Consider the following 70690-nt stretch of genomic DNA (forward strand, 5'->3'; position numbering starts at 1 on the left):
ACAGTTTCAAATCATAAGTCTAATTTCTCAAGAGACAAAATAGTCCTTATTCTTATTAAAATAACATTTTATATAGAAAAACTTAGAGACTAAAAACAAATGATCTGAAACTATAAGAATTGAAAGTAAAATGAAGACAAATTTTGCATACCAAATATTATATTAACATTTTTTTTAAACTCTTCCTATTAGCATAGCAGCATGTATTAAAAAATATTTTAGAAAAATTAAAATTTTTGCAAATAGTTAACATAATTATTTTTTAAATTTTTATAAATTAATTATCTAATTTTTATATTTTCAATCATAATATGAACTAGGAAAACTTTGGTGGTACTCCCTACCATATTATATTGGCTCCTATTACTGTTTTTATTTGGGCCTGAAACTCCTGTTACAGCTGTTTCCATATCGCTTTTTAATTTCATTTTCAAACTATTTGTTCTTCGTCTGATTCAAGTTAAAATGCTCTCACAGCATTATACACGTTAGAATCAAAATAAAAATCAAATAAATTCTTATATTTAAAATTAAAAGTAATACTTTTCATTTGTCATTTTTTTTGTTAGTAGCAGCACCAGAATAAAGAGAGGCCCAAAAATAGACCACACAAAGCACCAGAATAAAGGGGCCCCCTAGCATCTACCTCTTGCACATGTTACAAAATACTCTTTCGATCCTTAATATAATATCTAATTATTAAGTTAGTTTAGTCTTAAATATAAAACTAATTTTTTACATTTATCAATTTTCTCTAAATTACCTTTATGGATACTCCTTTAACTATAATCAAGTAGAAGAAGGAGATGGGGTATTAAGAAATATGATTATGGTGTTTTAGGAAAAACATGTCACATTTCTTATAATTAACTAACTTTCTTAATATAATCAAATTAGTTAAATGTGTTTTATATTAAGAACTGAAAGAGTAGTAGGATGCTAAAATTGGAGATATTCAGCTTCCTGTTGTCATGTACCAAAATAAAAACACCGTTAGAGATTTTTTTTTGTTTTTTCCTCCTGGGAAAATTACTCATAGGTACTTGCAAGTGAAAAAACCTAAACATAAATAGGTCTCATATTTCACTTAATACTAGTAGTTTACAAAAATTTAATAACCATATCTCATATTTAGGACCAAATTTTATATTTATGACGAGAGAGATAATAGCACAGTTCGATTTGTAAATATGAAAGTATGATTGGTAGATATTAAATATATTGGGATCTGTTAGTATGAAATGAAATTTGAGGGGCTTATTTATATTTAATTTTCGTACATAAGATTTTTGGGTAATTTTTCCAAATATGAAAATAGATACAATAAATTATTCCGAAAACCCTAAACTCATCCCAATGTTAAAAGACTAAAATAATGTTAGGTGGCTACTTAATCCACAGGCATACTTGTATGCTTTTTAATATTAGTATTTAGTAATGCAATCTACGTATCTATACCAGTATTGTAAATATCAACTTAATTAAAATGAGATTAACTAAATTTTGAATAAATGATGGGGACCACAAAGTGACAAAGTATGATATACTCCTCTAATCCTATTTATAGGGCGGAGAAAGAATTTTTTCTGGTCCTATTTATAAGTTACTTCATTAAATTTTCAATTGTCTTTCATTTTTTACAGTATAGGTAGTTATCTTTTTTGAAAGTGTATATATTAAATATGAGTAAAATTGAAAAGTTGTTATATTTTAATGGAGAGTAAATATATTTTAAGGTTTTTCTAGTCTATATGAAATATGCTGAAAATGTCTTATAAATAGAACTGAAAAGTAATGTTTTTCCTTGAGCCTAACTTTTGGAATCATAAAAAATTAAATGCTCTTTATATTTTGATTTGGAAAAGTAAAATTATAAAGGTACTCATAAAGAATGGTATTTAATGATTTTTATCTTAAATAAATGTAAAAGTACACTGAGATCGACAGTTGCGGTGCTGCCACTTGGCTGGTCGTTTGGTCTTGGGTGCCACGTGGATTCGGGAAATCGGGCGTTTCTGGGTCCCAACGGTATGGCGTGACGGTTAACGACTGGGATATATACCAAAGTCTGAGGGAGAAGGAGAATGGGAAATCAAAAGAGCAAAGTTGGTGCTGAATGAGGCAAGCGCAAAGATCAATCCACCATATGCCATTGATGATAATGATGTTGTTGACGATGCAAGAAACGAAGCTCAAGCCGAAGCTGTCGATCCATAACCATCTCTCTCTGCCTTTCACTCTCTCCTTCCCTCTCCATAATCAAGAGCTTTCAACTTTTGAACCGAGCGTTCACGAGACTCTCCTGAACTTTCTGCCTTTGACATTCACCTTTTTGCTCCTAATCGACCTAATCCTCCTATCTCATCTTTCATGCAAAGAGAAAAACCGTGAAAAACTTCGTCTTCTTCCCTTCTTTCTCAGCCACAACAATGAAATCTCAGTACCTCACCTCTCTGTTTGAGCCTCTGGTCGCTATTGCATGTTCTGTGGTTTTTGATCCATCGCAATTTTGATACACCGAGTATAACTGTTTCGCAATAATAGGGTATTATCGGTTTGATTCTTTCATGAAAACCCATACTCATGTTTCGAAATCAGTTTATGCACTTCCTGAAATCGATCCACACATTCCTAAGGAAAATTATATTTGATCATTAATTCGTTGCGTTAAACACAACTTTGATTCGGTTCCATTCAAGGGTTCGTTTGTTCTTCAAGCTTCGAAGTCCTTTTCATTCAATGGCGGGTTCCTGCTTCCACGCGCTTCGCCTGCGAAGGTCAAAGAGTAAACCTATTGGCGAGCCGTCTTCTTCGACGAGGACCAGGCTGGATTCTGACATGGAGAAAATGGAGAGGAGGAGATTTGATAGTCTGGAATCGTGGTCTATGATATTGGACTCTGAGAATGTGGAAACATGGGAGGCGTCTAAGGAGGATCATCAAGAGGAATGGAACGCTGATCTTTCGCAGCTCTTCATAGGAAACAAGTTCGCTTCTGGTGCTTATAGCCGGATTTACCGCGGAATTTACAAGCAGAGAGCCGTGGCTGTGAAAATGGTGAGGGTTCCAGTACAGGACGAGGACAAAAGAGACGTACTGGAGAAGCAATTCAAATCTGAAGTGGCTTTACTTTCACGTCTCTTTCATCCTAACATAGTGCAGGTAATAAATGTCTTGAAGCCTTCTCATTCGTTCTTCTTGTGCTGCGGTGCTTATTTGTATTTCTGCATGAATCTTTGGTTTTCTACGTGAGGCTATGGAACAAGTCATAGTGCGTAATGAAAGGCAGTTTATTTTTAAAATAGAGATGGGCCATATCTGATACATGTCCATCACATGTGTCTTGTATCAACCTCCGTACTTCAAATTACATTTGGACAACACGTATTTTGTGGTGCCATAGTGACGCTGATATCAACTTGGATCTGGTATTTCTGGTTGTATCTTGTGTGAACAGATGTAGTAGATACATGGACTAGGCTAATCTATAATCACTGTTTAACATGTGGTTGTATTTTTGTTATCACCTACAAAGACTAGTTGCTACTGACCACTTTGATGAATTTTTTTCTTTTTGGAACAGCTTATATTTCTTATTTGTGTGGGAGCAATGTTTAGAGGGAGTAGTAGAGGATGTTATGAACTAATTAAGTCTCACTACAAAATGTTAATAAGCTGATAGCATCAGTTTCAATTTCTAAGATCATGCTGAAGAGTCTGATGCATTATGCTCTTGCTCCCCCCCCCCCCCGGGCGGGACCCGGGGGGGGGGATACACACAAATAAACCCACCAAAAACGAGCAGTAGACTAGAGCATGTTTGTATTTCTATTGGTGCATTCCGAATTGGGCATATTTGTCCAAGACTAATAATTCGTTGCTTCTCACATGACTTTGAAATTCATGCACCATCTCTCGAACATTCATCCAAACTCCTACTTGCTGTCAAATTCTCAGCTCTCTCTCTCATTTTCTTTACTTGCACTTTTGAGGACATAACACTTGTAGGGCTAAAATTTACCTCTGTGACTTTTGCATCAACCACAACCCTGTATTCTACATTCTTTTTTGGATACACTAGAGACGCCTCGTATTTGCATGCGGTCAATTCATATTTTTTGAAAAGTTACAAGGATATGACTAATGCATTTTCTACTTTTTGAAATGTTGCAGTTTATTGCAGCTTGTAAAAAACCACCAGTGTACTGTATCATAACAGAATACATGTCGCAAGGAAATCTGAGGATGTATCTGAACAAGAAAGAGCCTTACTCTTTATCTACAGAAACAGTGCTAAGGCTAGCTCTTGACATATCTAGGGGGATGGAGTACCTTCATTCACAAGGTGTGATTCACAGAGATTTAAAATCAAATAACTTGCTTCTCAATGATGAGATGAGGGTGAAGGTGGCCGATTTTGGCACATCATGTCTTGAAACACGATGTCAGGAGAGCAAAGGAAATATGGGAACGTATCGTTGGATGGCACCAGAGATGATTAAGGGAAAACCTTACACTCGAAAAGTTGATGTTTATAGTTTTGGAATTGTGCTCTGGGAGCTCACAACCTCTCTTCTTCCCTTCCAGGGAATGACCCCTGTGCAAGCTGCCTTTGCTGTGGCAGACAAGGTCAGACAGCTATATCCAATTTTATGTCTTCTTATTTATCACGTTAGATTTTCCAATCACTTCTCTACTTGGCGATTTGGTGGCATATGTAACAAATGAACTTGATCTTTTCTTTCTTGAGTTTGCTTGACCTGGTTGAGGAAGTTCCCCTCTTAATTATTGGCCTATAATCATGCCTAACAGTAAAGTACTTATATCCTTTACCATAATAAATGAGAACCTGTCTAGTACAATGGTCAAGTTGATCAGAGAGCATGCATCCAGTTGCTATATTGCCGACATGAACGATTGGACAAAGATTATGTCTTGGGTACTGAGAAATATACTTGAACAGACACTCTCAGATAAATCTAGTTGTCAATAAACAAATAAACCATGTCAATTATGAAGAGACATGTAAATATGTTAGAAAACAAAAACGTGTCCAGCGTTTTTATTTGTCTCTTTACGATTGATTTGGTTTATCTATCTTAGTAAATAAATAGATCATGCCAATTACGAAGGGACATATGAATAAGTTAGAAGTGAATCCCACCAAAAAAAAAAAAAACGTCTGCTTTGTTTATACGTCTCATTATGATTGGTTTAAGGTATCTATCTTTGTAGACTACGGCACTTAAAAAATGTTCATACCCTATGTTTGGGCCTTCTTTTGATTTGGGGAAGTTGGGCTGCTAAACTGGAATGAAGTAGATTATCCAGTGTGTTATTTATTCCATCAACAGGATAATCAAGGAATGTAATAGATTTAATTTTCATGTTCATTGAGTGAAGCTTGGATGCCACAAAGTTCTATTTTAGGGCCTGATCGAACTATATAGTTATAACATGGAAGGAACGGTAAAATCCAGAGGTTATCAGGGATGGAATCAGCATGCATAGTAAACATATTTGCTACTGAAGTCTCAGTTATTTTGGATCTCTGCCAAATATCGAGTCTTTGTACTGGCTGCAAACTATCCATAAATTTTAAACTCTTGAAACAATGACTCATTCTCTTCTAGAATTCTCAATGCAATATTCTCTATTTGCCATCTCTGTTTAGACTACCTTGTGATTTTATGTCAGCAAGGTGCAAAAGTTGAAATCTATCAAACTAAGTGGCTCTTATAGGAAGGTAGCTCCAACAATACGTCAAGGAATTTCAGATTTCTTTTGCCATTAGATTTGGGTTAAACTAAGAATTGAGGGAGCATACCTTCTGAAACGGTACGAAAGGTTTTGTTAAATTTTGCAGTTTATTATACACCCATACCAGATACTTTCGGAGTCAAAAAATCAGAAGGGACTCTTAAAATTACATAATCAACTAAAACATGTGATTTAAGGAAATCAAGATGCAAGGACCGTTCCTATAGTTGTATACAGTATTATCACCTTTATCTATTAATGTCATACTTAGTCAGCCACTATATCAATGAGGCAGAAAGTTTGCACATTGACATGAATAGAGAACATAGCTATGGCAAAATACAGAGTTGAAAATCCATTTGCCATAATTGTTATGTCTATTCCACACTTGGCAAACAGGAAGCACAACTCTTTTAAGTGTATATACTCCAACTTTATTGAGTGTAGTCAATTCGTTGTCCTTTTTCAGGCTGGTCCATATTCTCCCTCCACAGTTTTGTTTCTATAAATAGCCTTCTGCAGAAAGCTTGGCAGTTTTGTGTTCTTGAGTATTTGAAGTTTCTTCTTCCCCCCCCCCCCAAAAAAAAGCTTTGCCTGTCTGACACGTCCCCAGATGAACATCTAAACAACCAGCTAAAGACATAAATATATGCCTAGGAGCTGCAACTTCAATTTTTGTTCCTAAACATTTTAATTATCTTCTAAATGCTACAAGAGCAATTAACTTGGTCATGGCATCTTCATATAGAAGCTTTCTCTGAAGAGACTTGATTGGCCATCAATTACTCTGCCTACTCCATGAAATGACAGTCTGTTCTTCCGTCTTGAACATATAAACAACAACAAGAAACGCGGAGCAAATTACACAACATTTGTAGCTGAAACTAGTTCATCACATTACTTTCTGATGAGCTGCTAGAACAAAATTAGTTGATAACAAAATACATATAGGCATATTTTATTTACGCAGCCCTAGTCTGTATGGGCTTGCTGACCAATCAGTGTTTTGGGATTGAAAGAAGTTTCGTTATATAAAGTTACTTTTTTGTTATTAAACCATACCTCTTTATGAATCAACTTTAAAAATGAAGTGGATACCCCAAGAAATGTACTGACTTTTGCTTCTTAATTTTCTCCTAGTTATGCTTTTGATAATAGGAAACATGTTAAAAAAAGTGCGGAAGTGGGTGTAAGGATCTCCCAATCCCAATAAATTGGAAGCATTAGTACATGGGGCCTTAAAAATGTTTCGTTCATACTTCCAACATCACTTTCTTATCTGACCCAATATAGTATTAAAATTTATCATAGTGAGTGCACAAATCTGATAAAGTAATCCTTGGATTTCCTCTCTTTTTCTAGACGAGTGCCTCACATGCTGACAAGTCTAATGGAATACACACACACTTGTTGATAAAAACAACATTCATATCAGGATAGGCTAAAATTTTTAGATAGATAGTTCAATTGTAGAGTATTTGCTGGTAACAAAATGTCAAAATCTTTGAGATGAACTGAGTACTGACTGAAGTATATGTTGTTGTGCAGAATGAAAGGCCTCCATTACCAGCAAGTTGTCAGCCCGCATTAGCACATCTTATAAAGCGATGCTGGTCAGCAAACCCCTCAAAGAGACCAGATTTCTGCGACATTGTGTCTGCTTTGGAGAAGTACGATGAGTGTGTGAAGGAGGGCCTACCTCTTACTCATCATTCGGGTCTTGTCTCTCGAAATGCCATTATTGAACGCTTAAAAGGTTGTGCTTCCATCATTTCCTCCTCTATACCTGTACATGCCTGATTCCCCACTCTCTCTCCACCAGCTGTACTACCGTTGCCCCCCACACCTTATGTTATACCTTTCATATTTTTAAGCTCATATCATATACACACACATATATGTGGATTACCTTCATCTTTATCCCCCCATCATGGGCTTTCTATACAGGCTTGATGTTCTTTATTAACTTTACTGTTCAACTCTTCTTCAGAAAATTACAAGCTCCAATGATGACTGATAAAGATATTACAATAATATTGTTTAGTTTGCTTACCTCAAGGTTTCAAGTTGAGTGAATTTACTCCTTAATATTGATCATCAATTAAGAGGGTGGTTGTTTGGCTGCTTTCACGTTTGCAATTTGTTTAACAAGCACACCCTAAATTCTCATGATCTCTAATTTTTATATGAAATTTTAATGTAAGAAAAGTGAATTTGTATTCGAAGTAATGGGCTTTTTGTTGGCGATAGTTACTACATTAGTTTCGTTACAAATATTGTATTGAGGAAGACAGTCTTTCTTGCTATCCTTGTTCTTGATAACAGTTAACATTTTTTTTTTTAAGACTTTGAGCATCAATAATTTGAACATTTTTCTCAAATTTACCCCCCTTAGACCACAGGACCATCCAGCAGGGAAGCAAGATAAGTCCAAAAAATGTAATTGCGAAACAGAAAAACAGTGAGAAGAACTAGCAGATAAATGATAAACTCTAAAGATCATCTCATGTCTTGGCTAACAAGGCCAAGGATGACATTGTGGGTCCAACCATAACAAAACAATAAAAAGTGTGCAGAGTCCATACCTTCACATGGTCTCTGCAATTGGGTTTCCCGCCTCGGCTTAGAACAGACAACTACACATTTACTATTCCTTTTATTAAACACACAATATAACTAATGGAAGTCTGTAACAGATGAAATTCTTTCCTTTCAATGAATTTCGACGAGAATGACATGACTTAAGTCCGACAAATCATATTGAGAGGTTATTGTCATTTAAGCTTCACAGGGTCCAAATCTATATAAGCTAGTCAGCTAACAACACTGGGAAAGCAAATAGCCAAAAAAAAAATTTTTGTACAAGAAGAAAGTTACTCCCTGGTATCTTTAATATAAGAGTTATATAACTAATTTTCAGATATGAAAAATATTAGTTAAGCTATTTATTTCTAATAAATATGTGTTGGTTTTTTTAAAATACCCTTTCTAATATGCACTTTGTAGCTACTCAATGAAAACCTCTTACTATGCGTAATTAATAAGAATAATTATAAAAAAATTATAGATTTCAAAAATAAAATAGATTAGATATTATATTTAAAATTAAAATAAATTTTTTATCTAACTTTTATATTTAGGATAATAGATGATTTTTACCGACACCACCAGTTTGCATCAAACAGTAAGAAGAAGGTGGCAGGCTAACAGAAAACAGTGTCCACCAAACAAGCAGAAGATGGGAAAGTAGCTAGGAAGTGTAGTAAACCATCAATATGAATGAATCACCAACAACCGCATCTCACCCACCAAACACAAGCACACAAATTATCCTTAAAAACCACACACTGGTGAAGTGTAGTATTACTCACGAACCTGTCTTCTTAAGATAACTATGATTTATTTCCCGTCTTAATTAAGGGTAGTACCTTCGTACTCTATAATAAATATCTAAGCAAGTTGGCCTGTCAAGTTGAAGTATTTAGTTAGTTGATTTTTCAAAAGCCTTTTTGGGGAATGCATTATTTAATTCTGTCTTGAATTAATTAAGGAGCCAGCTTAACTGTGTTGGGAGGGTGATGGGGAAGACTATGACTATCCATGAAAATGGGGAAGCAAACCCTAGGGGTCCCATACAAGAGAATGCAAAAACAACTCAGGTAAATTATCCTTTTTAATATATCTGTGTGTGTGTGCGGAATATTTAATTTAAAAGTCATTTTAATCTGAATAATAAATCATTTTTTTTGTTTGAAAATTAGTCAAAAGTTCCTCATTAAAAAATTAATTGTGTAAAGGTACTTAAAATTTGTTTAAGAACACGGATACAATCTATATTTAGGAATGAAACTTATCTCTAATTATGTACGAAACAGAAAAAATTTGCACAAAGTTAAAAAAAAGAGTTGTACTTGTCACTTGCTAGAGGATTTGAGTGCCTAGGTATCTATTCATAATTAATTTTTTAAACAGGAGACTTTTGACTATTTTTTGAATAAAAAGAGAGAGTTTAGGGCTTTTTATAATTTGCATAGAGGGCACAGAGAACGAGAAGGGAGTGTTATTGGTCTCGTGAACTTTAGGGTGCATTAAAATGATAGCTTTGTGAACGAGAGGAGCAGCATCATTGAAACATGAGATATCGTAGCTCCGAATTCATCAAAAAGTGAACAATGCAGGACCCCAATATCTACCTAACCCCACTTCCACCCTTTCTTTTTCTCTCTTTCACTTCTCATCACTCATAAGTGGTATATCCACCCCTTTTTCTCCATCAATATATTAATATTTAATTCACTACTACTACAACAACCTACTATATTATTGTACCACCCTCTTCTCACCCCAACTTCCTTATAAAATATAAACCCATATTTCACTCTCGACATGTGGCAGGGTGAGGGGACTAGCCAGAGCATTTTTTTAATTTTTAATTTCTTTATATTATTTAAGTATTATACGTTTTTGTCTGTTATGCCAACTTTATGCTATATGCACTCTTTAATCCTCATCTTAATAATGTCATAGGCCTAAGTAAGTATCGTTTGGTATGAAATATTGAAAATGAAAGATAGGGATTAGGTTGAGATTAAGAAAATAGTATTTACCATAAGAGATTGCTTATTATATAGGATTAGACAAACCTATATATATAGGATTGGAAAATATTACTTGACTTCCATGGGTTTGCCTAATTCTATGTAACAGACAATTACTTATGCTAAAGGCTTTTCTAATGATTTTTTTAATTGCAATCTTAATCCATGTCTCTTATTTTCAATACTTCATACCAAACGGGACCTTAGTGTATTTTTTTAGTCACTTGCCTGTGCTACTACTCCTAACTAGACCTCAAATTCCTCCGAGAGATTATCGTTATTTTTAATTTTTACCTTTCGATTAATAAAATTTTCTCACACACAAAATTAAAATGTTGCCTCCCTAGTTTTTTTTTGGGGGGAGGGGGTTGAAGAATAAAAAAATTCTCCTAATGCAAAACTCGACCTTTTCAAAAGGTCAAGTTCAAAACTTCAGTATCCTAAAGTTTGACAAAGAACTAAATAACTTTGCTGTGGTGATAAGATGACTTGGTCCCATACAAATAAGACAGCTCGTGGAAAATCTGTTTCTATGTGGAAACAAAATTTGACCAAATGACTTAAGAAGGAGGACCGTTTCATCCCCGAGTTTGAAACAGACGGCTTAGATAGAAGTGCTGGCTGCTGACCATTCAAATTCGAAATTTCTGGGAACAAAATAGGGTCAGGATATTTGAAATTTGAAAATATTGACTAAGACCATCAAGTCATTAAATAATATTTTCAAAATCAAAATCGAAATAGTCATGGATTCAAGTAAAAATTAATCAACTGTATTATGACACATGTTAATTAATAACTTGTGTAAGTGTTCAACTTATTCATAATGTATATGATCTAATTCAGTATCAATCAAGAAGGGATGAATTCGGACAGAGTCATGGATCAGTCGCATGAAAAAGCTAATATAGAGAAAAAAATATAACACTATCTCAGCTGTTTAATATAAGATTCAATCAATTAATCTGGAGAAATTAAAAATTTTAAATAAATAATTTAATTATAACTTGTGTTACATAATCTCTCTAAGGGGGTGTTTGAAAGTACTTCTAAAAAGTATTTTTCAACAAAACGAGATAAACTCCTCAACATATTTATTTTGTAAATCGTAAAAACACGTTTGAAATCATAGTTTGGTTTACATTCAAACACTCCCTAAAATGTTTGTATATGTATTATTGGATTATATATCAATTTATAAGCTAAACAAATTAATTTGGTAAGAAACTATAAATATAAAAACTTTAAACTTATTTTTTTTTAATCTCTTTAAATTAGTTAATTAAGTTTTATATTAAATATTAAGCATCACAAACTGGAAATAGATAATTATTGGTGATTACTATGTAGATGAAATTATTGAGAGAGAAATGAAAGGGTCAAAGAGGAACCAAGTCAGAGACGTATGATAAGGAGCAGAGTGACTATCACGGGTTGCGTGAGAGAAGGGAAGAGAAGGCGCATATGAAATGTCAATGATGCTGACAACATCAGCACAAGTGTTTCGTGAGACTATATTTTTGTCTCTTGTTATGTTATTTTCACCCCCAGTAATATAAGGGTTGTGATTTTTTTAAAATATAAATTAAATTATTCATAATTTATTAATATTGAATAATATGTTTTACTAATTTTATGAATTATTCATCAATAAAATTCTCCCATATTATTAGAACCCACATACTGTTATGTTCCCATAAATATATGAGTTAGCTAATAAATTTGTGAAAATGAATGAAATTACTCCTCCTTATCCTTACTATAAATAAAATTAGTTATTGGCAGTTACCTTTAAACTTAAAATTTTATACGATAATACCCTCAATCTTCAATATAAAAGCTAATTGACTAATTTGAATAAATTACGAAAACTAGTTAAATTAGTTATTTATAATAAATAAGTATTATATTTTCTAAAATATTCTTGCTAATTATGTGTATAAACTATAACTATTTTAATAAAACATTTAATATGTTTAACTACTATAAGGACTATTTTTTAAAAAATAGATCAATATAAAAAATAAAATGGATCGGATCTTATATTTAGAACTAAATTGAATATCAAACTAATTTTTATACTAAAAAGCAAGGTAATACTAACCAGAGTAATGATTATTGGGTTGAAGGGTGATACTTAGTCAAATTCCAAACGCGGAGGCAAAAAATTAAACTGACTAAAATTAGACTGATTCTAAACCACAAATTATACATATGTGTATGTATTGTGAGTCTTTCTTGACTCTGCTAGTGGTAGGCATTGGCCGCACATCACATACACGCACTCCTATCCCCATTAATGTGTTCTCTATAGTCCATATATACTTTTCAATAATATAGATTAATTAAAAGTTATAAACCAAAATGTTAATTTTTTTTCTAATTTTTTAGCCATTTGGTGTCACCAGATAAGTTTAGAAACATTAATAATTATATATCAAGAAATAATATATATGAATGTGTGTGGGTGTGTGAATGAAAAACGCTGCATTACCACTGCACTGCTATATTATTGATTTATTATGAGAAAAACTGATCATTCTCGAAACTTTCACCCATTTATAGTTCCAATAGCTTTCATGAGGAGAAAGCTCAAGCTTTTAAGAAATAAATATCTCCATTGATTTAAAGGAAAATTACACTCAGGTCTCACAGAGCACAATTAATATTAAAAAGGTCCCACGAAATCGCGAAATGATTCTGAAGTCCCCAGGGACCTGTGTGTAATTAATTCTAATTGTGAAATTACCTACTTACCCCTGTTAATTTTATTTCAACAATTCGTTTATAATCTCAACAGTGGCTGTTAACAACCCGATAAGAAGTGATTGACAACCTCGGCAGTGCTCATGACAACTCACTCTGTGGAATGCCAGGGGCGTTGTTGAGGTTGTTAACCACCTCTTCTCGGGTTGTTAACAGCCACTGTTGATGTTGTAAATAGGTTCTAATTTTATTGCAGCAATTCGTTTACAATCTCAACAGTGACTGTTAACATTAGAGCAATTCGTTTACAATCTCAACAGTGGCTGTTAACAACCCGAGAAGACGTGATTGACAACCTCGGCAGTGCTCATGACAACTCACTCTGTGGAATACCAGGGGCGTTGTTGAGGTTGTTAACCACTTCTTCTCGGGTTGTTAACAGCCACTGTTGAGGTTGTAAATATGTTCAAATTAACAGGGGTAACTACGTAATTTCACAATTAGAATTAATTACACACAGGTCCCTAGGGACTTCAGAATCATTTCGCGATTTCGAGGAACCTTTTTGATATTAATTTTGCTCTGTGGGACCTGAGTGTAATTTTCCCTTGATTTAATTGCCCCATTTGAAGAAGTTTCAGTTCTTAGAATTAATGTGGGCATTTCAAAATTTTTATCACCCAGACAATTGTTTTTTTTGTTGAATTGTGCAAACAAAGATATGGATTATGGAGTACCCATCACAAGTTCAAGACTGCGTAAGAAAAATCAACTTCGTCTCAAACAATATCGGATAATCCTGTTTGAAACAAATCAGCATATGTGGAACTCTTACTCACTTTTAAGATTATTGCATGACCCTTTTTCTAATGTTTTATAACAAGATTTCCCCCCCCCCCTTCGAACAATGTACAAGATAAGTTCTCATACATTTACAAATAATTCATAAAAAATGACACAAAGCTCAATTAAAAAAAGCCACATAAAAAATGAAAAAGAACACAATAAAAAAAAAAGTCGCTATTAAAAATCTAGGTTATGGGAAATGGCTCATTGAAAGTATTTTATAATTCAGTCAGTAGAGGTTTGTTTATAGTTGCTTATGCTAAGCACTTCTGAGAACATAAATAAAATTCTCACAAATTTTTTTTTTATATTTTGTAAATTATGATTAGAAATTTTTTAAAAAAAGATTCTACCATCATTTCAAACAAACCTTAAATCTTACTCCTCCAGTTCTATTTATAGGGCAAAAAGAGAAGATATTTTTTGGTTCTATTTACAGGGTACTAAGAGAAATTTTTTGTATCAATATACAATTTTACCATCCATTTATTATTGTGCTGACTTTGTTTACATAAGGGATAGTTTATATCAGTGTAAAAAAAACCGGACCAGACTGGCCGGTTCAACCGGTCAGTGGTCCGGTCCGGTTCATAAGCTAAACCAGGGACCGGTTCAAACCGGATTGAACCGGTCAAACCGGTGTGAACCGGTGAAAACCGGTATGAACCGGTATTGAACCGGTTTAAATAAATATATTGATATTTATCCTATTTTTTCTCATTTAACTCCTAATATCTCAATTATTATAGATTTAAATGAATTTTGATGATGAGTTTGGCATCAATAACTATTAATTTTAGTTATTGAAAAAATTATAAAGATCAAAATTCTCAATATTGTTATACTTTATTATTATTACAATCAAATTCTTATTGTATTTCTTTATATTTTGTTATTAGTAATTATTATTATTGTTATATTTTGTCATTTTTAATTAAATTAAATTATTTTAATATGACCGGTTTGATCCCGAGTTGACCCCGGTCTGACCCATTAACCCTTGAACCACTACCTCAACCGGTTTAGTGTCCGGTCCGGTTTTTTGTTCCTTGGTTTATATGAAATATGGATAAAATTAAAAAGTTGTTAAGTTTTAAATAAGAGTTAATAAAATTTAAGATTTTTCTTGGTCTGTGTGAAATATGTTGAAAATGACTTATAAATAGAACTAGAAGATTATAACCCGGTGTGCCTCATGTTGTGCGTAGACAGTAGAGACGCTATCAATTATGTACCCTAAACATCCTATAAATAATCTTACTATACTACAAATCTTCCATGCAAACCCCCAACATAAAAGTGTAGCTGGATTGATATGTGAAATATTGTTGGGGGGAATGGATGAATCAGCCTCTGTGTGAAAGCAAAAAGTTTGAACAGACATGCTATGTGGGAAGCTGTTTGATTAATTGATACTGTAAACTTGGGGTTTGTGAGGGCTTGAAGCAGCCACCGGGAATCAAGGGACATGTGACTAATAATGAATCCCAATAATAATAATTAATTATAAATTAATTAAATAATGATGGGAGAGATTAAGGATAACAGCACCATATATTATATGGTCAATGGGGCTTTTTAGGGTTAGGGTTCGAGAGTTGAGAGAACTGTCCCCTCTTTTATGTATCTAATCGATCCGCAGTCCAATGATCCATATGTTTGTGAATTGCAATGTGTGTTTACACATTATTATTTTAATTATGTTTACATTTAAAAAAAATATGATAGGAACATTTTTCTTTGTATGATCTACCACACACACACCCAATTACATACATATATAACTGAAAATTCAATAGTTCTTTGTTTGGCTGACAAAAAATTCAATAGGTTTAAAGCACAGATAAGAGAGAGCTTTGTCAATTTGATATTGTTTAATACGTCTCCCATAGTTAATATAAAAACTAATTAAATACTACATTGGTTCTACTTATAAAATCTCATTTATAAATTATAAAGAAGGTTTTATAATTATGATCAGAGGTAATAGCTTATACCTAATTTTAAATATAATTTATTTTTAAAATTTAAAATTTTTCCTACCTTATCTTTAGCATTACACATATTAAAAGAACTGCATGGATGAAATAAATTTCAAAGCAGGAGCAAAAAAATTCAATACAAGTAATTAAAGAGATATAACAAAATAACATATATTTTTATAAATATTATTTTTGTTTTTAAGAGCTAGCTGAAATGTTTGGGTTTTATCTCCAATACGAAATTTTTATTTCACTTTATTCTTTAAAATTTATGATTTATTTTTTTAAAATATCTCCATTGATGATTATAAAAAAAATTATCACGGGATGATTCTAATTCTAATGTATATGATCAGAGAATCCAGGGTGTATCCCTCTGGAATCAAATGAGATAGAGTACTTTATAATACCAAAGATTAGTTGAACAGTGACATGGCCCTAGGATTATCCTTCCATATAATACTAAAAGGGAACATGCTTCTTCTATTTGGGCTGTGTTTGTTTGTTTGTTTATTACATCGGAATTTCAAAAGAATCCCTCCCACCTCCTTCTTCTATCTAGCACGTCACAGTCTGCCTCCGTCTCTCCCCCTATATTCCCACCCCACCGCCCTTCACTAATCACTATTTTTAAAATCCAATTTCAATATTGCCGGACCTAATTAAAGGCAGCTGGTCCTATGGAAATCCCCTCCCTCAATGCCTTTTGCTTACATTTGGTAGAACGCATTAAAAATTAAAAATAAGAATTGAAATTGGGATTATGATTGAGAAAATATATTAAAATAGTGTTTAGCATAAGATATTGCTTGTTATATGAACTTAGTCAAACCCACCTCTATGGGTTATCTAATCATACGTAACAAGTAATTACTCATCCTGAATACCATTTTAATAGTTTTTTTCAATTACAATCTCAATGTTTATTCTTTATTTTCAATGTTTTTTACTAAACGGGATTTTTTTAGGTAACCCTCTCCCAACAAAAATTGACAATCTCCATTTGATCAAAACTATATACTACGGAGGAGTATTACTTTCTTGTTTGTTTTTGTCTATCCCAGCTTCGAAGGGCTTTTTGTATGTTGCTAATTAAAATAATACTACTTTTGATCTTAATTATAACATTTTGTTTGTAATAATAAGATCGGAGGTAGTAGTAATGATTTGATTTATAAAGGGGAAAAAAAAGGAAGGAAAATAACGGTTTTTCTCAAAGCATTGGGATCTTTATAAACCGCCACTTGGTGGAATAATTCTTAGAAATATCTAACCACTTTAAATATTGATTAATTAATATTCAGTCATCAAACTATTGTGGTTTTAATTAATTAATTGATTGATGCCATGCATGCTTCTGCAAATAGGATTTTAAACAAAGGCTGGATTTAAAATTTGGATAATTGATCCCCCACCTCACCATTTCGAAGTGTGAAAAGAACACAAATCAATTAAATAATCAGTACTACAATATAATACCCCAAGTGTCTACAGTTCTAACCTTTATTAACATTATCGTAACCACAAATAGGCATGGCAATTTGCCGAAAGACACTGTAAATAAAAAAAAAAATACTTATGTCAAATTTTTTAATTGATTATGTCAATAATAATATTTTAAAAATGGATGACCCTGTGTCTTTTTCTTCTTCTTCTTTTTTTTTACTTGTTATAATGAACATAAAAAATTACGTCTAAGTATTAAGTATTATCCGAATGCATAACTAATAAATTATTTCATCAATCAATTGATAATTCTAATTTGAATTTAATTTTATGAAAATATTTCTTATTAAAATACTAAGATTGGTCCAAATAGTTTTTGATGTGACACGTCATGTTGATAAGATATTAAGTTAATGTGAGTTCAGAAAGTTACTCGTGAGATATGGGAATAAATTAGAATGCAGAATTAGAAATAAGAGGAACGAAAAATGCGCACTTCCATTATTTTAAAAAAGGGTAATATTCTGTGGATTAGCAAATAAAGCTGGATGGCATAATAAGATGATTTTTTATATAAAAGAAAAAGAAAAAAGAGTTGAAACATGATATTATTGGGAATAATGTGGCATGGAGAACAACGAAGGGGGAAGTGAAGTGGACAGAAATGTCATTTTAGGAGCGGCCCTCTTTCTGTGCCCTTCCCTGTGCTTTTATCGAAACCCTCCACCACTCCTCGCCGACCATCTCCATCATCGTCACCATTATCCTCTGCACGCGGAATTACCCTTTTGCCCTTCCAGTGTTTGTCTGTTGTATTGCACGTACCTCGAAAGTACCCCCCACCCACCGCCTTTGAATCAGGGACAGTTTTGGTAACGAATTTTGGACCTCACGCGTTTTAGTTTTGTGATTTCCTAATATCCTGTATTGCTACTTCCCAGACTCGGTCACATTCTCTCTCATCCTGTCACTGCCCCAAGTTGCGACGTCGTATCGCACCTTTCCAAATTCCAGATAGGGACTGCCCTTTTAGGAGAATGAAAGGAAGAAAAATCACCCTTTCCGCCATGAAATTTAATTGCAATAAACTTCATGACATAATAAATAAATGACAATAGATCTTTAGAATTTATTTTTTTATGAATAATATGCTAATTTTTAAGGTATCTTCCATTAAGTAATACTACCTCCAGTTCCGAACTGGTTAATATTTAGCATCTCAATTTACTTTTTTTCTTATATTTATTTATTTTTTAAAATATTTTTTATATTCGTTCTACATATTAAATGTTTCATCAAATAACAATTTTAAAAAACTATTTAAAAACAAACCTATTTATTATAAATAACTTAATTAATTTTCTTAACATACTCAAATTAATTGATTAACTTTTACATGATCAAAAATTATTTATCCAGCTTCATAAATTTATAGAGGCTTATTACAAGAAAAGTTCTATTAAGTATTAATCACTGTCAATAATCAGAGAACCATCCCAAAGGTTCTCAACTCAACATTTGTCCAAGGTAAAACCAAAAAGAGAAAGTGTAATTTTCTTTCGCCAACGGAAAATGTAATTATTAAAATAGAATAATGAACATAAAATTACCAACCATGTTACCTCTATCTCAAGTGAATGACCAGAGGCAATTTGACTTGGCATTGGGCAGACCGATGAAAATTATTATTATTTTCCTAGAAAATGTGCGAATCGCAGTGAAAATTTCCAGTTAAAAAAAAAAAGGTGGATCCCAGTGAAAAATGAAAATCCCCTTAAAAGTTAAAAGAAAAATCTAAAATCTGTAAATTTTCTCAGTGAAAAAGAGCCCTAACACTGCCAACTCCGTCTGCAATCTTTGGGCAAAAAGTTTTGGAGCTTACAAAAAGCATTTAACCAAACAAACCCTAGCGCTGTAAAGCCCAATCTTTGGATTATCATGCTGGTACAGATGAACAGAATCCATTCAATGCCGTACTATTGAGAGAAGTCACTTTTTCCAGTTCTGAAACCCGTTTCAGAGAGACCATTTGCCAGTATTAGCAAAAACAAAAACCAAAAAACGGTATTTGAACACCAAAAAAGTGGATTCATATGTATGATTCCATTGATTATAACCAAACTAATTCCTCTGCATCATAAGCATAATAACAACGACCTACCAATACCATTCCTTTTTATACATTGCAGATAGTGATTAATGTACAAGAAGAAAAATAAACAAAAAAAAATCATGGGAAAAAAGGACTAAACCCACCTTTTCTTCTTCAGCCTTGTTCTACTTTCATTGATTTTCTGGATTTCTCTTCCAATTTCACTGGCCCCAAGCACCCCATATCCTTTCACCGATGAAACTCACAAACCGCCTCACTGATCCTTTCTCCTCCTCTTCGGTCCCACCATCACCACCACCAGAAGCTTCACCGGAACCCTCACCGCCACCGCCGCCGTTACTACTCTCACCCACCGATTCCGACTCATCCGACCTGCTATTTCCCGGGCTCGTCAGCTCGGACTGCTTCGTCTCCGCCGACTGCTTATTCAAATCCTTCTTATTCCTCTTATCCTTCCGATTATTCTTCCCATTTTTACTAGTCTGCGCCAACCAATCCTCGAAAGCATCGATAATCTCGTGTATAAGCTGTCGATTCGGAGAGGAGTCCCACCTGATCCAGTAACTCATATAGCACCTAAAACAGCTACAAGTAAACAGAGGAGGATGATCGCCGCCGTCCACGGTGGAAGCCGACGCGCCCTTCGGCACGCTGTTCTTCTGAGCGTTCCGGCGCGGATTTCCACCGGAAAAGTTGGTGAAAGGTGGTGCGGTGTTGCTGGACGAGCACGATATAAGGTAAGCCAAGACTTCCCTGTCTTCCGGTGACAGCGCCGCCGTGAGGGTGAGGATAGTCGCCGGAAGAAACGCAAGCTGGTCAGAAATCGCTGGGGGCGACGGATGAACCGTCCCTTTCCGGTATAGCTTCTTCATCGTCGAACACAGAGAGGCACAAAAACGACGGCGTTAGTAGCTTCAGCAATCGAGAGAGAAGGAAGGTGGGGAGAGAGAGAAGAAAGGAAAAGAGGTTTTGAAGTTTGAAGGGTTGATGAGGTTTTATTCTCAAGAAAGGGGAAGGGGAGCGCTACTGGGGTTGGTGACGTAGACATTGGGGGAAAAGAAAGGATCAGGTACGATGGCGGACTTGGGGTTTTGTTACGCGAGTGATGAAGATGCGGTGATTGGGCTGGTGATGTGATGGGTCCCACAGTGTGATGACTGATGAGTCGCTGTCTGGACCCCACAGAGGGTCCAAGTTATTATCCTCTGCGGCAGCAACTGCAATTGCATGTACGTACGACGTCTTTTTGATAAATGTTCAGGGTTTGGTGGATCGGCTTGGCTTATATGACTGCCTGATCACTCTCACATGAGCCTGTCACCTCTATTATTTGTGAAATCTTTGTTCTTTTCACTTGTTATTAGTTATTTCCGCTTTTCTTTCAAATTATATTTCATTTATTAATTATTAATGGTTTTGCTTCGGCTTCAAGTTAGCACTTTGTTTATAATTGACGAAAGTCTATTAATAAAAATACGACAAAAGTTATTAATATTGTAATTATAAATTTAGTAATACTCATTACATACAATAAATAGGACATTTCATTTGGTTAGTTGTGTCTCATTTATAAAATAAAATCTTAGTCACATTTTTATAATCTAAACTATGCTTAAACAAAAGTTGGAGTGTGTTTTGATCTTTTGGATATCGCGGAACCACCAAAAACTACTTTTTTGTTGAAATATGCTTCCAATAATATCCACATATTGGTGCCTTTAATTTACTAGACATGTCTATCAAATTATTAAAGTTAAGATTATTCAAGCATCATGCTTTCATTAAATAGTATGATAATAACGATTTTACAAATTTGTTCAAATTTGATTTTCCACAACGGAGCAATGAATTGTACATTTTTCTGATTGAATGAATGATGTGCTAATTAGTCCCAACCAGCTTATTACACTTGAATGAATGATCTCCTAATTATTCCTATCAATCTGCTTCCTCCGTCCTTTAATACAAGATCATTTTAACTAAATTGTGTGATTTAAAAAAATAGTTAAAATGAGTTAAAAGTAATTAATAGGCAGTAAATATATATTTTTTCAAATATAACCTTATATATAAATGGGTAAATGTAAGAGAGTAATAGTGAGATAAATGAAGAAAGAGAATATATTAAATGTATTAAATTATAGATAAAATATGTAATAATGCATCAAATATTCAAACAAATTCAAAAGAATCTTATAAAAGGGACAAATCTATTTAAAAAAATATAATAAAGGACGGAGTAGTATTTATAAGCACCTTCAGCTAATATGTTCCACAAATGGAAAAAAAAATCTCGCTAATTTTATCTTAAAATTTAACAATTTTTCATTTTAGCTTAACTTAATATACATACATTTCACAAGAGAATAACAATATGCACAATAATAAATAAAATAATAAAATAATATATTCATGTTATGAATATAATAAAATAACTTATAAAACTAAAAAAATGTATATGTCTATATATATTAATTTTATTTATAAAATACTTCAACATATTTTATTAAAATTAATTAAAAAATTTAAATCATATTGATTTTATTTTAAAATTTAATAACTTTTTAATTTTATTTTTATTTAATAGACGTATTCTGATCTCTTTGCCCAAGTGTCAGTTTATACTAGCTTGTCACACTTGAGGGTCCAAGCTGCTCGAGCCTAATGGCATGATATTCAAAAGGAAAAAAAAAGGGGGGCAAAGAAAAGATAACTTAAAATTGCATGGTTTGAGGAAATTAATAACACATGTTATATTCTGGCCCGTTAAATCTTTTTAATTTATAGGTAGCTTGAACTATGCACATAATTTTGCTAAAATTGTTCATGAAATCCCCCTTCATAATTGTTTGGTTTGATGATGGTTTGTTTGTAATTTATTAGCATTTCTTTATTCTGTTGGTAACCTGAATTTTTATGGCATAAAAAAAGCCACGACATGACATCAAATATTGAAATGGTTCATTTTAAAATCAATATCAATGAGTTAAAGACCTACTGATACTAGCTATAATAATTATATATATAAATATGGAAAAGATGTTGGGGCAAGTTAATAGCCGTTTATCTCAAGGGCTATCTTAAGAGTTAAGTAAACAGAAAAGTTGGAGAGGGTTAGGAAATTTAACACAAAACGCCGTTTGATTAATTTACCTAATCCGATGCTTGCATTTTACAGAGAGACCTATTTAATCAATGGCTTGGATTTCTCCATAGTTATCTGTTAAAATAAATATTTATTATGCCCTGTTATTTATGTTATTTTTTCTTTTATGGAAAATCACGAATGCATGGCTTGATTAATTAGCTGTGAATATTTTCTTAGCACTTTATGGGTTTTAATTAACTCTTAAACTCCTTTCTTTTTCCACAGCAATATTTATAGATTATCTTTCCAAATCTAGGAGATTGGTTGACTTGTAGTGTTCAAATGACAGAGAAATAAAAATAAAATAATAATAATAATAATATATAATATCAGTTTTAACTTAGATGATTTGATTTCCATAAGATTTTTTTTCCCAGGATCTACATGAGATTAAAAAATGACATTTGAATGAATTTTAAATCCAATTCATTATGCCTTGTCATTACTTATTTTTATTATATATATATATAATTCATGCGAATTTTTATTTTAACATCGTTGGAAAAAAAATACATTTTTTTGTACCAAAAACAAAGACATTTTATTTTAACAGAAAATTTAGCCACAATTTTCTTTCATTTGGTACGTTCATTTATATGCAAGCGTTATTGGGTTCAAATGTATAAATAAAATTTAAAAAACAGAGAAACATTAGGAAGTTAATATTCTATAACTTATGGTAAAAATGTATAATTTAGTGTACTTAACTATCTCTTTATTTATTTTTTTGTTGACAAGGCAGTTAAAAAGAGCCTTATATAAGGACGAGTATCGTTTAATTTGACGGAGAATATCCCTGGAGAACATTTTGTTGCTTTTGAACACGCCAGTCAATTCAAAAGTTTGCGCATTTATGACTTGGTATGAGATACGTATGTTACCATCTTACCTTAAAATACCAATAATTTTCTGATTAACTAATAAATATATTATAATCTTTAATTAAAAGTCGCGTTTGTTGTGTGGGGATGATAGAGCAATGACTTTTAAAAAAGAACAAAAGAGGATAAAGCAAACATTGTTGATTACCACAACGTGCCTTTCATCAAAATTAGACTCTTAAACAACACGTTTTTTTTTTTGGCCTTTTGGCCCCTAAAACCGAAAATTTTTGGGAAAAAAATAATAAAGGACCAACAAAGTTTCACCTGTGAGACAGTTTCTCTTGTAAATTGAGGAATTTCTAGGTGATACGTTTTTCTTAAACACTACCACAGAGTGGATCAGCAATTAAAAAATAAAAGATTAATCATTTTTTAAACAAAGCAACAAAGTAGCTCTTATTACATGGTTAGAGACATACAACCTAATTTTTTTTTAAAAAAAAATGGACGGACTAATTTAAAATCTCTATATGTTTATTTATTTGTTGCATGCTAGACGTCATACTGAGGGTGATTACGATATCATGTAAATCCATGTGCGAATGAAATGGCCCCGGGTGGATATGAAAATCAAAATGAAAATTCTTTAATATTTAATTAATTATCCCAGTATTTTTTTTTACCAGATAATCATCCCAGTATTCAAGCGCCCATACAATATTTTATTATATAAACTATATAAATTATAAATATGTTATGGGTGGTGGAACAATACGGCAGGTTCGTTTCTGCCAGAACATTTTCTAGCCTTTTATTTTCACGTTGTGGGGTGCTAAACGTTAAATTTTAAAGGAAATAATCTTTGCTTTGAAAAAAAAGAAAGGGAATTAACAAGGTGTTTGGGTTTTCAAACGGTACTTTATATATTTTTGGATAAAGTGGTATCCAGCCATGTTATATTTTTCCTTGCATTCACGACTTTATGATGTTATTTATCAATCCAGCACCTTAATTTTATTTATAATTTAAAGTGTTGTATTTAGTGTAGATAAGATTATAATGTTAAAAGCACCAGAACAATGGTACTCTTTCAGTCCTTAATATAAGATTTATTTAATTAATTTGATTATATTAAGAAAGTTAGGTAATTAATTGATTATAAGAAAAATGACATGTTTTTCCTAAAATACCATAATTATCTTTTTCATATCCTCCTTCTTCTTCTACTTGATTATGGTTGAGGGAATATCCATACATATAATTTAGAAAAACTGATAAATATAAAATAGGTCTTATATTTAGGACCAAAATCAATTAACAATAATGGTCCTATATTAGGGATCAGAAGAGTATAATATCAGGATTATAAATGCATCATAAATAACATTATGACAGCCTCATGTTTAAGAAAAATTTATTGAACTAAATGGTTTCAACCTTTCGTTTTTTATTATCAAAACGTATGTGATTCACCATAAAGTTTGGACTCACATAATAGAAGAGACTAACCCCTCTGAACATGATAAATCAATGAGAAGATGTAATATATTATTTCGATCTTTAATATAAGATTTAATTTGAATTATAAATTAAATTTTGCATTAAGCATGGGAAGCAACAGTTAGTAGCTCAAACAAAATTACCGCCAATCAGAAATGCTTGTGCATAAAAAGATTATGCAGACATTTTCACAAATATATGCTTACGATTATTAAAAAAGTTGACAAAAAATTATGAAAAAAAAAAGATCAGGGGATATGAGGTTCAAAAGAGAGTGGATATGAAATGAAATGAAATGATGAGCAATTTCAGCTTTTAGTGAAAAACAAGATTCTGGATAACTCACTGTCTCCTCAACTTTTGACGCTATCAGATGGTCTGGTCCCCCTCATTTCATTTTTTGAGATTAAATAATATATTGTATATTTTAGAAAATAACACAACACTTTAACTGTCTATAATTTTTTATCTAATATTCTTATTTTCTTGTTCCTTGTATTTTACATCGCATATCTGTTCATCAAGTATAAAATTTAAGTTCTTTTGTCGAATAACCCATCAATATAATATATAAAAGTTACAAAGAATCGTACTAATTTAAACCATTAAAAATACTGGTATTTGATATGATTTTTTAATTTTTATTCTCATATTTATTAATATTCTAAATTGTACGGAAAATAAATAAGAATGCAATCATCCTAATGGGCAGATTGGTCCCCCAAAAGAAAAAAGAAAAAAAAGAAAAAGAAAAAATGCCGTTTCCTAATAAAGGAAAATCAATTTGCCGCCTTTATATTTTTTTTCCGCCGCTCATGTTACTGAATGACTGAAAGCCTAACTTAGTGCACTGTTTGATTTGACAAACATTCTTTCATGATCACTTAAATGTTATCAATATGTGAACAACGAATTATAAATTAAAGAATAACATCTTACTTTTACATCAGTATTTAAATTTTTTTCCTCGAAATATATTTTTATGTTTTAGTAAGAATATTTTCTATTGATTGAATATTTAAAATTTCCTTAAACAAGTAACTATGAAATCCTAGCATTTTAAGAAATACTCGTCCGATTCTAAATATAATATTCATTTTATAATATAATTTATATTATAAAATGAGTCTTATATTTATAACCGGTATTATTTGGAGGACATAAGGAACAGGCATGGAGAAATTTGCTGGGGGAACAGTAAATTCACATGGTAACACAACACATGCAATCGAAAAGTGAAAAAGGTGAATGATAATGTAAAAAAAAAAGTGAATGATAATGTAAAAAAAAGGTGAATTTTGATGAATTATTGACCACACCTCTCAGCACGCCAATCTTGGGAAAAGATTCGCTTAATTTAAGCTCCAAATTTCATCATCATGTCACTCCAAAACCCACAATTAAAGTTTATTTGGATTAACATTTTCAACAGTGTCCCCCCCCCCAAATCCTATCTAATTTTTAACAATTGAAGTTGGGGTAAAAATCAAGAGCATCCAAAAATCAGAAGTAGAAAAAATTGTTTTGATTTTTAATTTTAAAATGATTTGTGAATAAAAAAAATCCTGTTTTTAAATTTTTATCACTATCTCTGATATTATATTTTTATCTAACCTTTTTTTTTTTAGTCCGAATTGTCGCTTGAGTCTTCGTAACATTATCCCAAACACGGCATTAGTCATTTCAAAGCCGCCCAAAGCGTAATAATATCAAATAATAACAAAAAATAAAACATTAATAAAAATCATTTAAAATAAAGAAATATCCAGAAAAATGATTACTTTTGAAGCGGAGATTGAGTATTTTATCTCTTGCCTATATTGAAAATATATATACAGCTAGATCTAAACGCCCGTGAAGGATGCACAGTTTAAAGAAGACAAATGCACGTAAATTAAGAAGAATAAAAATTCTACAATAATTTCTATGATTTAAATTATATGTATATTAATTCTGTCAAGTCTCATAAGGAGTCCAAATGATTCCTTCAATGCTTATTATTTGATTCACCAGCTCGGGGGAAAAGCACCTCAGAATACAATGATGGTTAGCTTTGATCAAAGGGTGATTTTCTTTTGGAAAAAAACTTATATATTCAGCTTTATATAAATATATAAGGGTATTGGTTCCAATCAAATCAAGAGGTGATTTTTCTAATAATTTTTTATTTTACAACAAATTCTTGTGATTTATAATACTTTTTCGGTCCTTAATAAAAAATCTATTTTATGGTGTAAATTATATGACAAGACGAGTCTTGTATTTAGGATCAGAGGTGTACTAATTATTATTACCAATACTTTTAAAATCTACTAGTACTGATTTGATTGGACTAAAATATATTAAGTAGATAAGGCTAAATACATGAATGTTCTCAATTTCCTTTCCATTCTCTCCTCACAATTCACCACCATGATGATAATGATCTAATTGCTCTGCGGCAAAAGGAAATCACGCTAGATTGGAGGCCCTGCCGAATTTGTTTAAAATAATTACTTTTTGTAATCAAAAATCAAAACAGGCCTTTTTTTGGCTAATAAAAACATACCTTACAATAGTTAAAGAAACAATAATTATTACCACTTTAAAGATAAATAACTTTCTTTTCCTGCTTTGAAAATTTACGTGGGTTGAGTTGCAAACGCTTGCCAGATTTAAGATAAACTTTAAGCTCAAATAACATTTGCGAGGGGATTTTCACATATGCAGTGTGATTTGAATTCAAATCCTTAAAAGGTATGATTAAATAGTCAAATAAATTGGACTAATTTCCGTTAGCTTTCCTTATTTTAGGGGTGTTTGGGTTTTTCTTCAAATAAAAGCTAATTAGTTATTCCATTTGATTTTGAATATAAGATATCAATCTATCTTATCTCATACATTTATCTATTTTTTTTCAAAGCAGTTCTCATATTAGTTTGCACATGTTAAATGTTACATCAAATAATAATCCTAATGCACATCGTTAATAGGTGTTTTAGAGAATACAACACATATTTATTATAAATAAATAATTTAATTAACTTTCTTAATATTTACAAATTAGTTTTCTAACTCTTACATTAAGGATCAAAGGTAGTAATTGATATGTGTATATATATTTATATCCCAAACTATGGTTTTATACCTTCAAAAGCAAAAAAAATTCACTTTATGAAAAACCATGGTCTCATACCCAAAACCATAGTTTCCAAATGAAAAGTGATTTTGGAAAAAATTATGGTGCTTGGTTATTTTTATGCAAACCATGGTTTCAAATTGAAAAGTTATTTTGAAAAAATAATCTATTGTCTCAAAAAGCTATTCTTTAGAAGCTATTCTCAAAACCATAATTTGAACTTATCTAAACACCCCGTTTATATAGAGGAATTCTAAGTTGGTGCCAGGAAACATCCTTTCTGCGTTCTAGTGGGCGGAGACATAAATGCAAATGCAACCCCAGAGGGCTTGGAGGGTTGGGCTCCAGACTTTTTGATGTCTTCAGTGAAGCGCACGGTGCTGGGCTTTGCTTTTGGAGATACTTAAATGAGGACAAAGCACTGCGGTCAGAGTGACGATGATGTGGATACATTATTCACAAATCAGAAAAGTGTTCCAATGATTTAATATAAAAGCTATTCAATTAATTTAAGTAGATTGAGATAATTATATAAATTAGTTAATTATAACACATATGACATCATCTTTTTAAAATACTTTTATGTGACATTAGGTTGGTTTGTATATTAGGTAAATTAATTTAAGAAAAAAAAATAAATATAATAGATAGTATATTAAAGTCTTACATTTAGAACAATCCAACTCTTCAGCTAACTTCTATTCTATTGTGTACATCTAACTCTTCAACCAACTTCTACTGTATACACACTTTTCTATTAGAAACCAACAATTGTGTTAAAAAAACAAGAGAAAAAGAAACCACCAGTTTTGATGGAAGCATTACTTCTTCAACATGATGCATTGGATTTGGTCAAAAAAAAACCTGATGCATTGGACGTATGTGTGGAGGTAGAGAATGGCAAGCTTAATGTCTAGAAGGATGGTTTGATTTAAACAAGCAACACAATGGGCGCTTACTCTCTATCATTTTTGGTTTATTTTTGCTAAGTACAAATATCTTCTAATAGGAAGTAATTTTGTTTGGGATATTGTCAGATACTAAATATAAATACTTTTTTCAATAGGGATTCGAATTTTGATTTGTCATGTTGTGAGAGATTAGTTGAATCCAATTCCCTTAATTCCTCTTAGGTACTATGAATGAACTTTCCTTGTTTCCCGTCGCAAAAGAAAACTTGCGAGGGCTAAACTGGAGTAATCAATTTTTTTACTGATGACCAACTGTCAAGTCCCTGCTCATCTTATTTCCAATGATAGTATCAAATATAGGTACACTGTATTTGTAAAATGATTTATAACCAAAAAAAAGAAAAAACCCAATTCCCGCCATTAACTTCTTGATTTGCCTAGTTGGAATAAAATGTCCAAAGACTGAAACAGCAAAACAATGTTAGGAAGAGCTCTGCAGACGAGCCTTGATCCATGACTCCAGAGACTTAAGCTCCTCATTGTTTATTGAGTGACCAAGACCAGGATAAGCCTACAAATACAATTACAGCAAACGTAATCGTCCAAAATACAAAGTCATACAAGGTATAATGTAAGTATAACGTGGGTGATTCCCTAAATTAATGAATTGTTGAAACCTCGGATTATTACCTTGAACTCACAGCTCACACCAATCTTCTCAAGAAATGGGGGGCCTGCTTGTCCTGCCTCAAACAATACTGTTCTATCAGCAATCCCATGGGACCATAATATGGGTGTCTGCAGAGGCATATCAAAATTACAGTGAGAAATGCCAGGTGAAAACCAAGATTTGGTTCCTTTACTAATCTATGAATCAACTTCAAGGATTATAATGCTTTTAAAAATTATGATAACCCAAGGATTGATAAGGTAAGCGGTTTATCACATTGTCATTGTGCATCACCGGATACTTTGGATACTAAAAATTCCCATATTTGATACAATAATTAAAAGTTGCAAAGAGAACTATCCATCGGGATGAAATCGAAGTTTAAAGAGATAAAAATTCAAGGATGTGAGATCCCCATGGGTTTTCCACACGATGGAATAAGATACGTAAAAATGAGGTCATGCTATAATTGATGTTATCTTGAGTCACACTAGGAAGCTACTTATCAGGCACCAAACATGGTAAAATCCTAATGCCTCTTTACATCTTAGACATTGGGATATAAATGTGGGATCGGACAGTGACGAGGAAGCCAGTCCAGCGGTAAGCTAATACCACAGGTTTGGAATTGGCTGTCGCACCAGGGCAGGGCATACCAACCATATCAAACAATTCTTCAAGGTTGTAGATTGCAACCCAGGGTGAATTTAACAATATCAGATACACAATTCATTTATTCAGTCTAGATGCAGTAAGCACTAAACCGGTTGTCAGACATCCTGTTTCATCTTGCATCTTAAAAAGAAACATAATACGAGGCATTTTCTCTCTCCCCCCCCCCCTTTTTTGGGGCCCCCCGGGGGAGGGGGGGAGTGTAAACTTGGTATAGGATACATTGGCATTCATTTAAATTAGTACCCGTTTGGCCTCATTTGTAACCCGTTCGACCATAGATGAATTGAAAGGAACCCATCCACTAAAAACAGCACCTCCACCTAAAGTTTTAGGGTACAGCAGAACACTAGCCAAGGTCAAGGCACCTGCAAAGCATTGTTACACTTAATTATCAAGACGTAGCAGTTAACAACGGCAGAAGCCAAATAACAAAATGTTTATACATGTATTTTTCTTTTGAAGGTTGTTATTGAAAAGATATTGACACAGATATGCACAAAAACAGAAAAAGAGACCTCCTTGACTGAACCCACAGACGAATACATTATTAGGGTTTGTGCCAGCAGCTATTTCCTTGTCTATTGTTGCATGCACATTCTGAACAGCTTTCAGCAAACCACTCTCGTCTTTTGGAGAATCCTGACAAATTATGAACAAAATTGTTTTGGACACACATTGATGAGATCAACAGCTTTACCTGAAAGAGAAATGTAAATTTCCACACCTTCGAAGCCCTTTCAGAAAATGTTATATAAAACCATTCAAATGGCTAAGGCCATTCAAGTGACTAAGATGAATTAGGAAAAGCATGAGACAAGATGCTGAGTCCATACAGATAGCTTTCTAGTCAACTAAAGTGATCTAACTACGCAATGAAAATCCATCCTTCTACGCATTATGTGATATTTATAAAAATGGGAACCCATCTCATTTTCATGATAAATTTGATGAGAAAAAATGATAAAGATAGGCCATAATTTGTATCTCAGAGTCAAAGGATCTAGCTAAGGAGCCAGCAACCACAATCATAGGATCAACTGCCAATAAAGCTGATTATGTAACTACAATATATTCAGTAAGTATATCTCATACAGAAGATCATGCGACATTTGGACCAGTGGCATGTTGAATGCTGGCAGAACAAGATAACGAGATATTCAGTCCTCCATCAGTAATAAGTTGCGTTATCACTTTCAGAGGAAAGAAGTCTCAAGCAGATTTCATGTTTCTTAATCAGTTAATACTGCCATGACAAAATAAATGGCAATGCTTACGGAATCTGACTCATGGTCAAAATGAACATTTATATTTGAACATAGTCACTTTCATTTTGCAACAGAGCTTACGATTGAACTCAATATTCAGTTTATTCTGATACATATACTGTGAATAACATCCTGAATGCAGTCTGTAACACTGAAAATGTAAGAAATAGAAGAAACTAAGCATTGAATTCTGTGGAAAAAAAATTACCATGTATTTCTGAATTATTTATTATATTTCCCTTCAATATTGAACATAGGATGGAATGATAAACTTACAGCTGTCACAGGAATCTCGTGAATGTCAAACCACGAAGGCATTACAGCACCATCTACAAGAAAAAATTATGTTCATTATATTTCGTAAGTGAAAAGGCACGTTGTAAATCATGATGCTACTTAAAATTGACTAGATGCATTGCGCAGCAAGGATGTCAAGCAGAAAATAAATTACAAAAATGGAGAAGAATGTGAGGAGCCATAACATGAAATGGATAACTGTGGTGCCCATAGAAGTTAAGTTTAATCCAAGGACCATCACTCAGAAATTCCAACTAGAGATAACTTATCAGTTCATTTCCTTGAAACAGGGTGTACTCATATCTCCTCATCCGTCAATTACTAGGCAAAGGCCTGAATGAGTTGATTCTGTGAGTAAAGACTTGCGTACTTCACACAAAAGGTTCCTTGCTGAATACGGTTAGCACATTTTGGGTTCCCTAGAACTACACAGGTGTACATATATGCATAAATCTTCACGCCCATTCTTGAGGCCTCTGAATCAGTTGAAGTGCGACACTGATTGTCCAATTGGTAATATGTGGATGCTTGTGCATGCATGGGATCACGTTATTGCATATTATCATTGACCACAGATACTATGAAAGTTCAATTCATCATTGCCCAGTGTCTGCACACTATTTTCCATCGAGGAGCAGTAGTAAGAAGTCAGATGAGATTGAACAGAATAGGCATATTTAACATGTTCTGTAAGCAAATGGAATAACTACTCACAGATCAAGAAAAACCGAAACATAGACATTCAACGTGCTTGTCTAATAAGAATGACATGGTGATGAAATAAAGAGGTGATAGAATAACTTAAAATGTTTTCTGACAAAGTGTGTTGAAATAGCCAGGCAATACTAAGTACCAACTGACTTTAAAAACTACATAACTTCGCAAATGTCTGGAAAAGTTAGACATAAGGGCAATCAATGGAGACAATAACTTCACCAAATTTGGGAGCATGTACAATTCTGAAAGAAGAAAGAAACAGTAAAAAGGGCTGTTTTTGACCATTCAGGGCAGCAATGAGATCACTGTTTCACAGCTTTTGCCATTATCTGGACTAAAACACCAAAAACAAATGTCATTTCAATTACAAAAAGAATCAGGAATTACAAAAAAATCAACACTCAAAATTAAATAACAGTTCCTAATAGAGAAAGTGTCAAAACCCTTGTGTGCACCAAAATGCTGGTTGAACATAAGAATAAAAAACTGATAGAAAGCGAAACAGCTTACAGTTGCAAGTGACTGGATTCGAAGGCGCAGAAGGGAACAGCCATTTTGTATTTCTGAACTCGGGAGAAGTGAAGAGGGTCTTAATGGGTTCGTTGGCAGGACCAGAGTCTCCGAGACCATGAAGCCACAGAACAAAGCTTCGAGCCATGGGATCAGCCTCTCGAAAAGATGGGTTTTTGGGGAACAGAAGCACGATGAAAATGGCGATGCTCAGTGTGATTGTGGAAAGAACAAGTGGCTTGACCAAAAGCATAAGCTTCATCTGGGGTCGTCCATGGAGGTAGTTGTGCCAGGGCCAGATGTAAGAAGACTTAAATTGCCCTCCTCTTTTGGTATTTCCCAAACACACCCTAATTAATTCCATTTTCACATATTGGGGTCTATATTGTCCAAATCAAAATGGTCCCTGCCTTTTTCTTTTTCCTTTTTCCCCAATAATAGTCGTTAAAATGGCCCCTGCCTTTCTCTTTGTTCTATCATGTCATATTAAAAAAAAACATAATTTCAAAAATAATTTTATAATATATACGACTTATATAAAAATATTTTTTAAAAATGTTTTTGGCATATACCAAACACTCCAAAGTTTTGAAAATCTGCATTAAAAAATAAAAATATATTTTAAATTCTTTTTTCTGGTTGAATAAAAAAAAAGACAACAGTGAGAATTAAAAATAGGTCAAGTCATGAGATTTGTGGGTGACCGTTTGGAGAAGAGAATGCAAGATAAATCCTTCTCTTATGGTCTAGTCTTGGAGTATGGGGATACAATAAATATGGTGTGTTTCAGAATTTATGCACGCATTTGGCGTTTAATGTTTAGTTAGGGAAAAATATAAATTCCACCCAAATTATTGTTAGACACTAAATAAAAAGTTAAGAATAATTCTATAAATTTCTTTTGACACTTGACGACACGTTATTATATTTTTACAATAAAAATTCCACTCAATTGACTTTATTATTATTTTTTTTTATTGATGAAATGAATTAAAAGAAAAGGAAAACTAATACCTTAATCCTTATACTTGACCTCATTTTGCCTGAAGTCCTGAACCCCCACCCCCCAAAAAAATTTTTCGGATCTTTAAGGACTGATGGAGTCAAATAAACATTTATCATGAGTGAGGTAGTTGAGAGTTTGATGAGGTTGATGGTGACTTTGCATCCATATAGCTAAGTGAGTTTGCGTGAGCATAATAAGGCCTGTAGTGAGTATAATTTCCGAGAACTCTACCCCGATATACAAATGAAAGTATGAAACAAAGAAAATCTGGGAAAGAAGAACATGACCTAGAATTGATAACATACACCGTAAATTCGAAATGCCAATTCTTCAATATAGGCTTCCCAATACTACAATACAGCTAGAAAAACCCCGTCCGATTCTTTTATATGTTTGGATTGAGGAGGATGGAAGAGTAGGGAGGCAAAATAAGGTTTGATTTGGTATTTAGACAGTTTCTTTGACGTGGATATGATAACATACACAGTAAATTCGAACAAGTGAGTTTGAACAGGAAGGATTGCTGGTCAATTCAGACAGCTGCATGGTATTCATCCATTGTCTGTTTCATTGCTTCCAGCTGTGACATAACAAATTCCAGTTTCTTGAAACAAATCTCACTGCCTATTCTTGATCCATAGTCGCAATTCTCAAATGGACGATACTCACAAGCACTTTTGATCTCATCACGTAATGCCACTTGGATGTCCTATAAGAATTAAACGGAGAACAAAAATCAGGAAAGTTAAGAAATTGTAGCCCTCCAAGGTTCATAATGATGAAGCAAAATCAGATACCAGTCCACTGAGCATAATTTCACAGCCTCCTTTTCGCCATTTTATCTTGGATTAAAGATAGTTTTTCTGACACTTGTTTCATTATTTCCTAGCATGCAAAGGCCAAACTTATATGGGAGATGTTGTTTCTCATAGCCTCATAGGCTCTGGCAAACAATTCTGAATATTTACCCAACAAAGTAGTTCTAAGACGTTTAGCCAAGCTTTGATGTTGTGGTTAAAAATGTCTATGAAGTCGCATGGGCTAATTCAGATGATAAAGGTGGAGTGGAATGTGGGTGTTACATCCAGATTCGAACCTTCTTAATGTAATTAGGAAAAAGCTGCTTGCAAGGAATATTAATTTAATCTGGAGCTGTCCATGAGAATTTTGTTTTCGCACAATGCTAGGCTAGGGATTGGTCTTATGGGGTGGGTTGGGGCGGGGCTTCAAGATTCAAACACATGCTTGGATCGTCATCAATTAATTTACAAGCAGTTCTAAGCTTATAAAGGGAATAACCTTGATTAATTGCATGAAATCGAGGCAGTGGTTTTGGACCACTTCTTTCCTAGGACCAGTAGGGCTTGAAAGCTCATCCATGACTCCCCCGGCAAGCTCCAAAACCTTGACAATTCTCTACACACAAGCAAGAAAGAAAGAAAATCAATATAACACAAACTTTTAAGTTCCGTCACTCCATTGGTGTAATGGTGTTGCTTCTTATTGATTTTAGTATTACCTTCTCCACATTTTGAAGCCGCTGTAATGAAGTTGTCTGGCCCTGTGAATCCATGTTCATTGCACTTGCTTCAGCTCTATGATTCAAGTCTGAGTAAGTATACAACAATGAGCAAGACTTGATAATCATCAAATGCATCATTCACCGTTTTATAGTTTGAATCACATCAATTCTAAGGAGTTTACCAAAACTATTCTGTAATGTACCAAAAAGTATCATAAATCAAAATAAGACAAGCGTTCTTAAAGACTTCTAAAAAGTTGCAACATCTACTGTTCTTATTGCGGAGCTAATGCAACATAAATGTAGAGACTACGATTCATTTACCAGGAAAAGAAGAAAATACTTGGGTGGTGGCTTGGAAAAATTTTCTACTACTACGGAAGATAGAATGCCACTGCTTAGCTCATTTTATTTTTCATTATTCAAGTAACCAGTAGATTTTTGTGAAGATCCATGCTGTATTTTAAACAGCAACACTCCAATTTTATCGCAACCGAACACCGATGCCAAAGTCCATTCAAGTAAATTAGGATTAACGATAACGATTAAATCCGATTTAGGAAAGTGATATTATTCAGAGCTAGATGTCTACGAGAAAATTACCAGTTTGGCTAGAGAGTCCAGGCTCCGTAGGCTGAACTCAGTCGGCGGCGGTGGAGGCGGCGCCGAATTACCTATCACTAAGCAACTCTCTCCCCAGGGAATTTGGTATGAGGTGAAGCTGGGACCAGAATTGTACTTATAACTTTGCCAAACTAAAACATAACTTGGGAGAAGCTTGTCCTGAATCCTGATTTTGAAATTTGAAGTTCGACCGATCACTCAGAAGAAATCAAAGAGAGCCAAGAAACTGCTTGCCTCAAAAACTCACTTTTTTTGGGCATTTCCCCGCTTTTCTACATACTGATTTTACGTATTTGCCCCGCCCCGCCCCGCAAAGTCAGCGATCGAGATGGAACTTTGACAGGCTGACACGCGGAGTGATATTATTGGTTGTTGGTTTTCAAGTGGACACCCACGTGTTTTATCGACGAAGTATTTGGTTGCCTCAGCGTTGGAGTCGCCAAACCCATTTTGCGTCGGAGACCAGAAAATCGGAGCAGAAATCCGCGAGGGCAGCAGTGTTCATGGCGGCCTCGAAGCTACAAGCCTTTTGGAATCACCCGGCTGGGCCAAAAACCAGTGAGTCTGCTCGTTTATCGCTCCATTGCTCTAAGCGAATTTCTTTCGAATCTATCCATTTGTGCGCTTTGTCTTTTTCTCTTCGATATGCCGCTTCGGATTTCGGTATCCCAGCGACTTCCTTTCATGCGAATAATATCTGTGAGATTAGGGCTATACAAACCTATTTTATGGATGCATATTTCTTCTCTCTGTTTTTTTTTTTTTTTACCCGGATTCTTTTTTTATTGATTCTCTGGCCGGCATCTCTTGAACTCTACTCAATTTTGAGAAAATTAGGGTCTTTTGGTGTTGCCCCAATGGCACTTAGTTGACTTTTTGCTATTTTAGATTGCTTGATATGGCTTATTACCTTGAGATTCATTGACCCCGGTTTGCCTGCAAATCAGTTGAAGAACCAGTTCCATATACATATATATGCTTTCCTTCTTTTGCAAAGACATAAGGGTTATTTCTTAATTAAATTGTGGTCTAAATTTTAAACAAAGCCTTACTTCTGGCTTGCTGTTTTGCCTAAACCGGTGGATTACATGCTTGTAAATCGGTGGGTTTTCTTTAGTCTCTATGACGTTGCAGTACAAGTGTGCCCTCCGGATGGTATGCATATTCAATTCAGAATCAATCAGATATATCATTTTTCCATGCTTGCGATGTTGGCATGCCTTGAGAATTCATTACAACATAAACGGGGTGAGCTAGTATAATTAGAACTTTAGAAGCATGTCTGGAAAACAACAGAGCCACCAATCAATCAACATTTATAAATGGCTTCAAGTGCAGCCAACCTAGATTATGGCAAAAAGTGTTTAAAGAGGCTTTCTTAACGACGTGTGACACTATAATCAATCTTCGTTTGGTTTAGATTGAAATGATCACTTAAATTTTTTATCTTCTGGGAGTCTAATCTCCTGTGTAATCTCCCTAACTAATCTTTTCCTTCTTCCTTAGAACTAGAGATGGACTTCTGGGTGATTGAGACCAAGAAATTATAATTTGAATTGAATAAATGAGAATGCTGAAACAATTGGTGCTAGCACAGCAATCTTCCTTGTCTTTCTAATGAGGTATCGCATTCCAAACTTGCATGAGTTCTGGAAAATCCCAAAAGTGTTCAGTGTTTCTGAAGAATGAAAGTTAGCCAAAGCTCTTAATGCCTATCATTTTAAATAATTATCTTAGCTTGAGCAGAAAGAGGATGGTAGTTAGAAAATGAAAACTTGAGAAGAATAACCAAAAAAGAGCTAGAAGATGATTTTGACTGGGTAAGGGATGAAAGGAAAGCAACTTTTTCTGGGTAATTTTTTGTTAAAATTAAATAATTCTTTGCATTTGAAAGCTAGTTCATGTAGTTCTAAAAGTTAAATATTCCTGTAATCTACCAAGTTGACTTGGTCCAACGTATAAGTTCAGTTTGATAATATCTAGAGCATTTGATGTTTTTCCCCCTATTTTGCCCTTCTGTGCAATTAAACTTTGTAAGTAATTGATTCATCATTATAATCAATGTGGTATTAACTTTTGATGAGGGTAGATTTAGAAAGCACTACAAGTATGTGACGTCTTTAATGATGTAACTTTCATTCAATTACCACTTATGTTTTATATGCGGTAGTTAAATTGGACCTGTATTGTGGACCACCAATTTGCTGTTAGCGGTTACCATCATTTTTATGTTTCAATACTAACGCCTGTATTAACCGTCTTTTCTGTGTAGTTCACTTCTGGGCTCCTACATTCAAGTGGGGCATCAGCATTGCCAATGTTGCTGATTTCACGAAACCACCTGAGAAACTCTCCTACCCCCAGCAAATAGGTAAGGCGGTACATTTGGTTTGTCTATTGTCTTTCCTCCTCATGCCTAGTGGATGAGCATATGAAATGCTGTGCTGTAAAATGAAATTGTTTTCTGGAAGAAGTTTTAGCGCATCTTTCCTGCGTTGGGTTTTAAGTTTACCTTCATGAAACTGTTTTCAATTTTCTTCTATCCAGCGGTTACAGCTACTGGACTTATCTGGTCACGTTACAGCACTGTAATAACTCCGGTAAGTTTCTTTTTCCCTTAGACATCTTGCTTTTCAACAGTTACGGCTACTGATCATGTATCTGTGGCCAATGCAGTCCCCTTCCAAAACTGCGTATCAAAATATTTTTAATCTATTCCATTCCAATTTTCCAAATGGGAATTAACTGTAATGTTTAAATACTACTTTTCTGTGCTGCAATTTCTTGTTAGATGTTTTTGTTACTGATTACGATGAAAAAGGGTCATTTGCGAGTAGGAGAAACATAACTTGCTTTTTGTTTTTGGGGGGGGGGTGTCCCCTTTGAGTATCCTTAGGAGTATGATTTTCTTTCTTTGTATATGTAAACAATAGGATTGTGTGTGCTAGAGTTATACTTACGGTCATTATTTGTTATGTTGCAGAAAAATTGGAACCTATTTAGTGTAAATGTCGCAATGGCAGCAACAGGGATATACCAACTCACTCGCAAATTGCAGTAAGTGGCCAAAATTTTTTAAATTTGGTTTTAGCGTCAGACGAGGATAAATTTGACCTTCTAAAACATACGTGGTCCAGCTTTATCAGAGAATTAAAATTTGATAATTTCAAAGAAAAGAGGCTTTCAAGAGGGAATAAAACAATTTCAAGGTCAAATGAAAATCCTCTGGCTTACAAGTTGTTCCATTAGAAAGTTCATTGCACTTCATTCTGTGATGTACATTCTTGATATACTTGCGCTGTGGCTGCAATATTATCGTTGTGGGTATTTGCTGTAAAACGCTTGAGCGCTCAACGTGAAGAGCTTGATCTTCTCATAGCTATACTCTTGCTGGCGCTTCACTTACATCTTAGGGAAACGATCATTAATTTATATTTCTTCCTCAGGCATGACTATTTCTCCGAGGCAGATGCGGCTGTCGCTAAAGAATGATGACGAAAATCTGAGAGAATCTGAACTTGTGATACTGGGTCTAGAAGCCATTCGTTTGACCTGACCGTAATCTTGGGCTTTGGAGTTCTTTTGGGAAATTATTGGCGATGGGAGGCTCTGGTCCTCCTTAACTTTCTGTCATTTCATTCTTGTTTATATTTGATTGAAAAATAAGGTACACTCAATGCTACAAGTGGGCACCTGTGGCTAGACTACTGAAAATGAGATGCCAGGAGTTTTCGAACATTCTCTTTGGCAGAATATTATATCTTACAAGTCTGAAAACTTCAAAAGTATGTTTTCCCCCAATCTTTTAAGTTTTTTAATCAAACAGTAGATAATGTGAATACAAGTTTACGGAAATGTAAAATAGAAACGTACATTATGCCTTGTAATGCAATTAATCGCGTATGCTGTACACAATAAATGGGTAAAACCCACGGGTGCAGAAAATGGATAATGAGAGAAATAAAGTTAGACATAAGAGGTACAAACAAAGCTGGGAAATGACAGAGGCAGACAAGCAACTACCATAGCATGTTTTAAAGTGGGAAAAATTCTGCCTAGGTTGGCTGTGTGAGTTAACTCCGCATGAAGATCACTATGCAATCCCTTGATCACAAGAACTCGCTAAAAAAAGGTTAGGAAGGAACTCTGAGCTAACTTCAATGTAAGACAGCGAATGACAGAAATAAGGCTTCACTGGTTCAGTGAAGCCAGGGTAAGAATCAAATGCAGTTTCATCAGCAATGTTATTTGAATTAAAAAATTCACCCGAAATACATATGATCTGTAAGTCCAAAATGTCCTATCCCAGTAAATATCTGGGGGAAAAAATATTCTGTCTAATGCCAAGTAAAGAAGGTATCTATTCCTACAATACAAATTATAAGCAGCCCTGCAAGAATACTCAGATGTAAACATGCTAAATGACCGGGTGAGCAGAAAGCCAAGGTGAAATTCCATTTTGTAAGACACAAATGTGTGCGCTACTGCTTCTAAATTTCCATCATCCAGAGAATAAGGAAGCTCTGAAACAGTGTTCCGGTGCAACCTGAGTTTGCCATATTACTGGCCATCCCTCGTCTGATTAGGTTTTGGATCAGAGTCATGTTCGTCATCCTGGGATGTCAAGCCCAAACTTAAATCCAGTGTGCTTTCGTTCAGATCCTGACGTACTCCCTGCTTTTTTTCCTGAGACAAAGGAAAACTCCCAGTCAATATTGGATTGAAAAGCTCAGTAACTCCTCAGGACTTGAAACAGGATAAATCTAGAGAAGTAAGCTCCATATAACAAGGCTCGGTTACATCATATAACCCAGTCCCATATCCAGGAAGAAAGTGACAACCATCATAATCTGGTCCAACTGCCGAAAACATGTCCTTTCATAATTTTACTATATATGATAATATGTAATAAGCCTTGCCTTCCTCCAACTTATTGTTATACTGACTATACATGCCAACCAGATGAATTTTTTCTATCCAGACAATAACTCCTTCAAGGACGCATAAGAATATGAAAAGAAACGAGATTTTTTGAGGCAACTAAAAGAAACAAGTAGAAGTTCACCTGACTTTCTTCTGCAGGGACATCATTGATGTCCGGTTTATCATCTAAAGCATCACTCTTGCGAGTTTGTTCTGCTGCATTTGAGTCAATTTCAATTGGCTTAGCTTCGTCTTCAACCTTCTCAGCATCCTCATCTTCAGCGGCCTCGTTTCTCTGCTCCTCCAGTAAGGCAACCTATGCCATTAAACAGTCCAGATGACCATACATTCCCGATGAGTGGTAACAAGGAAACAAATATTGATCTAGTTATCTTTCCAGGCATAAAATAGAAGAAAGAAGTATTGAAATGATTCATCAATCAACAGCATAAAAAGTGACATCAGGCACATCATGGACCACAAATGTGAGCATTGTAACTGTTAAATGCACTCAGTTGTGTAACAGAAATTTGAGCCATGGTAGTAACAGGAAAACCGTAGGTGATTCTTGTTCTGAATGGTACATTCCACCTAATTACCAGACAATGTGCCATTGTTTTATGGAACATGACAAACATAGTTTAGTTAAAGTGGCGTATTCATCTCCAATATAACTGTCAAGTTAGTGAAGCAATGCTATACAGAGACTTATTTCCTACATTAGGCCTAGGAATATTATACCAGCATCGTCTTCGACGAACTATGATATCAAAAATACATCTTGTCACAGCATCACCGGGGAAGGATAAGCATAAACCCCATGACTCGTAGCATCAATACTCAGTTTGCAAATCTTCCTAGTGGCGCAGCAAACCACATCGTGGAGTCAATAAACTAAAAGATGCATCGAGGTCATCATAAATACTATGCTTTGTTTGCCCATTCCATCCCCACCTATTCCCTAACATGTGAACGGTTGTGAAAATTGGATACTGAGTTCTTGAATAATCTGAAAGATATTTTCCAGGATAAGAGTTTCTATGGGAATATCTTTGTTTATTCTGAATATTCTCTAAGATAGGGTAGCATTTTTTAGCATTTATTCTCTCGCCTTTCCCTTCCCTGGTTTTTTTTTTTGGGGGGGGGGGGGTTGGTTGTATCTTATTATTCAAATCAATAAGAAATACAAACTTCCCAATTATTCCACTGACTCTAGTAATCGTCTGATCAGAATATAATATTGTAAACATCAGTTGTTATTGAGCTACTTATGTTTGTTCTTACTGGCCCAAGCTAGCTACACTTTCCAGCGGGGATCAATTTGCATTACTCAAAATTTCAAGAACATGATACTCCCTCCGTTCCTTATTATAAGAGACAAATAACCGAATTACGTTAATAAAAAAAGCAGTTAAAATTAGTTAAAAACAATTAATGTGTAAAAAGTATAATTTGTTTTCCAAAAATGCCCTCATTAATAAGGAGAGAGAACAATGGTAAATTATTAAAAGAAAGAGAAGTGGGAAGAAGAGAGAGTGTGAGTTGGAGACAATAAATATGGGTAAAATAGGAAATCAACACAGAAAAGTAGAGACAACTTTTAAGTGTCTCTTATATATAGGAACATGCCATAAGCATCAAATGTCTCTTATAATAAGGAACGGAGGGAGTATTAAAAAGGTATGAATCCTCACATCTTTAGACTTTCTTATTCATTTTGCATCTTCTCACTCAGAAAACTCACCCAATAAAGTTATAATGCTATCATTAATACGAAATACTCTGTACATTCTTAATCAATCAATTCTAAATTTCAATCTATATTAGATCTGGCAAAATAAAGGATCCCTTCCACCCCCCCCCCACTCTCACACAAACAAGAAATGTCACAATCCGTTTGAGAAATGCAGGACAATAAATGAGTCTGACTGAAAATATATTTTGCAAATTAAGAAAATACAGCAGTTAGGTCATCCCTTGTTATTTCTAAGAGTTTCCAATGACACATAAGTAAAATCTTCTCATTTTGGTCCCTGCTTTTAACCAGAAGAGAATTGCATTTTTACTCAATGTTGAATGACAAATAATCTTAAGAAATTAAAAATCCCCAAATTTTCAATTATTCTTTCTCTTCCCACATTTAATCATGGGAATGACTGATCCCAAAAAGTAGAGATTCAACAATCTAAACCAATTCGTGCTTGAACAATTGATTCTCAATTGCCACCAACTTTATATCATGCAATATATAAAAACCCTACCACAAATGCAAACACAAAAATCATCACAGAACACTATTGCAAGCCATTAGATAAATAGTGAACAGCAAATGAGCCTTCCAGGAAACAAGATTTAGTGGGATAAGACAACATTTATCAGCATAAACGAGGCTTTCCAGAAGTTCAAGTTTCAACGACTGTTCAAAATATTTTATGAGCATTAGACACTTGATATGTAGAATGAGCCACAACTTGTCTGCATACTCAAGGCAATGCATGTATTTTAGCATCTTATATGATGCAAAGCTTCGAAGCAGCAGAATCCCATAAATGACAGTTCATTTTGATGAAGTAACATATTTGGTAGATATTGGAAGATTCTTCCACTTACATAATCATAAAGATAACATATTGGAAGATTGCATTTGTAAAATTGAACAATCCAACAGACCATAGCATAAGGTCCGCTTATTGATAAATATGCCAAAAATGTAGTCTTTTCAAGGTACATTGCCATGAACTATGCAAATAAGCAATCAGCTCTTTTATGTCACAAAGTCTGAAAACCCAAAGGGTTCAGTTTCTCACACCAATAATTCAATTTGTTATAAATTCCCAAAGAATACATTTCTAAACCCAAGGTACCTTGAAATGCCTTGAGCTTACACTCATAAAGCCTAAAGCCAAAGTGAACAACTTACACGCAGGTCGTTTCCACCTGACTCAGAAAGCTAGTAATAATCTCACTCTCCATGTTATCCCCCCTTAATCTCAACACTCCAAGCGAAAATAATCAGCCCAACAACTCTGAATAGAAACTTGACTCATGAAAGATATACTTTTTCTTTTACTTTAGTTCATGGATTTCTAATCACCAACTCCTGTCTTGCCACTCTCAAAGTCATCCAAAATAAGGAAAAAAGAAAAAGAAAAAGGAAACCCTCAATTGAACTCTTGGAAACACAAAACCAAGCACCAAAGAAATCAAAACGAGGTCAGCATTAACTGTAAGCCGCACACGTACAGACCACTTCCAACAAAGTCGTACCTACCCCCAATATCTCAACCTTACCACCTAAGAAAACCCTTGAAAAATCATGCCAATGTGAAAAGTGGGAAAAATTGAAATGAGATCAATGTCAATGAAATACCGGAACATATTTGAATTTCCTCCGAGGTGGCTCTTCAGATGCCGTCCCAGCTGCGTTCTCGTCCTTGCCTGAGCTACTGTCCGTAGTATTGTTGTTGGTATTACCACCCCCGTTGTTGTTGTTGTTTTGGTTCTGGCTTTGGGTAATAGGGGTCCATTTGTAAAGCAACAGATGGGAACCGTTATTACCGTTAGAAGTACCGTTTTGAGGGTGAGAGTGATTGTTGTTAGAAGAAGCAGCAGCAGCAGCAGCAGATGGCGATATGTGGACCCATTTCTTCTTCCACTTCCTCACCGGCCCAGTGAACACCGTGGCCGGTCCGTACCGAGTCGAGGATCTGCCGAGTCGGGCCCCCACCCCCTCCATGAATCGACGGCAGATCTACTGTGGCGACTCCGATCCGCGCTCGGATCAAAAGGGGGAATGAGCTATAGAAATATTTTTCTTGTTGGGACAAAAATTGAAATTTGGATCTCTCTCTCTCTCTCAAAAAAAAAAACCCTTTCTTTCTCTCTCTAGAACGGCCGTCTTATAGCTCCTTTTATAGTTTAGTGCCCCCGTTTTGTTGAGATCTGACACTCCCTGTTAGGTTTTGTTTATACATTGGCCAATCATAGCCGTCCATGGCTTTTGCCCCTTCACAGTCAAGGCCATTTGCTTTTTCATTTTTGTCTAAAAAAATTGTGCAAATAACTTTTTTACTTTCAATTAAAATTAAGTAGACTTGTGATATACTATTAGTAAAGAAATCGTGGACAAAGTAGTAATAAAACTTTTTTACGTTCAACTAAAATTGAGTAGATTTTAGTTTTATATTTTAAATTGATATAATTTTTTTGAATTATATTAAAATTGTATAAATTTAATTTTGAAATTTATACATATGATTGTAAAACACAGAATAGATATTATACATGACATATTATTTTTGAAATATACACACTTCTTAAGAACATAAAAAGGCATGTGTGTGTGGTTTTTTAAGAACAATTTGTATAAATGATTACTAACTCAAAAAATTGAATGTAATTCATTTTGTATACTACACGCACACACTCTTCAAGAATTAAATTTTCTTGGGATTGTGACTAATAAATGAATTGTGACTCGTTTGGCTCGTAGTAAAGAAACTACACTATTATCAGTATATTTCAAATGGCGGCAAAGACAATGCTATAAAAAAACACATGGTGTAAAAGAAAAAAAGTTATTAATATATAAATGAAATTTGCTTCCTTTTAACTTTTAACACGGATCGAAACGAGTCGCTTTCTTCATAAATAGATTTATTATGGGCAAAATAAGACATATATTACTGTATGAGCCACTGCTTATATATATATATATATATATATATATATATATCTCAACCTTATTGAAGATATATATGAGTGAAGTTAATCATAAAAAAAGCATCACAAAGTTACACTATGCTCAGGACATTCTGAGTAGATATTCCAATTGAAGTTGTCCGTGCATGCATGTTGGCTTCTGTATATGTAGGAGGAGATAAGGACAAATCTTATTCACCAACAATTCTTGCCACTCGTCGAAAGAGAGATTCTAGTTAATGTTGCTGTGCGTAATTTGAATCATTTTGAGATTGTATATGTCCCCATACAACGTGTGATTTTAGGCGAATCTTCTTCCATACTGTTGGGTGATCCTCATGGATATTCTTGCATCTTTTGGAGGCAAACAGAGGCATGCCACGTTGTACATATAAAATGCACAAGGCAATAATAGGCCAGACCCGTTTGTCGATGCTTATTAATTAGTTTAACATTTATTTTGATATTAAATATAAATATAAGACTCTGATCTTTTTTTCTCTCTCATATTTATTTTTTTTAAGAAAATCCTTATAATAGTTGTACATGTTAAAAATTTTATTAAATAATAGTTCCAGTTAACACACATTATTAGTAAAGATATTAAACAAGACAACTCCTATTTGTTATAAATAATTAAGTTAACTAATTTTTTTAATATATTCAAATTAAATAACTAACTCTTATATTAAGGATGTGAAGTAATATTATATTCTCTTTCTTTTGCTAACGATGCTATCTTCTCCACACATAATAATGCTAACTTTTGATGTGATGACTGTCTTATCATGTCTAAATTAAATAAATGTTTTTTTTATATTTATAAACTTTGAACTTACAACTTTACTTAAATGGCATTTAGTTCCCTTCACTATATAATTTATGAGTATTGTTAATCTGATATTATATGGTTTTTTTTAATAGTTGATTTCTCTTTATATTTAAAAGCTCATATACATTATTAGTGCTGATCTGCTATATATGGTTTGTTTCTGATTCGCGAATAGGTTCTGTTTTGTTGTTGGAAGCATTCAAATCCTTTAGACAACGACACAACCAAGAGGGTGGATGGATTAGAGATTTAGATGCCACAAGGAAAATGGAAGAGATCAGATAAAGAGAAAATATATGCATATGGGAGCTGTACGCCACTCACTTAAAATCTCACTTTAAAAAGTTATATAAGATGATTGAGAAAAAATATATGTGTGTGTGTATCTCCATATATATAATCAAGCTCATTCAATAACTTCAAAGTCAGATAACATGATAATGGATACTATAATATGAATATAGTAACATTTAAGAGAGAGAGAGAGGGACGAGAAGTGTCTATTATTTTGAGATTTAAACAAGTTTAGCGATAACATTCACTACAAAAAAAAAGTGTTCTGTAGTGATTATTTTTGTGCATTTGCCGTAGTTTTAAACGCTATTAATGCATTTGTAATGAGAGTGGCAAAAGTACCTTGCGATGATTATAAAAAACCATTACAAATGTGGTCAAGCCTGCTACAAAACTTTGCAATGGTTGTCAAAAACCGTTATAAACACATGTCAGAAACTGCTACGAATTTCGATCAGAATAAGAAAGGAAAATAACAAGTAGAAAGTAGGGGAGGGGATATTTATAGTAAGTATATGACATAAACAGCAAAAAACCATTGCAAATTATTTGTATAATATTTTATTAAAAAATATTTTCAATAACCCCACGCTGTATCTGCAACGGTTTTTGAAAACCGCTGTAGATGGGATATTTACAGTAGTTTTTTTAAAATCACTGCAAATACATTACATTTGTAGTGGTTCAGACAAAATTACTGCAAACGTTGTTGAAATTTGTAGTAGTTCTAAGAAAACTATTGCAAATACATTACGTTTGCAGCAATTTTGACAAAATCGATGCAAACATTTTTGAAATTTGCAGTGGTTTACTTAGAACCGCTGCAAATGTATGTCATCTATTTTTTAGTAGCATTTTTTTTCCTTGAACCATTATAAAATTTCACTACAATTGTTCCCACCATGTGGTACGAAACTTGCGTGCCATAATTTTGTTGTGGTTTTGAGAAAACTACTACTAATGCTGTCTTTGTAGTCAAACCGTTGCATATTAATAGCGGTTTTTGTATAACCGTTATAAATGTACAATTTAGTATCAGTTATTTGGAACTGCTGCAAAATACTGTTTTTTTTTGTAGTGACTAAACTATTATCAAAGAGGAAATTCTTGTCTACTAACTGCTGTTCCTTTTTGCTGGATAAGAGATTATGATTGATATGGGATAATATAGTGCTGCTTCAAAGTGATTTATAATTCTTAATCATTATAAACAAGACTAGCCACTTATGTCTTTATTGATCAACGATTATTGGAGTTGAAACCTCAATGTTGGTGTGCGTGTGTGTGTCTATATATAAAATATTAGAGATCCACATATCATTGATCATATACATGATGTGGAGCTTTGATTTGTGCTTCACAAGATTGATTGCTTCATCACTTTGTCGGATTTTTTTTGGGCCAACCAAATTCACCGTGGTTCGTGTTAATATCTATCCCATGAATATATTAGTGCATTCCAGTTCTGCTGTTTCTTCAGTGTAGCAGATATGGGTGTGTATTATTATGTGTATAATAATTATAATGGAAATTATTAGTCCATGAACATAAAAAAAATGTCCCTAAAATGGGAGCACATATATTTATAAATCTACCTCCTGCCCCTTAGCTCAAGTGAAAATGTGAAATGCACAATGGCAATTGAGAATGAAATTACCGGCAATCTATTCTCTGTAAATAATTAATCTAATTTTTACATTGACTACCATTATATCTATCTAAAAGATAAAAATTACTACCAATAAGCAAAAATATGCCTCCAGAGCAGAACACTGAAAATTTTTTTCCTGTTTCATGTAGTTTCATTCAACTTCACCATTAATCTGTTATACTCATCATGAGTTCAGTGCAGTAGCCAGAAGTCCAACTCTGAAACCAGGTTTTGTCTTCCCATAGTCATCCCTGCAATTATATGCCTTTACAAACTTTGCTTCAAATCCATTAATAATGGACCTTCTTGGAGAAACATCCTCGTTCCGAGGTATAACGTCGTCTTTCCTAGTTGAAACCTCGTTGGTTGTCCGCCTGTAAGAACTGAACCACTTGGCCTGCACGTAGCCGTGTCTCCTCCATGGAGGGACGAAGAGGTCTACACTCTTCATGGAAGCTTTAATGGCGGTGCACATCAGCCTCACAATCTTCTTCAGCTCTTCTAATTTTCCAACGAAGATCACCGGAAAATGACGAAGCAGAGAGCAATAGTAGTTCGTCGGACGAGCTATCTCGAATTCTCCAGCGAGATTCACTTCTACTATGAAACGCTTTCCACCCATGTTTATGTCTGTGTACTCGTAGTCGCCTCCTGGGAATCTCGAGGTTCTGTCCCACTTGGATTTGCAAAGCCCTGAACATGGAGATGATTCCTTATCAAGTGATTCCTCGTAAGATACCCACCATATTCTAATAAAATCTGTTTTATATTCTATGTGGACATGATTCACGCAGAAAAACCAAAAACACTCCAGATATTTATAAGCGAAATTGAAATCTCTCATTTTCCTATGGGAAAAAAAAAAGAGGAAATTAAGCAATGCAATGTTCACATTAAAAACAAAAACAAAAAAGAACTCACCAGCATCAAAGCCCTTCTCCCGCAATCGAGTCATTAATCTCCGTTTGAATCCCGGCGACGACTTGTCTCCGACAGACCCATAAATAGCTTCAATTTGTCTTCTAATCTTCTCTTTCACATTCCGATCATCTTCGTCAACTTCAATTCCTTCAAATAAACTCTTCAGCTTTTCCTTCTTCTCACCAGAACCAGACCACTCGTCTTTATCAACATCACACAGATCCTCGCCCTCTTCACCGTCATCTTTAACCCCAAGCACCTCCTCTTTTCCTTCCATTTCATTCTTCTCCATGAACGACTTCACGAGATCGGACAAATCAGTGTTCGAGCTCTCCGGCGAGTGATCGCTCCCGCTGCTCTCGCACAGCCTCAGGCGTGCAATGTCGGCGTCGAACGCCGCTGCCACTCTCTCAAACCTCACCCGAATCCTCGCCATCATCTTCACAATCAAGTGAAAATTTCCTCTCCCTCGCAAAAAACACGGAAAAGAACAGACCCTTTTCGCTTTTTCTCTCTCTTTTCTATCAGGGGAACCGAGAATTGTGTAAAAGTTCGAAAATTTTCCGTGACTTCCTTCAGAAGGTGGCGGACATTATTGAGCGGCGCTATGTCGTTGAAATGGCGATAGATGATTTCATGATGGAGTAAGAATGAGAAGAGAAACGGCGCCGTATTTATACTTTGCACTTATCTGCAAGCGGTCTTAGTTAAATATTGCTGCCAGAATGTATAGAGACCAAATTACGACATCCTTTGAAGGATCTAGCCAGACAACCGTCCCGGTTCAGTTTTCCCTTTGTGCCCTGGCACATTTGGGTTGATTTGCTTGAATATACTAATATTAACTAGAGTCAATCTGTTTCAAGTTTTCAGCACTTCCCTACTCACTTGTTGCCGGAAAAAAAAAAATATAATTATCTATTTATCTCGGCCTTTTTCTAATTATAGTACTCCTCCGATCCTTATTATAAGACCCAATTTGACTTTTTATTTGGTCCTAATTATAAGACCCAATCCATTTTGTCTCTTATATTTATGCATTTTTTTCCAAGATAATCCTTCTAATAATGATAGTTTTAGCCAATATACTTAATTAGCAAGGATATTTTAGGAATGACAACACTTATTTATTATAAATAACCAACTTAACTTACTTCCTTAATCTCCTCAAATAAGTCAATTGGGTCTTATAATTAGGACCGGAGGAGTATCTTTTATTTTATTTATATTTGGAAGTGACTTTCATTCCCATTCCTCAATTGTTTTTATTAGCGTATTCCTAAAGTCCAGTTAAAATTTGATGCTGTCATTATTTAAGTGATCGGCCATTTATTTTAGTTATTGCATTTTTGGTTTGCGGTGATGTTGGGGCCACGGTATTTCGGTGAAGGTAATTTTATTTCGGATCTTTATGTAGTTGAATAAATCCCAACTAGAGTCATATACTCATATGTCATTATTTAATTAATGCGAAATAGTCATCAGAAGACATATTCTTATTTAAAAAAAAACAAACTATTTGTTAGTTCAAAAGAGGTCATTAACTTCTAAATATAAAATGAATTTATGTGTACGAAGCTTTAATAAAATTTCCAAGAACGCGAATCAATTATTTTATGGGATTGTAATTTCGTACATTTTCCACAATAATCTTGGTGTATATTTTGACCCGAAAAATGAGCACATGAAATGTTCATGTGTGGGTCCCCACGTCATTCGATGTGACGCGGAAACTGGGCGCCGTGAACAGTGAGAATCATTGGAGCAGCCATCGATGAGCCAAAAACCGAAGGCTCGAAGAAAGAGCCATAAGCAAATGGCCAAATAATTATAGGATAAACGTTAATACTATCTTCGGTCTTTAATATAGGATCTTATTTAACTTTTATTTTAGTTTTAAATATAAGATCGCAATCCATCTTGTCTCTAATATTTATGTATTTTTTTAAAATAGTTCTTCTAACAATAGTAGTTCTAACCAATACACTTGATTAGTAAGGATATTTTAGGAAAGACAACATCTATTTATGACAAATAACTAACTTAATTTTTTTAATCTCTTGAGATTAGTCAACTAACTCTTATAATTAGGACCAGAGGTAGTATTAAAAAAAAGTGACAAAATGACCAGATTCAATGAATCTCAAATTTGTGTCTTCGTGCATTGAATCTTATAGCCCATGGTCGCGTGTTGGCCCGGCGCTTGATTTGGGGGTTTTGGTCTTTGATTACAAGTTAACGGTGGCTCTGGAAACTTTGGTAGGATTGCATGTGATTTCTGTGAGTTTATATCCGATAGTTACTAAAAACTTTTTACTTTCTCAACATCCAAATCACCTAATCTCGTAGCACGTTACTTTGTTGATATTTCATACATAGATAGATAGATAGATGTATCAGGACAATGACATGTAAAATTTTCTTTAAAATAAGAGATTATGATATCGTTTGGCGCCAAACATTGAATATGAGGAATATGGATTATGATTAAAATTTTTAAAAAATCTATTCAAAGAGTGTTTAATATGAGAGATTGCTTATTATACAAAATTAGACAAACCTATGTATGTGGAATTAAAGAAAACCACGGGGAGAAGTGGTATTCCCCAATCCTATCCCTATGTGTATGTGTAATCCCATATAATAAGTAATTACTCATGTTAAAGACTTTTTTAATAAATTTTTTTTAATTATAATTATAATCTTTATCTCTTATTTTTAATATTTTGTATCAAATGAGACCTTTGAATTCGAACGATCTTATTTGTAATTTCAAACCATTAGTATTTGTTCATTTAATTAAAAAAACAAAAATCGTGGTTTGCAAAATAAACCAAAAGTTTCATGTGTTTTATACCATGACTAGTCTTATACATTGTGTCACATCTGAAAAAATAAGCGCATACACTGGGTTTCAATTTACTATAGGAGGTCGTTCACCATTAAATTAGGGACAAATTTAGAAAATAACTGTGTTTTTTTTTTGTACAGATTTAATAAGGGAGACTACTCTAGACTAATCTTTTTAAACACACACGTGTGTGTGTGTTTGTAAAGTATATACTGGTTACTTGTATTTAAAATGAAAGAGAATGCTTCAAGTTGTTGACCAAAACGATGGATATAACCTCATTTATGCGTTCACTCAAATTCGGATCAAGGTTCACAGCAACGTACGCCAATTTGCCCACGTCTATTGATTAGCCAGTGATTATAACGTTATCATGGAAGATTCAATTGCTGTTTTTTTTTTTTGGGCCATGTTGGACTAATTCATGCTGTATGTAGTTCCTAAATCAGTTTTTTTTCCAATTATTTTGATTTTCTCTGTAACTTTATGACCTTTAAAACATTTTTTTAACTACAATATATTTCCGCACTTTCTATATTTATTTGGAGTAACTGGTTTTAAACAATATATGAATGATGTGATTTTGTGTCGCACATGGAAAAAATGCTCCTAGTTTTTGTCTCAACTAATTTTGGAAAAAAAGAGGGATGAGAGATTATTAACTCAATATACATAACACTGTCTCCGGTTTTAATTATAAAACCTTATTTATATTTTATAAACAAAATCTTATAATTAGGATTGAAGATAGTAATATTATAAAAGTACCCCTTAATAAATTATCATAACATTTCTGATGTATATGATTCAAAATAAGCTGCATATATATGACCTAAAAAGTTTGGGGAGGTAGAGTTGTCCTCAAAAATTATTTCTAGATCCCTGTCTTTTCATATATTTGCTTTATACGGGTGAAATATATTATAGAAACATATCCTTAGCTCTCTTTCTTTTTATAGGTTTGAAATAACTAATTTATAGATAATAAATAATTAGTTAAAACCAGTTTAAAGTAATAAATATGTTGAAAATATTTTTGTTTCCAAATATATTCTTATAATAAGTGAGGAAAAAATAAAAGAGAATATGTAGGGAAATGTAATAAGAGAGAGTATGTCAAATGAGAGACAATAAATAATTAAGAACAAAATTAAAAAAAATACATAAAAGATTAAGACAAATTCAAATCGAAATTTATAAAAACAATCACATCCGTCCTAATTTTGAAAGCGCAAGGTGACATAGACACGAATGATAATACTAAGCAACATAACAATTGAAACCAAAACATGAAAGATAAGCATTACTTCTTTAATTCTATTTATAAAATTAAAATTGAGAGACATGTTAACATGGAAACATGGCAAGACAAGAACCCAGCTTAGCGAAAGTAAACAGTACTATGTAATGCAAACTATTCCTCTTGACCTGAATAGCAAGAAAACTAAAGGAAAAACATAGGGGAAATGGCCAAGAAAACTGCTAAAATAGAAAAATTACAAACAAGGACATATGACAACATTAATATGGGTTTTAACAATAATAATATGAGTTTTGATAACAATTTTTATAAACCAGTTCCTGTGTGTAATTTTTTTTTTTAATTTCGACAGTCTTTTGTTGCCAGTTTTCCAAAAAAAAAATATCAGAAGAGAAAACTCTCAATTTTTTTTTTTAATATCTTTTCAGGAGTCTGTCTCTCTGCGTGCTAACAACCTTTTGATTTAATTACACTACACACTTCTTCTTTATAAAGGAGGCTGGGATTTTATATCCCAGTATTGTATAAATATGGTTGATAACTTGATATTATCTTCACTCTTAATTATAAGATTTTATTCATAGTTTATAAATGAGGTTTTATAATTAGGATCCAAGATAATACGTAACTTACATTCCTTATGGGAGGGGGGTTTACATTGCTCATGTTTATCCATACGAACCCATTCAAATTCCACGAGTTATAAGATATTTAATGTCCAGCAAAGATCAAAACAAAGAGAACGTGCTCCAACATGCTAAGTAAGGCAACAAGCATCCGCCATAAGAGGGCTTGGAAGTTGGAACCCAACTTGTCATGGTCACAAGTCACAACGTTAAAATAGTTATTTTCAATCACAAATTAAAAAAAAATAAATGTGAATTTTTCAATTTAAAGGTACTGATTTTAATCTGTTTAATAAAAAAAAACTAAAAGGAGAACACATTAACAGAGAACGTCCCAATACTAAATCAATATATCATATAAATCTCTTCCCCCAAGCCAGTTCCATATCACGGCTCCATCTTGGCTCCTCTCACAAACTTGTGGTTCATGGCTTAATGCCCAAAAAAAAAAATTTACATACGGCTTTTATTGAAGCTGTCTAAGCTTGTAAGGATGCATTATTGGCTTCGTCTTGAGCTAGCAAATTTGAATTTCTACTACCCAATTTTGGATTGTCAAACTGTCAATCTATATGCTTTACAATATGAAAGTTCCTACTTTTTACAGTCTCTCTCACAGCCTCCCACCTAATTTTGTATTCACTGGGAATAAAAATTTTTTTTAAAAAAATTTTGCTCAGGGTTTCTTTTCCATTTTCATGACAACGTTACAGTGGCAGAGGAAAGAAGTCAGAGAGACTAACAAGGAAAAGGCAAATACTAGAGCAGAGTCACTAGCAAATCAAAGAAGACCGCAATCCCATCATCAAGCTGGGTCCTTTACTTTATGGAAGGATTAAAATTTTTTCCTTTGATTCCAGTCTTTGTCATTGATTCAAATTTGAAATTCAAATTTCCAAATGTTCTCTTCTCCCTCCCAAGTTTGAGAAGTACCAATTGAGTTTGTTTATATGGATATATCTTCTTTCTTCTCTACTCCATTCTCCTCTTTGTTTAGTGCCCTGCCATGCGAGTCTCACTTGGTTCCGCCTTATTCTTTGCACTTGTTGCTGAATATTTCTGCATCATCTCCAGTTCCGACAACATTGTGTTGTTGTGATCTTTGGAGCTCTGCCCTCGCTTCGGTCGCTCGATCCCCCTCCTCTTTGAAGAGATGAGTGCCACCAAGGACAAGTGTGTAGGAAGCAATAATTAGTTGCGGATTTACATCAATGATTAGGAGAAACAAAGAGATGGATGATGTTATTGTTGTTATCCCAAGGTTTGGTGGGTGTACAGCGCCTTGCTCGAAATCCTCCTTCAAGATCTTCCCCATTCGTTTCCTTGGTGACAATAAGGGCTACAGTGGATCTCAGGTACAAAACCCTTCGTTCTTTACTTAACAGTTTTTGCATTTGGATTTTCGAATTTTCTTCATATAAATTTCATCATTATACTTTTGTTATTTTTATAAAAATATTTGAGTAAAAAAAGGGGGAAATGTAATTTCAAGTTATAGGAAATAGGTAAGGCGTGAAAAAAAAGTAGTTTTTTATGTACGTCGTATCAAATTAAAGATTGCAGCCTTGCAAGAAAAAAAAGCAATAGTTTTGAATGAAAGGAAAGAGTAATAATTTTGGTCATTCATACCTCACAATTACCTAATATAAGAGCCTAAAACTGAAAAGGCATATTTTATATAAATGAAAAGAAAGCAGAAGAATGCATTTGACCTTTATTTATTAATGAGAGAGAGGGATTATTTGAAGGAAAATTTTTCTTGGCGACAATTCTTTGACAAGTATTTAGAAGGAAAGAGATTTGTTTAGGTTTGTTCTATTTATGTTTCTCAATTTTGTATTCATATTATTATACTTTTTTCTGTTCAATAATTTAATAAACCCTCTTTATTTATCACTTTTCTCCTAGAATGATAGGTAAGATGTGTTTTCTATGTATCAAGTCAATTTCTGATTAAAAAAAGTCAATTTATCAAAACATTTCAATTCATTGACTAATAAGAAAATGAATTGATCCCTCATGTGATATGAAATTTACTTAGAATACTTGAGCAGTACAACGCAAGAGAAAAAAGAGTTTGGGCACTAAAAATATAAACTCCAAATTTATATGTTGCCTGTGCAAGGGAAGTACGTGCTAGTTAATAGGAAAACACGTTAAGAGCACATTTTTTTCCGCCAAAAAAGAGAAAGATAGGTTACAAAAGAGATCTAAACGCAGAATATATTCTGCGTTGTTATGATCATCTTTGGAGGCTCGGGGGGCCGCACAAAATGACGCAGAATCAGAAACCACGTACAGCAGACCACCGAGGCAAATAAGAAAGAGAAATGTTATAATATCTTAAATAAAAAACATAATTATTAAAAATTCTCTTTGTGCCAAACTAAATACAAATTTATTTTTATTATTGATATAATTATTTTGAAATTTTTTCTTCATTTACGTTTCATCTTGCGTTCTAAGCGTGCCCTTTCTTCTTCAGTTCGTGCCCCCGCGCTGCATCGTCGCTCCCCCAGTTCGCTCTCCTTCTCGGCCTCCCCAAACCCTATCTCGCACTTTTTCCTCTATCTATCCCTGAAGAATTTCACTGCTTTCAGTATTTTTGGTGACAGAAGTTTGAGATTGTGTCAGGTGCTACGATTCTTCCTTCTTTTGTTGCACATTTGCACTAGCTTTTATTAATAAAAACTACCTTTGAATTTTTTTTTTACGTTGATGTGTAATATCCTAGTATTTAAAAAAAAATAATAATAATAAAATAATATATAAGAGTCAACTTTCCACCAACTTTGGGTGGAAAGTTGAAACTTGAGGGTGGAAAAGTTAGAGCGTGGAAATTGGGAGTGGCATGTGGAAAATTTGGCATTCAAGGAAGACTTTGGGGGGAAGGATTTAATGCTAGAAGGAAAAAATGAAAAAGGTAGTTGGGAAGATGGAGATAAAAGAGCGAGTAGGGGGGCAGATGAGAATGCGTGAGAGAAAGAGGGGAAGAGAGAAAGAGAGCGAGAGAGAAATAGAGAGAGCATAGCAGTAGTCCTCGTGAAGGAGAAGGCAAAGCTTTGAAGATAATTTAGGTACACAAGATTACCTCTTTTTATCAAACTTTCTTTATGAATATTTTCTGTATATTTTGAGCTTCCTATTTATATTATTACTATAGTAATTGGAGAAAATTTTGAAACTTATATATGAGCTAAGTATTGAGTTTTGACAAAAGATGACCATAGAAATTTAGAAGTGAATGAGTTGTTAATTTTAATCGGTTAGATTTGTCCATTTGTTGGTTTTTAGTATTTAAATTAGTTTTTCTAGATGAAAAATATGTTATATATGATTTATATTATATTTTTACCGATTAAATTCAAGTTAAGTAATTTATTTGGGTTGTTTGACATATTATTAAGATTTTAATCGGTTTAGTTTTATTTATTGGGTGACTGGAGGTTTTAAAATAATTATTATAGCTACAAAGTTTATTATTTATGGAAATATATATATATATATATATGGTAGTTATACCATTAAAGTTTTGATTAGATTATTTATTTATGAATATTTGAAGTATTATTGAATTTTTGAGAGTTTGATTTTGAGTTTAAATTGAAAATGAGATTTTCAGAATTTAGAATATAGTAATTTTATATTTGGAAATTGTGAAAAATTCTTTTTATCAAGGTAAATAATTTGGAGGTGGTAAATAAATAATTTGGGTTGTTAGAAATTTTAAGTTGTTTCTAAAATATTTAATAATATTTGGGTTATGAGAGTTGCGGGAATTTAGAATAAAAATTTAATTAGATTAGAAATTTAAATAATATAGAGAAGTTTAATTAATTAATTAGTTTATATTAATATGTGGTTATATTAATTGTGTAGATTAATTATTGGTTGAGCAAAGGATTGACCTTGTGGTAATCCTTAGTATTGCTTTGGCGAGAGGTAACCACTTTCCACTTGTTATGTATGCTTGTATGATGTTTGTGAGTGATTTTGAATTATATGAGATTCTTGAAATGCCATTGAATTATTATTTGAGCAATGAAAGGCATCATTGTTGAAATTGCCTTGAGATACTTTATGTTATTGAAAAATAGTATGAGATTATGAATTTATAAATTTGTCATGTGGAACAAGAATTTATTGAGAAATGGTTTGAGGACTGGTGTTGATTATTGAAATTTCGAAATCTCGATTTTGGTAAATGTGAAAGTTATTATGTTATTGGTAAATGACTATTCTCATGAGTATAAATACGAGAGGGGACGGTGAACGTTGATTTGTGGGAGACATGTTATAGGGAGAATAAGGGGGTGAATTTTTGTACATATTATAGAGGTAATAAGGTGGGAGGACGCCAGATGTACACTGGTTGATCCTTTGGCCCTATCATGTGTTGTAGGGCGTATGACACCCCACTAGTGGACTAGAGGGGGAACCCATGGTCCAATCTTGTGCTCTGTGGATTTTGGCCTATTCACATCACTTGATCGGTGAGCTTATTATGTTGAACTACCAGTCACATGGGACAGTACTAGCCCATGGGTTCAGTCAGAGGAAATAAGGTGTGAGGAAATAAGGTGGAATTGAGAGTGAGATATTGTATTTTGATATGTCTATATATATATAACCATATGACAATTGTGAATGTTATGATTTTAGTAACTGTTCCACTTGACACCTCTCAAGCACTTACTTGTATGCCTAATGAGTAGGATTGTTGGTTACTGAGGCTTTTGTCTCACCCCGTGGTTTAACATTTTCAGATAATAGCTCTAGGGCTGGTCCGTCAGGGAAGGCAGCGAAGGCTTAGCTATCAAGTTTATCTTGTTTAGCCTCCTTTTAGTCATGTGATGAGTATTGTATATTGCCACATATAGCTCTTTTTGCATACTCTGATTTAATCGAGACTTATGGTCTTAATTACTTTTGTTGCTGGGTTGCTTGGGTCTGTAAGCTATGAACCCACAATAACTTTTGAAAGTAGTTGACTACTGTTGGTTTGGACAAATTTTATTCTGAAAATATCATGTTATGGGCTTAGAGATTAATTGTGATGTGCTGGGCTTTGCAAAGCCCAAGGCCTAGTTATTGTGAAATATTATTAGTTACGGTATTCATATAATTTGCTTAGTAAAACTCTTATAATCATGATAGACATTTTGAATAATTAGTTCAGGTCTTTTCTATCATGATTAACATTCTTGGCGAATCAAATTTCTTTTTATAACCATGGTAGCCTTTTCAAATATTATACTAAGATTCTTTTCTACCATGGTTAGTGTTATTAAATTTGGAGTTTAAAAAGGTTAGTAAAAGGTTGGAGATAAGTGATGTTACATGATGCATGGGGGTTATTTTCGGTGAATGAAAAATGACGTTCTTTTTATTGCCTGTTGTTCTACCTTCTCCTTTTCTTTGCTATTTTGCCCCCTCCTTTTGTGTTGGCCCTGCTCCCATTGTTGTCTGTGATGTGTGCAGTGATTATTATCTAATGGGTTGATAGGGACTTTGTATGGGCAAAGTCCCACATCGGGTAGTATGGGTTGCTTGATGGGGTATTTAAGCCAATGGCTCTCCCTCCCTAATAGCTAGCTTTTGGGGATTGGCTCTCCAAAGGTTTGGGTACCTATCAATGGTATCAGAGCCGGTGGTTGAGGCATCGGAACGAGCCGCTTTCTTCATAAATAGATTTATTAATATATAGATGAAATTTGCTTCCTTTTAACTTTTAACAAAGATCGAAACGAGCTGCTTTCTTCATAACAGAGAACGTCCCAATGCTAAATTAATAGGAAAACACGTTAAGAGCACATTTTTTTCCGCCAAAAAAGAGAAAGATAGGTTACAAAAGGGATCTAAACGCAGAATATATTCTGCGTTGTTATGATCATCTTTGGAGGCTCACTGGGCCGCACAAAATGACGCAGAATCAGAAACCACGTACAGCGGACCACCGAGCTTATGAAAGGTCCATAATGAACATTCATCCATCACTTCTTCCAGCATTTGGAGGCAAAGGCTACTATGGAATGAAAGTACATAGAGCAGTAATTGCTTCTGGTGCAAGGTATGCTTCTTGCAAAATAGAAGAAATCTGGGAATAGAAGAAATCCATTGAAAACAAATCTGACAATTAGTCTATTTGTCTAGGGCCAAAATGAGATTTTATTTGGCAAGTGCTTTAATAAAATGATTTTTCCATGTTCTCACTTTCAGGAGCACCGGTTATATGTAGAGGTGGTTGAAGCTTTATGTGAAGAACGTATAGTTTGGAGGGAAGATGGTGTTCCCCTCATTCGAAGCAAAGAAAACCCCAGTGAGTTAAGCTAACAGAAGTAAAGACTGGTCCTTTAATGAGGTCTTGAGGTCACCCTGAAGATCTGATTTCACTGTCATATGGTTATAGCATACATTCTTTCAACACTACTTTTCACTGCAATACCTATCACTTGATGAAATTGTCTTGCAATTTCAATGTTTTCTGCTGGTGGTTTTGGCCTCATAAAGCTTGTAACTTTGACAAAATTAGTGATGAATAATGATATGAGTATCAGATGGGTTTTGAGGGGCCCCTGATTAGGATTGTGGGATTCTTCTCGTATGTGCGCCCTTGGCTTCTAAAAGCTGTTGGGCTCTGTACGACTTCTATACCTGATTAAGAATAACATTGATCAAGTTCAGATCATCTGCTGTGATGGTAACATTTGTATCTTCATTTGACCTTTTAAATTATGAGAAGAGATCTCAGTACTTATCCAACTGATGATAAGTTCGGATAGTTGTTACTTTGTAGGCTGTTTTGGATTACATTGGTTTCACAAAATTTTTAAGAACGATGTGCTCTAATGTAATACCTCTAATAACTATTCCTTTCATTGGGTGTGGAATTTTTTGTTACATGCTCATATTCACACCCTCATCTTGCTTTCTTGGGATTACATGAAGTTCTAACGAGAGTAAAATTTCTTTTTGTTTATTTTCGGATTTCAATATTAAATTTCTTCTGTATATTTCGGTCTAGATCCAAGCATATTGTAACAGTCCCAGCCTGGCGCATAAAAGGCATGAATAACTAAACAAGTGGGGATTAATTTTGTTTTATTAAAGGTAAGTCATTTTATCATTTTAAAATTATATTCATAATAAAATAAAAGTTATATTTTTAGAAGGAGAAAACTTAGATCCAGTTCATTACGTCGAGTCCAACCAGTTCACCAATCAACATGCGCCACCTGGATTAATTGAACACCTCACCATTTCACACCGTCTCCCTCCATTAACCAGCCGCAAGTTCCTAAATCTACAATTCTACCTGCTATTGTGGAATTAATTACACTGCTCAGCGGCTATCAATTGATTCCCCATTCACGGGTCACGACAAAACAAATCAAAGTGGTGCTTCACTCCTCTTTTGATTAAAAGACTGTGCTTCATTTCTCTCTATCGACAAATTGAAAGGGGATGGCTGGTACAAGAGAAGTTTGCTCTTGGAATTATACTGATATGAAATTTTTATGCATGAAGGCAGTTCTTTGATTTTTCAAAACCATGGGTACCTAAACATCTTTGGACTAGAAACAAGGTCTTCAACTCTTTCAACGATAAAGAAAGATGATGACAAAGCAAGAGCGAGGGAAGAACCTAGAAAGAGCGACTTGAGCAAGATTTGACGGCATCACGGCAATCACAATTCTAAAACCAGGTACTTGCTCAGAATCTCAGGTCATTGATACCCAATACCTACAAATCATGATCGCCACTCCTCTTCACTGATCATGAATCCACAACATAGATTGTTGCAGTCCTCTGTTCGTGAAGTTTCCTCGACTGACAATCCACTTTGCTGAGCGCACTGCCACTGCCCTCTCTTCACCGCCGCTGCAACTGCTTGCCCACTATTGCCATTTCTCATCGGCTGCTGTCATTTCTTCATGATCACTGCTCGTAAACGGAGATAGGGAGGAGAGATCCATAGTAGCAAACAGTACTGTAGATTTAGGAAATGATTGTATCTTCAGGAATCTCCTGCCTTCTCTGAGGCTCAAGTTTCACAAGATCTTGGTAATGCTATCTCAGATCTCTTTCCCCTGATGTAATATGTTTTGATTTGTTAATTTTTGAAGCTCAAGCTTATCTTGTTATTCCAAAAAAAAAGAGAGGAAGGAGATGATTAATTTAACGTTGCGACTCGTTAACGGAGGAGAAGACGCTGTGAAATATTGATGTGTTTAGTGAATCCAGGTGGCGCATGTTGATTGGTGAACTGGTTGGACTGGACCTAATGAATTGGATATAAGTTTTCTCCTTTTTAGAATTAAAATTAGATCACAATCATATTTACTTGAGTGAAATAATTATTTCTCTGAAATTTATAGTTTGCAAAATTATTTGATAGAAATTTATGAAATTCCATTTAAATTGAAGTCATCAAATGTGTTTCATTTCCCATCTTCTCTAATGTCTATTGAGAACCCTGATCCTCCAAAACTCAGATGCCCGTGCATCTGATTCAATCGCGATGCTTCCTATAAGGTTAACTTTCCAAGAAGTACTCTCTTACACAGGAGTTGTTGCCCAAAAAAGAAAAGAAAACGCATTAGAGCTAGTTGGGAGATATCTAATTTTAAATATAAGATTTTAATTATTTTATTTCTTATATTTATTATTTTTTTAAATTAATTGACTTAACTTATAAAATAATATATAATTTACTATTACATATGATTATTTTAAAGAGATCATGTCACTTTTATTATAATTAATTGATTAATTAATTAATTCATTCATTCATTCATCTAACATTTTTAATTTATGAAAATTAATTGAGTGGTTTTTATATTAAGAATTGAAAGTAGTGTATTTTATAAAAATTTAATTTTTAAATTATTTAGTTACCATTTTTTAAGTTATAATATTTTTTAAGGCTACATATTAGAAAGCATTAGAAAATAAAAATTAAGTATTATGCGAGGGAAATATGAGTTTTAAATTCTTAAAAAGTTAATACTTTGAACGAACTAAATAAGATAGATTTTCAAATTTTTCAGGAGGTTTAACTTCTCCCCTCCAATCTATAAATGCGTAATTGAATCATAACATTTAAATATAATAAAGGTATACTTTGTCGGCGAAAAAAAAAAGGTTATAAGTTGCAACGCTTTTATGCACTTCTTTGCCATGTGAAAAGATTAGTATAATTTAAATTTCTTAATAAAGTTAAATTACTCAAAAACTAAATATAATATAAATACGAAAGGAAAACAATGTTATTGACTTCTTTTTTTTAAAAAAAAAAAAATGACAGAGAAAAATTCCTGCGCAAAAAAAAGCAGTATTGATTGTAACCCTGACTCGCATGCCGAGAGGAGATTCTCCGCCTCATGCTTCTGTTATCCTCCGTTTGCCGACCCAAATATTAATTAGAGAGCGAGAAATTGTCCTGCGCAGAAGAATGAGATCTACTTCACCAGAAGCGTTTTGCTTTTCTTGATTAATCTGCCCAAGTATGCTGCTCCTTTATGAGTTTTCTTATCTATATATTTACCATCCGATTTTGTTTTGTTTTCGGGTTTTGTGTGTCTATTCACTTTGCTTTTGCTTATTGTTTTGGTATGAGCAATGATGGTGATTGTTGATCCTCCTATAAAGTCTTCGGATTTTGTCTTGACCCCTGCTGTTTGGAGAGAAACAAAAATTGCTAAGATTGGATATTTTGGGCAAATTTGGTATAATTGAATTGGGGCAAGATTGTGAGCTTCTCTTGCACTCTCCTCCTCCTCGGGGGTGAGGTATTTCATCGTAAAAAAGGATTACTGTTTCTAGGATCTTATTTCTGCCTTTGGAGAATAAATAATTAATGTCGTATTTCCACATTCCAATCAGATGCCCAATGATTAATTAGGTTGTAAGTTATTGGAATAAGCAAACAAGTCAAAACCTTGATAGACTGTTATACAGGGTCATAATTCCAAGCATCATGCATTGATATTAAAAACTGAAACAAGTCTTTTGACTATTGATTCCTAATGATGTTGCACAGATTATTACTTATTTTTGTCTATCATGCTTTACTTTTTAATAAACATGTTGCTATGTATGAAGTATGATTACTGCTTGTTGAAGTACTTTCATCTTCAGTTTGTAGTTGGAAATAAAGGTTTTGGCATGTTGTCACATGATTTGCAGGGATTTCTAGCTACAGCTAAACATGCCAGTTTGAAGATGACAATAGCAAAGATAGTATATAGCTTTTGGGATCCAGTCATATCTACAGCCTGATTACCCAGCAAAAAACTATACACGATCATCTGCAATTGCAGAATTTCAAGTTTTTAATTTATTTATCCATAAAAGGATCATAGCTACTATGGAAGTTCAAAACTTGCTTTTAGCGGTTTGTCCAGACTTATCAGTCCCATTGGATAGATATGGAAAACAATCATGCCTTATTAAGTCACCTCAATTGCCTTCTCCATCCTATTGTTCTTTCATTCAGTTCCAGAAACTGGCATCTAAGGGAGCCTGTAACTGTATTACCTACAAAGTGTCTTCTAGAAGAAAATTGAATGTAGTGGTAATTTAGAACGTGGGGTTTTCACCACAGAGGCTAGCAACTTGAGTGCTCAAGTCAGACGGAAAAAGCTGGCTGTTTTTGTCTCCGGTGGCGGATCAAACTTTCGTTCAATTCATGAGGCATCAATTCAGGGATCAATTCATGGAGATGTCTCTGTTTTAGTTACAAACAAAAGCAGTATGTATTATTTTAAACCTTTATTCTCCTGTACAATAATGTGGGATCTTTGCTTTTCTCAATTATTAGTCCTTTTATTTTGTTTTTCCTTTTGAAAGATCTTCATCTCTCATTCGTGTCTTCTCTTTACTTGCATGTTTCATTCTTTTTGCTTATTGTGGGTAAGGTCATTACTGCTACTAAATGTCATCAATGTCAAAGAAGCCCTTTTCCCTTGTACATTAATGTTGTGCATTAGTAGTAAATTGGATTGTTGGTTTCTTTTTCTTTCCCTTTGCAGACTGTGGGGGTGCAGAGTACGCCAGAGATAATGGCATCCCAGTTATACTATTCCCCGATGATGGACTATCCCCTGGCGATCTTGTTAATTCTTTGAGGTCATACAGATATACAACTTTTTGAGCTGTCCTTTTTTTTTCCCTCCCCTTTTTGGTTAGTGAAGAAAAACAGAAAACTAACTTAGCCTCTGTACTTTAATTCACTAAACTTCTCTTCCATTTATGGGAATAATAACACAGCAATCTCTACAGTTACTATGGCTGTGTGAAAATATCATCTTTTCTATTCGTGAGTCGAGAATAATGTTTGTCAAGTTCAGATCTTCTTAACAACAATTTACCTGCAAGCGAATGTATTGGTGAGACCTGGTGCATAAATACGTGGCCATGTCATTAATATATGAAACATTATCTGCATCAGGAGTTTGGAGATTGATTTTATCCTTCTAGCTGGGTACCTCAAACTTATACCAGTGGAATTGATCCGAGCTTATGAAAGGTCCGTAATAAACATTCATCCATCACTTCTTCCAGCATTTGGAGGCAAAGGCTACTATGGAATGAAAGTACATAGAGCAGTAATTGCTTCTGGTGCAAGGTATGCTTCTTGCAAAATATTTCCACATATGCTTATTGCCATTGAGTACTACATGTACTTGGATCTCGATTACCTTATCTTTATTTCTCTTATATGTGTTTAGATATTCGGGACCTACAATTCATATTGTCGATGAACACTATGACACCGGGCGTATCCTTGGCCAGCGTGTTGTGCCTGTGCTTCCTAATGACACTGCAGAGCAGTTGGCTGCCAGAGTTCTAAAGGAGGTGGATAATTGGATATTTTTATGTCATTGATCCCTGCCCCCAATGGATTATAGAGATGAAACAATTCTCAAATTGATCCCTTCATAAAATTATATTCTCATTTTAGTTTTTTATGATCCCCTTAAAAAATTGTGAACAAGTGACTTTGCTGATAGCATTTATTGGTACCATGTGGCATTAGTTGTGCCCTGTTATTAAGTCCTTTAGCAAAGTGGGCGACTCGGTGATCAGATTGGATGTAAATTTGAAAATGATGGACAAACCTGGGAATAGAAGAAATCCATTGAAAACAAATCTGACAATCAATCTATTTGTCTGGGGCCAAAATGAGATTTTATTTGGCAAGTGCTTTAATGAAATGATTTTTTCATGTTCTCACTTTCAGGAGCACCGGTTATATGTAGAGGTGGTTGAAGCTTTATGTGAAGAACGTATAGTTTGGAGGGAAGATGGTGTTCCTCTCATTCGAAGCAAAGAAGACCCCAGTGAGTTAAGCTAACAGAAGTAAAGACTGGTCCTTTAATGAGGTCTTGAGGTCACCCTGAAGATCTGATTTCACTGTCATATGGTTATAACATACATTCTTTCAACACTCCTTTTCACTGCAATACCTATCACTTGATGAAATTGTCTTGCAGTTTCAATGTTTTCTGCTGGTGGTTTTGGCCTCATAAAGCTTGTAACTTTGACAAAATTAGTGATGAATAATGATATGAGCATCAGATGGGTTTTGAGGGGCCCCTGATTAGGATTGTGGGATTCTTCTCGTATGTGTGCCCTTGGCTTCTAAAAGCTGTTGGGCTCTGGACGACTTCTATACCTGATTAAGAATAACATTGATCGAGTTCAGATCATCTGCTGTGATGGTAACATTTGTATCTTCATTTGACCTTTTAAATTATGAGAAGAGATCTCAGTGCTTATCCAACTGATGATAAGTTTGGATAGTTGTTACTTTGTAGGCTGTTTTGGATTACATTGGTTTCACAAAATTTTTAAGAACGATGTGCTCTAATGTAATACCTCTAATAACTATTCCTTTCATTGGGTGTGGAATTTTGTTACATGCTCATATTCACACCCTCATCTTGCTTTCCTGGGATTACATGAAGTTCTAACGAGAGTAAAATTTCTTTTTGTTTATTTTCAGATTTCAATATTAAATTTCTTCTGTATTTATTTCGGTCTAGATCCAAGCATATGGTAACAGTCCCAGCCTGGCGCATAAAAGGCATGAATAACTAAACAAGTGGGGATTAATTTTGTTTTATTAAAGTAAGTCATTTTATCATTTTAAAATTTATTCATAATAAAATAAAAGTTATATTTTTAGAATTAAATTAGGTCACAATCATATTTACTTCAGTTAAATAATAATTTTTTTGAAATTTATAGTGTGCAAATTATTTGATAGAAATTTATGAAATACCAGCTAAATTGAAGTCATCAAATGTGTTTCATTTCCCGTCTTCTCTAATGTCTATTGAGAAGCCCGATCCTCCAAAACTTAGATGCCCGTACGTCTGATTCATTCACGATGCTTCCTATCAGGTTAACTTTCGAAGAAGTACTCTCTTACACAGGAGTTGTTGCCCAAAAAAAGAAAAGAAAAACGCATTAGAGCTAGTTGGGATATATCTAATTTTAAATATAAGATTTTAATTATTTTATTTCTTATATTTATTATTTTTTAAAATTAATTGACTTAACTTATAAAATAATATATAATTTACTATTACATATGATTATTTTAAAGAGATCATGTCACTTTTATTATAATTAATTGATTATTAATTAATTAATTAATTAATTCATTCATCTAACATTTTTAATTTATGAAAATTAATTGAGTGGTTTTTATATTAAGAATTGAAAGTAGTGTATTTTATAAAAAATTAATTTTTAAATTATTTAGTTACCATTTTTTAAGTTATAATATTTTTTAAGGCTACTATTAGAAAGCATTAGAAAATAAAATTACGTATTAATTGCGAGGGAATATGAGTTTTAAATTCTTAAAAAGTTAATACTTTGAACGAACTAAATAAGATAGATTTTCAAATTTTTCAGGAGGTTTAACTTCTCCCCTCCAATCTATAAATGCGTAATTGATCATAACATTTAAATATAATAAAGTTATACTTTGTCGGCAAAAAAAAAAAAGGTTATAAGTTGCAACGCTTTATGCACTTCTTTGCCATGTGAAAGATTAATATAATTTAAATTTCTTAATAAAGTTAATTACTCAAAAACTAAATATAAATAAATACGAAAGGAAAACCATGTTATTGACTTCTTTTTTTTAAAAAAAAATGACAGAGAAAAATTCCTGCGCAAAAAAAAGCAGTATTGAATGTAACCCTGACTCGCATGCCGAGAAGAGATTCTCCGCCTCATGCTTCTGTTATCCTCCGTTTGCCGACCCAAATATTAATTAGAGAGCGAGAAATTGTCCTGCGCAGAAGAATGAGATCTACTTCACCAGAAGCGTTTTGCTTTTCTTGATTAATCTGCCCAAGTATGCTGCTCCTATATGAGTTTTCTTATCTATATATTTACCATCCGATTTTGTTTTGTTTTCGGGTTTTGTGTGTCTATTCACTTTGCTTTTGCTTATTGTTTTGGTATGAGCAATGATGGTGATTGTTGATCCTCCTATAAAGTCTTCGGATTTTGTCTTGACCCCTGCTGTTTGGAGAGAAACAAAAATTGCTAAGATTGGATATTTTGGGCAAATTTGGTATAATTGATTGGGGCAAGATTGTGAGCTTCTCTTGCACTCTCCTCCTCCTCGGGGGTGAGGTATTTCATTTTAAAAAAGGATTACTGTTTCTAGGATCTTATTTCTGCCTTTGGAGAATAAATAATTAATGTCGTATTTCCACATTCCAATCAGATGCTCAATGAGCAGAAGCAATTAAGCAACAATTGTTTTTGAAGGCTGTTAGCAATTATCTATTCGATGTGTTGTTAAGTGTAGTGGGCCTTGTAGAACATGCCTTGGTGTTTCTTTCTTTCTTTCTTTCTTTTTTTTCTTTTTTTCTGTTTTGGCTTTTGTGGTATCAGATTATGGTTGGTCGATCTATCTAAGAGTTTTACTAATCCATGATCCTTTCTGATTTATGTAATGATTTATAGTTAAGGATGCATGTTTGTTGCTTCCTCTCTTGTGTACACGTGCAAAATTCTTGCTAATCAAAAGGAAATTTTCTAATATATCTTTAGGTTAGATGTTTGCAATTTGAATCCAATAACCTTATTCCATTAGCTATTCTTGTTTCTGTTGTGAGGAGTTGAGTTTTCTTGCTTATTATCTACACAGTGAGTGTTAGAAGACAGTGACAAGTTTGTACTCATATAGTTGCTTTGCTGACATAGGATCTGGGTGATGTTGCCTACCTCAATGTTTTGTTAATAGGGTGCTTACACTTCATGTTGACTGGACTTGATATGGCTATTATACTTATTGATTAACGTGTTGGTTGGCATGAGGTTGGATTACTGATTGGTTGAATTGCTTGCATCATTTTAAGTTTTAGCTTTCATTGGGATGACCTGCTGCCTTATGGTTTGCGGGATTTTCTAACTCTGCAGCTTCAAAATACAGTCAAACAAATTGTCAGGCTGTAGGGGAAAATGGCAGAGACGATATCTAGCTTCTGGGGTCCAGTCACATCTACTATTGAGTGTTGTGAAAAAAATTATGAACATTCATCCTACATTGCGGAATTTTACAACACATTATCCAACATTCCGACCATCCTTTTGGCACTTATTGGTCTTATAAATGCTGTAAGGCAGCGGTTTGAGAAAAGATTTACTGTGCTTCATCTATCCAACATGGCACTTGCCATAGGAAGCATGCTGTACCATGCCACGCTGCAACGTGTGTAAGTATTGATCCCCAATATCCCTTCAACGGTTGAAGTGAATTGATGCCTGGTTGTTGGTTGCTTTTATGCCCTTTAGACTTGTTTTGTTGTGTCCAATAGGTTTGGCGGGTTAGAAATATTTGTTGTTTAAATGAGGAAATGAAGACTGCTTAAGGGATGTGTACAAAACCCTTTATTTATTTATTTATTTTTCTATTTGTATTTGTGTGTGTGTGTGTGTGAAAACAGACCTGGCTAAAAGTTGCTTTGGGAAATTATTGAAAACAGAGCTTTTTGTTTTTCTGGGAAGGGTGTTCTTTTCAACAAAATTACAGAAGGTTGACAAGAGTAGCTGGCATTACTGTACGATGGTTATAATTATTTCGTAGTATTATCTGGATTTGTGGGCTATTGTTCAGGCTTCCATCATTAAGACGGTGACTCTTGTTTTTTTTTTTTTTTTGGTTTGGGTTCAGATAGTGACTTCTTTTCTAATATGGAGTTTTACATTTTGGATCAGTAGCTTGAATAATAAGTTCCTTAACATTGGTTGGATTCATGAAAGTTTAGAAGCTTAAAATAGGTTCTCTGTCTTGTTGTCCTGGCCGAGTTGGAACTTTTAAGGTGTTATCTATGATGGGTGGATGTATCCAGCTTGTGT

At 33.8% G+C, this 70690-nt stretch overlaps 8 protein-coding genes, 1 long non-coding RNA gene and 1 pseudogene across 12 annotated transcripts; 5 read left to right on the forward strand and 5 right to left on the reverse strand.

The window, feature by feature from the left end:
• Positions 1-2451: 2451 nt before the first annotated feature.
• On the forward strand, positions 2452-7686 carry LOC114714701 (serine/threonine/tyrosine-protein kinase HT1-like). Its single transcript, XM_028899463.1, has 3 exons — positions 2452-3162; positions 4174-4629; positions 7309-7686. The coding sequence occupies exons 1-3, from the start codon at positions 2740-2742 to the stop codon at positions 7558-7560; spliced, it is 1131 nt and encodes a 376-aa protein (XP_028755296.1). The 5' UTR covers positions 2452-2739; the 3' UTR covers positions 7561-7686.
• Positions 7687-15036: 7350 nt separating this feature from the next.
• On the forward strand, positions 15037-39859 carry LOC114714678 (mitochondrial pyruvate carrier 4-like). Its single transcript, XM_028899438.1, has 7 exons — positions 15037-15043; positions 20083-20089; positions 36705-36796; positions 38511-38609; positions 38786-38838; positions 39222-39295; positions 39685-39859. The coding sequence occupies exons 3-7, from the start codon at positions 36742-36744 to the stop codon at positions 39728-39730; spliced, it is 327 nt and encodes a 108-aa protein (XP_028755271.1). The 5' UTR covers positions 15037-15043; positions 20083-20089; positions 36705-36741; the 3' UTR covers positions 39731-39859.
• On the reverse strand, positions 17857-20441 carry LOC114714674 (uncharacterized). 3 transcript variants are annotated; one of them, XR_003737470.1, is made up of 2 exons: positions 19595-20441; positions 17857-18359 (listed from the first exon to the last, which is right to left on the reverse strand). XR_003737470.1 is itself a non-coding variant. In XM_028899434.1 (1 exon), the coding sequence occupies exon 1, from the start codon at positions 20321-20323 to the stop codon at positions 19652-19654; it is 672 nt and encodes a 223-aa protein (XP_028755267.1). In that variant the 5' UTR covers positions 20324-20441; the 3' UTR covers positions 19377-19651. The 3 variants fall into 3 exon arrangements, 1 of the variants encoding a protein (XP_028755267.1); XR_003737471.1 differs by having other exon boundaries at positions 17857-18364; XM_028899434.1 differs by lacking the exon at positions 17857-18359 and having other exon boundaries at positions 19377-20441.
• On the reverse strand, positions 29234-33399 carry LOC114714673 (probable carboxylesterase SOBER1-like). Its single transcript, XM_028899432.1, has 6 exons — positions 33087-33399; positions 31839-31891; positions 30813-30936; positions 30541-30662; positions 29643-29750; positions 29234-29523 (listed from the first exon to the last, which is right to left on the reverse strand). Exons 1-6 carry the CDS (start codon positions 33346-33348, stop codon positions 29434-29436), a joined length of 759 nt encoding a protein of 252 aa, XP_028755265.1. The 5' UTR covers positions 33349-33399; the 3' UTR covers positions 29234-29433.
• LOC114714677 (mediator of RNA polymerase II transcription subunit 11-like) lies at positions 34361-36684 on the reverse strand. The gene is made up of 4 exons (XM_028899436.1): positions 36218-36684; positions 35612-35729; positions 35392-35508; positions 34361-34801 (listed from the first exon to the last, which is right to left on the reverse strand). Exons 2-4 carry the CDS (start codon positions 35669-35671, stop codon positions 34625-34627), a joined length of 354 nt encoding a protein of 117 aa, XP_028755269.1. The 5' UTR covers positions 35672-35729; positions 36218-36684; the 3' UTR covers positions 34361-34624.
• A 601-nt stretch (positions 39860-40460) lies between the features above and the next one.
• Positions 40461-45003, reverse strand: LOC114714676 (uncharacterized protein DDB_G0285917). The gene is made up of 3 exons (XM_028899435.1): positions 44532-45003; positions 41304-41477; positions 40461-40924 (listed from the first exon to the last, which is right to left on the reverse strand). The coding sequence occupies exons 1-3, from the start codon at positions 44895-44897 to the stop codon at positions 40799-40801; spliced, it is 666 nt and encodes a 221-aa protein (XP_028755268.1). The 5' UTR covers positions 44898-45003; the 3' UTR covers positions 40461-40798.
• A 3785-nt stretch (positions 45004-48788) lies between these two features.
• LOC114714670 (uncharacterized) lies at positions 48789-50113 on the reverse strand. The gene is made up of 2 exons (XM_028899430.1): positions 49561-50113; positions 48789-49332 (listed from the first exon to the last, which is right to left on the reverse strand). The coding sequence occupies exons 1-2, from the start codon at positions 49997-49999 to the stop codon at positions 48824-48826; spliced, it is 948 nt and encodes a 315-aa protein (XP_028755263.1). The 5' UTR covers positions 50000-50113; the 3' UTR covers positions 48789-48823.
• Positions 50114-60260: 10147 nt separating this feature from the next.
• Positions 60261-64850, forward strand: LOC114714680 (uncharacterized). Of its 2 annotated transcripts, XR_003737472.1 has the most exons (3): positions 60355-60368; positions 63667-63804; positions 64487-64850. It is a non-coding gene; the product is annotated as an uncharacterized LOC114714680 (long non-coding RNA). The 2 variants fall into 2 exon arrangements; XR_003737473.1 differs by lacking the exons at positions 63667-63804; positions 64487-64850 and adding an exon at positions 60518-60883 and having other exon boundaries at positions 60261-60368.
• Positions 64851-64855: 5 nt separating this feature from the next.
• Positions 64856-67213, forward strand: LOC114714671 (phosphoribosylglycinamide formyltransferase, chloroplastic-like; the record flags this gene model as incomplete). The annotated part of the gene is made up of 5 exons (XM_028899431.1): positions 64856-65051; positions 65332-65428; positions 65751-65927; positions 66031-66157; positions 66543-67213. Coding segments are annotated over 5 exons (711 nt in total), but the record flags the coding sequence as incomplete, so codon positions are not given.
• A 1328-nt stretch (positions 67214-68541) lies between these two features.
• LOC114714672 (alkaline ceramidase-like) overlaps positions 68542-70690 on the forward strand; it is a 3001-nt pseudogene continuing 852 nt past the window's right edge.

This window comes from Neltuma alba, unplaced genomic scaffold, assembly GCF_004799145.2.
Source record: "Neltuma alba isolate B1F8T4 unplaced genomic scaffold, ASM479914v2 tig00011524_pilon, whole genome shotgun sequence".
Classification (NCBI taxonomy): domain Eukaryota; kingdom Viridiplantae; phylum Streptophyta; class Magnoliopsida; order Fabales; family Fabaceae; genus Neltuma; species Neltuma alba.

Bases quoted from the DNA above. Each gene is read 5' to 3' on its own strand.
- LOC114714701 (XM_028899463.1), top strand. From the start codon at position 2,740: ATGGCGGGTTCCTGCTTCCACGCGCTTCGCCTGCGAAGGTCAAAGAGT. The intron at 3,163-4,173 runs GTAATAAATGTC...GAAATGTTGCAG, and splicing joins TTCATCCTAACATAGTGCAG to TTTATTGCAGCTTGTAAAAA. The intron at 4,630-7,308 runs GTCAGACAGCTA...GTTGTTGTGCAG, and splicing joins CCTTTGCTGTGGCAGACAAG to AATGAAAGGCCTCCATTACC.
- LOC114714674 (XM_028899434.1), bottom strand. From the start codon at position 20,323: ATGAAGAAGCTATACCGGAAAGGGACGGTTCATCCGTCGCCCCCAGCG.
- LOC114714673 (XM_028899432.1), bottom strand. From the start codon at position 33,348: ATGAAGCTTATGCTTTTGGTCAAGCCACTTGTTCTTTCCACAATCACA. The intron at 30,663-30,812 runs GTCTCTTTTTCT...AATGCTTTGCAG, and splicing joins CTGTGGGTTCAGTCAAGGAG to GTGCCTTGACCTTGGCTAGT. The intron at 29,524-29,642 runs GTAATAATCCGA...TTGTATTTGTAG, and splicing joins GTGTGAGCTGTGAGTTCAAG to GCTTATCCTGGTCTTGGTCA.
- LOC114714677 (XM_028899436.1), bottom strand. From the start codon at position 35,671: ATGAACATGGATTCACAGGGCCAGACAACTTCATTACAGCGGCTTCAA. The intron at 35,509-35,611 runs GTAATACTAAAA...GCTTGTGTGTAG, and splicing joins GGCTTCAAAATGTGGAGAAG to AGAATTGTCAAGGTTTTGGA. The intron at 34,802-35,391 runs GTTATTCCCTTT...TAATTCTTATAG, and splicing joins ATTTCATGCAATTAATCAAG to GACATCCAAGTGGCATTACG.
- LOC114714678 (XM_028899438.1), top strand. From the start codon at position 36,742: ATGGCGGCCTCGAAGCTACAAGCCTTTTGGAATCACCCGGCTGGGCCA. The intron at 38,610-38,785 runs GTAAGGCGGTAC...TCTTCTATCCAG, and splicing joins CTCCTACCCCCAGCAAATAG to CGGTTACAGCTACTGGACTT. The intron at 38,839-39,221 runs GTAAGTTTCTTT...GTTATGTTGCAG, and splicing joins ACAGCACTGTAATAACTCCG to AAAAATTGGAACCTATTTAG.
- LOC114714676 (XM_028899435.1), bottom strand. From the start codon at position 44,897: ATGGAGGGGGTGGGGGCCCGACTCGGCAGATCCTCGACTCGGTACGGA. The intron at 41,478-44,531 runs GTATTTCATTGA...TTAATGGCATAG, and splicing joins GGAAATTCAAATATGTTCCG to GTTGCCTTACTGGAGGAGCA. The intron at 40,925-41,303 runs GTGAACTTCTAC...CCTTTGTCTCAG, and splicing joins TCCCTGCAGAAGAAAGTCAG to GAAAAAAAGCAGGGAGTACG.
- LOC114714670 (XM_028899430.1), bottom strand. From the start codon at position 49,999: ATGATGGCGAGGATTCGGGTGAGGTTTGAGAGAGTGGCAGCGGCGTTC. The intron at 49,333-49,560 runs GTGAGTTCTTTT...CTCCATGTTCAG, and splicing joins GGAGAAGGGCTTTGATGCTG to GGCTTTGCAAATCCAAGTGG.